Here is a 72,089-nt window from a genome sequence, read left to right as displayed (position 1 = left end):
CCAAAGTAAGATAAATCTTTCTATTATGAAAATACATGCACACATATGTTCATCACAGCACTATTCAAAATAGCAAAGACATGCAATCAATCTAAACGTCCATCAACAGTAGACTGGATAAAGAAAATGTGGCATATATACACCATGGAATATTATGCAGTCATAAAAAGAATGAGATCATGTCCTTTGTAGCAACGTGGATGGAGCTGGAGGCCATTATTCTAAGTGAACTAACACAGGAACAGAGAACCAAATACCACATATTTTCACTCACAAGGGGAAGCTAAACATTGAGTACACAGGGACATCAAAAAGGGAACAAGAGACACTAGGGCCAACTTGAGGGTGGAGAGTTGTAGAAGGGTGAGAATAAAAAAAACTACCCATAGGTACTATGCTGATAACCTGGGTGATGAAATAATTTGTACACCAAATCCCAGGACATGCAATTCACCTCTCTAGCAAACCTGCACATGCATCCCTGAACCTAAATAAAAGTGGAAAAAAACACTGATGACACCCAAGTGTTGATATGTACGTGGTGAAACTGAAATTTCACACACTGCTGATAGGAATATAAATATTGTAGATGGAAAACAGTCTGGAATTCCTGCAAATGATTAAACAAAGAGTTGCCTTATAATATAGCAATTCTGAGATAACTGGTATATATCTAACAGAAATGAAAACATGTTCACAAAAAAAACTTGTACATGAATTTTCATAGCAACATTATTCCTAATAGCCAAAAAATGGAAACAGCCTAAATTACAAATCTATCGATTGATACATAGGTAAAAAATGTGGTATGTTCATACAATGCAATGCATAAATAGACAACCTGAATATGCCTATATTTATTAAAGAAATTGAATCAATAACTTTTCAAAACAGAAGATACCAGGCTCATATAGGTTCATTGGTGAATTCTACCAAACATTTAAGTAAGAAATTACATGAATTCTCTACAGTATTTTTCAGCAGATTGAAGTGAAGGAAATAGTAACTCATTCTCTGAATCTAGAATTACTGTAATACTGAAACTCAACAAAGACCTTACAAGAAAAAAAGCTACAAACAAATATCTCTCATGAACATAGATGCAAAAATTCTCAACAACATATTAGCAAATCGAATTCAATGATGTATAAAAAGAATTATACACACCAAACAAGAGTAATTTATTTCATGCATGTAAGGCTGGTTTAACATTTGAAAATCAATTAATGTCATCCATCACATTAATAGGCTAAAGAGGAAATATCACATAATATTATCAATAAATACAGAAAGAGCATTTGAAAAATCTAGTACCCATTCATGATAAAATTTGACAAAAGGCTCAGTAAACTAGTGGAGTGAAACTTCCTTAACTTGATAAAGAATATCTGCAAAAAATCTATAGTGAACACCATACCTAATGATGAGAAAACTAGAATCTTCCCTGCTAAAATTAAAAATAAGGCAAGGATATTTCCTCTCACCACGACTTTTCAACACCTTAATAGAATTCCTAGCTAATGCAATAAAACAAGAAAAAGAAATAAAGGGTATACAAGTTGAAAAGGAAGAAACAAAACTTTTTGTTGACAGATGACAACATCATTTGCATAGAAAATCTGAAAAAATAAACAGAAAACCTTGAACTAATAAATGATTATAGCAAGGATGCAGGATACAAGACTGTAGAATACCACATACAAAAGTCAATTGCTTTTCTATGTACCAGCAATGAACAAGTGGAATTTGAAGTTAAAACACGTTTACATTAGTGCCCAAAATTGAAATACTTAGATATAAGTCTAACAAACCACGTACTAGATCTCTTTGTGGAACACTACAAAACTGTAAATAAACAAATTAAATAAGAGCTAAATACATGGAGATAAATATTATGTTGATTCACAGGAAAATTCAATATTGTCAAGATGTTAGTTTTTTTTCCAATTTGATCTATAAAGTCCACATAATTCTTATCAAAATCTTGGCATGTTACTTTGTGGATATTGACAAAGTAATTTCAAAGTTTATATGGAGAGAAAAAAGCCCCAGAATAGCTAGCATAGTATCAAAGGAGGAGAACGAAATTGTAGGACTGACACTACCTAACTTCAAAACATACTATGAAGTTACAGTAATCATGATAGCATAATATTGGCAAAATAAGAGACAAATAGATCAATGGAACTGAACAGAAGCCCCAAAATAGACTCACGTCGATATAGTCAATTTATCTTTGACAACGAACTGAAGGTAATGCAATGGACCACAGACAGTCTTTTCAACAAATGATGTTGAAATAATTGTACCTCCATATGAAGAACAAAATAAAATAAATCTAGACACAGACCTTACACCCTTCCCAAAAATTACTTCAAAGTTGATCATACTATTGGTCACAGTATTGATCATAGTATCAATCAAAACTATAAAAATCTTAAAAGTAACGTAGGGGAAAATATAGACGATCTTGGTTATGGTGATGCCTTTTTAGATACAAGACCAAAAGTATAATCTGTGAAATAAATAACGGATGCTGAACTTAATTAAAATGAAAAACTACTCCTATCTGACAGACAATGTCAAAAGAACGAGAAGACAAGCCACAGACTGAGAGAAAATACTTCTGAAAGACACATCTGTTAAAGAACTGTCATTCAGAATATGCAATGAACTCTTAGAACTCAGCAATAAGAAACAAACAATTTGATTAAAACATAGGTCTGATGTTTGAGGCAATGGATATTCTAAATACCCTGATTTAATTATTACATATAATATGCATTTATCAAATATCACATAACCTCATATATTTATACAATTATTATGTATCAATAAAAATGGGTCAAAGACCTTAACAGACACCTCACCAAAGAAGATACATAGCTGACAAATAAGCATATGAAAAGAAGCTTCAGCTCATATGTCATCAGGGAAATGCAAATTAAAACAACAATGAGATATCACTATACACATATTAGATTGGCCAAAATCCAGAACATTGGCTGCAACAAACTTCAGCAAGGATGTGGAGCAACAGGAGCTCTCACTGATTGCTGGTGAGAATGGAAAATGCTACAACTTTGGAGGACAGTTGGGCAGGTTTCTTATAAAACTAATTATGCCCTTACCATAAAATTCAGCAATCTCTCTTCTTGGTGTTTACCAAAAGGAGTTGAAAACTTATGTTCACACAAAAATTTACACACAGGTGTTTATAGCAACTTAACTCATAATTGGAAAAGCTTTGAAGCAACCAAGATTTCCTTCAGTAGGTGAATAAATAAGTAAAACACGGTACATCTAGACAATGGGATATTATTCAGTGCTAAAGAAAATGAACTCTCAAGCCATGAAAACACATGAAAGAACCCAAAATACTATTATTAAGTGAAAAGGCCAATGTCAAAAGGGCCTACTAAATGATTCCAAATAAATAACATTCTGGAAAAGGCAAAACTATGGATATAGTAAAAAGATCCAGAGTTTTCAGGTGTTGCAGGAGGGATGAATAGGTTGAGCACAGAGGATTTTTAGGTCAGTGAAAAATACTCTGCGTGATATGATAATGGTGGATACATATAATTACACATTTGTCCAAACCTACAGAATGTATAACACCAAGAATGAATCCTAATGTAAACTATGGGCTTTGGGTTATTATGATGTGTCAATGTGGGTTCATTGTTGGCAACAAATGTAACATTCTGGTAGGGAATGTAGATAATGGAGAAGGCTATGTGTACATGGGAATGGAAGTATATGGGAAATTTCTGCACCTTCCTCTCAATTTTGCTGTAAACCTAAAACCACTTTAAGAAATCAAGTCTCTTAAAAGATGAAATTAAGAAAGCAGTTTCCTTTACAACATCATCAAATGTAATAAAACACTTAGGAACAAATTTAACAAAAGAAGTGTAAGCCTTGTACACTGAAAACTATAAACCAATGTTAAAAGCAATTTTAAAATACAAAAATAAATGTAAAGACACCATGGTCATGGATTTGAGACATAATGCTTTTAAGAAGGCAATATGCCCAAATTGATTGATATGGTTAGGCTTTGTGTCCCCTCCCAAATCTCAGTCTCATCCTGAATTGTAACCCCCAGATGTTTAGAGAGAGACCTGTTGGGACGTGATTGGATCATGGGGGAGGTTCCCCCATGCTCTTCTCTTGATAATGAGTGAGTTCTTACAACACTTGATGGTTTTATAAGCATCTGGCATTTTTCCTGCTTGCACTTCCTTCTCCTGCCACCATGTGAAAAAGGTGCTTCCCCTTCACCTTCCACCATGATTGTACATTTCCTGAGGACTCCCCAACCATGTGGAACTGTGAGTCAAAAAAGATTAAACCTCTTTTCTTTATAAATTACCCAGTTTTGGGCAGTATCTTTATAGCAGTGTGAGAACAGACTAATACATTAATTGTTAGATTCAATGCAATCTCTATCAAAACTCTGAATGTCTGCATGACCCAGCCATCCCATGACTGAGTATATACCCAAAGGATTATAAATCACGCTGCTATAAAGATACATGCACACGTATGTTTATTGCGGCACTATTCACAGTAGCAAAGACTTGGAACTAACCCAAATGTCCATCAATGATAGACTGGATTAAGAAAATGTGGCACATATACACCATGGAATACTATGCAGCCATAAAAAAGGATGAGTTCATGTCCTTTGTAGGGACACGGATGCAGCTGGAAACCATCATTGTCAGCAAACTATCCCAAGGACAAAAAAACCAAACACCGCATGTTCTCACTCATAGGTGGGAATTGAAGAATGGGAACACTGGGACACAGGAAGGGGAACATCACACACTGGGGCCTGTTGTGGGGACGGGGAGGGGAGGGATAGCACTAGGAGATATACCTAATGTAAATGACGAGTTAATGGGGGCAGCACACCAACATGGCACATGTATACATATGTAACAGTCCTGCATGTTGTGCACATGTACTCTAGAATTTAAAGTATTAAAAAAAAATTCTGAATGTCTTTTTCTTTGGTGAAATCAACAAGTTTGTTTTGAAATTAATATGGAGAAGGAAACAAGCCAAATTAGGCAATACAATCTTGAAAAAGAAGTTATAGGACTTACACTTCCTAATTTTCAGACTTGCTAGAAAGCTAGAGTAATCAAGCAATGTGTTAATGGCCTAAGAAAAGAGACATGGATCAATAGGATAGAATTGAGGATTCAGAAATAAATACTTAACTATAGTCAATTGATTTTCCATAAATATGCCAAGATAATTCAGTAGGGAAACAATAGTCTCTTCAACAAATTATGCTTAGATAAATGTATACTCACATATAAAAATGAATTTGGGCTCCTGTCTTATATTGTATGGACATTCTCTCTCTCTTTCTCCCTCTCTCTCCAAAAAGATTATAGACCTCAGCACAATAAAGAAAACTATGAACACCTAGTAGAAAATACAGAAGTAAATCTCTATGAACGTGGGTTAGGCAAAATATTCTTAGATACAACAACAAAAGCATATATGAAAAAGAAAGTATAGATAAATTGAACTTTATAAAAATTAAAAAGTTTTATGCATAAAAGAACACTATGAAGAAAGTGAAAGATAACTCACAGAATAGAAAATAATAGTTGCAAAAGGACTTGTAACTAGAATCTATAAGGAACTCTGACTATTATGCAGTAATAAGAAGACAAATTACCCGATTAAAAAATGAGCAAAGGACTTGAATAGAAGTTTCTGTAAAGAAAAATATACAGGGAGGGGGGAGGGATTGCATTGGGAGTTATACCTGATGTGAATGACGAGTTGATGGGTGCTGATGAGTTGATGGGTGCAGCACACCAACATGGCACAAGTATACATATGTAACAAACCTGCACGTTGTGCACATATACCCTAGAACTTAAAGTATAATTATAATAAAAAAAGAAAAATATACAAATTGTGAATAAACAGTTGAAAAGATGTTCAACATTGTTAGTCATCAGAGAAATGCAAACAAAAACCACAAGAAGACACCACTTTACACATACAAGAAAGGCTTTAATAATAATAATATTAAACAGAAAATAATGTGTTGACATAGATTTGTAAAAATTAAAATCCTTATATATTGCTGGTAGGGATACAAAATTCTGCACCTTGGGTAGAAAAGTTTGGCAGTTGCTTAAAATTTTAAACATTGAATTGCCATATGACCAAGCAATTTCACTCCTAGCTGTATACTCAAGAGAGCTGAAATATTATGCACAAACACTTGTACACAAATATTTATAGCAGCACTATTCATAATAGCCAAAAGTGAAAACAACCCACATGTCTATCAACTGGTAGATGGATAAACAAGAGCAGCAGGTGTGGAACAAAGTGGGTTGTGACTCCAGGAAGTGCAAGAGACAGGAGGTAGGTAGGGTAAAAATGATCCCAGTGTGCTCAGGACTGAGATATTTCTTGGGCAAACCAGGACAAATAGGAGGCCATATGCAAAAAAAAATTAGCAATTCTGACAGAGATTTAAAGGAAGGCAAAGTAGAAGAAAGTGAAGAAACACTGAGGGTGTCTGTGTGCTACTATCCCCCTACTTACTGAACAGGAGCTAGGGTGCGTGAAGACTCCCGCCTTGACCACAATGGAGCCCCATGGTAAAGCCTAGGTCAAAGGAAAAGAAAAACTTTCTCAGTTAATTGCTTTTGAATATAAATTCTTTACATTCCTTCACAATCCCCTTTCCACTGTCAAGACCATGAGAGGCCATACCTACTCAGAAAGTTACCCACCCAAAGACAGGATGACATTGAATGCCAGATGCATAGTGAGATCTGTGACTCTTACAAGGCAGAGCAGGAGACACTTGCCATGGTCGCATCTTGTGCAGAGAAGCTAAATGTCTACAACTACATTTGGAAGAAATGCTTGGGACATAAATGATTCCACAGTAAATCAGGAAGCAGAACTTCATTTATTAGTAAACATTCCATGCGGGCCTTCTGTGTGCCACACTTTATCAGCGACTCCAATCATTGTGCCTGCCCCAAATCCCTTGTGACAACACTTTTGCCCACAGACTCCATTGAAGGCTTGTGCTGGGTGTCCATGCTTCTTACCACTTGACACATCCTCCCTTCCCACTCAAATAACACTGAAGTGAATACGTGAGCCAGGGTGGTTGTTTGACCCAAGACTGGTGAGTCCATGGTCTGGAAGTGAATCTTTGTGCAGTGACCTCATTTACAAACGTGAGCTAGATAAACCTGATTTTTTGTTTCAGGAGTTTGAACTTGGAAGCACCAGGAGAATTAGCCAAATAGCCCAGGAAAAAGTGAGGCCAGAGAGACCATGATGGGTTAAAAAAAATAAGGACACTTTGCACTAAATCCATTAAGGCCATGGAACGTTTGTTAGTCTTTTCCTACATGATTGTATAGGAATGGGGAAAAAAATTAGTTCTGAGTTGGTGTTTACTCTGTCCCACTCATCTGGCTTCATGTAATCTTCAGCCTCATAAAGTTGATATAAGAAATGTAGGAAGGACCTCAAGTTCAGAGAAGTTATTAACTTTGTCAAAGTCACACAGAGTAAAAACTGGACACTAATTTGTTTGGTTAAAGAAGCTGATTTTCAGTAGCATGCATTCATTGCCTTCCAGGAAAATAGAGAATAAAAGAATATTGTGGGTGAAATGGCACTTAGAAAATACTATAATTATTTTAAGTCAATAGAACAATTTGTTTTAGTCTTTTGAAGAAAACTTGAACTTCAGTAAGTCTTTCTGCTTTTCTAATTTGCACTAATTGGGGAAAAGCCTGGTTATAATTATTGAAAATAGAAATGTTTTTCTATTTTTATACAAACAAAGTTTTGTCACTTTTAACACAAAGTAGATGGATCTAGTGTAGTCAGTGTCTTCGGGGGGATCTGCTTTAGTGATTGAATAGGATGGCATGCGAATGCATTAATAAATGGTCCTGCATGCGTGTAACAAACAAGCATATGAAAAAATGCTTATCATCACTAATCATTAGAGAAATGCAAATCAAAACCACAACGAGATACCATCTTATACCAGTCAGAATGGCAATTATTAAAACATCAAAAAGTAACAGATGCTGGCAAGGTTGTAGACAAAAGGGAACGCTTAGACACTGCTGCTGGAAATGTAAATTAGTTAAGCCACTGTGGAAAGCAGTTTGGAGATTTCTCAAAGAATTTAAAACAGAATGATCATTCCACCCAGCAATTCTATTATTGGGTATATACACAGAGGAAGACAAATAATTCACCGCAGAGACTCATGCACTCATTTGTTCATCACAGCACTATTCACAGTAACAAAGACATGGAATAAACCTAGGGGCTCATTAATGGTAGGTTGGATAAAGAAAATATAGTACATATACATCATGGAATATTATGCAGCCACAAAAAAGAATATGATCACATCTTTTCCAATGTCATAGATGGGGCTAGAGGTCTTTATCCCAAGTGAATTGATGCAGGAACAGAAAACCAAATACTCTATCTTCTCATAAGTGGGAGCTAAATATCGAGTACACCTAGACACAGAGAAGGACGATAAACACTGGGGCCTATTTGAAGGTAGAAGGTGGTAGGAGAGTGAGGATCAAAAAACTACCTACAGGGTGCTATGTCTATTGCCTGAGTGACAAAATAATCTGTACACCAAACTCCAAGGTCACACAATTTTTACCATGTAACAAACCTGCACATGTACTCCCTGAATCTAAAATAAAAGTTGGAAAGAAAATAAATGAATAAATAAATAATTTAAAAATGGTCATTGGTGCCTGTAACAGCTTACTTGATGAATTTACTAAGCATTACTACTAGTCCTGGGTGGTGGACATATAAATGCCCTCCTGCTGCTGTTTGGATTTCAGGGTGTAGCATCAATGGGAGTTTTCTGGCTCACAATAAGAACATCTAATGACTTTTAAGTATTTATTGTGGGCCAGAAACTGTGCCAAGTATTTACATGTTTTTCTGTTCTTTTCCCCTTCATTTAATCTTCACAACAGCTTTATATGATAGGAGTTACTATTTTTGCCATTTTACATATAAGAGAATTGTGGGTTGGAGAAGGTAACTGTTTTACATTCACAGAGCAATTAAGTAGCAGAGTTTTGATTTAAATTCAAGTCTGTCCGAACCCAGAACCTGTATCCTCTATGCTTAACCACCAGTTGATATTTAAAAGTAATATAAACGTTTTCCAGATTTTACTGATATCTGTCATTCCACCATTGTTTCCTAATAAGTCATTGGTTCTGTCTCCCTAAACAGAGCACATTTACCAAAGGTCTAGGAAACTGGGTCATTTGTCGATTTTCATTTATTATTATTATTATTTTGGCCCCAGTTGCTACCAACTAGTTCACTTCTTTCTTGGAGAAAATCAACAGCCTCCTTGCTGATCTTGTCTTCAGTATCAACCTCTGCAATCCTTTCACTTTACAACATCCAGAGGTACTTCCAGCTGCCTAAAATCCCCCCATGGGCTCCTTTCCTTTTCAGGATGAAAATATCTGAGCATTCTTTTGTGCAAGAATCTTCATTGTCAGATTCCCTTCTGACTTAGCCAGCAGCATCCATCCTCGTTCTCTGTCTTGCGCTTGACATTTTAGCAAAACCTCTTATGTTTACATGAACATCCTTCAGCACCATATACTCAAGCTATTACCTCTACCTAGAAATCCATCTCCCCACATCCCCACATCCCCAAATTCTTACAAATTCTAAAGACAGCTCGACTGTCAGGTGTTTTTTTTTGTTTGTTTTTTGTTTGTTTGTTTGTTTTGTTTTTAACCTCATTGACTCTATTAAATATACCTCTTCTCTGCTGATTTATTAACTTGTGCTATACAATCCTAGTCCTTCTTGTGAGTAGGACAATTTTGTCTTTGCTCACTTATCCCTCCCATTGTAGGTTGTGTTATTTATTTATTTTTATCGACAATGTTCAACTCACTGCTTGGCACAGAGCAAACTCTTAGTTTTGCCCAACTGGTGTTGAACTGGACAAAAGAAGGTGCTGGCCACAGCATTTCACCATATACAGTACACAGATTTTTTTTTCTTTTTTTTTGAGTACACAGATTTTTGAGAGATGGCTTTCCATGTTTCTATATAGCTAGTATCTGTTTTTGTTCCACACTATTGTTTCAAGAATTTCTTGAAGACATTGGTCATGTCTTCCTAAGGCAAAGGGCAGGTCTGTTTCCTTATCAGCAAAATAAGGGGATGTTTGCTAGCAGTCCCTCATAAGACTGTGGCTTCCCAAGGTAAGGGTTCCTCAGCAGTGATGCAAACCTACTCTGTGCAGCATTCACTTGGTTCCATTCAAATCAACTCCTTGAAACTTGGGGAGCAAGGAGAACTGATGCAAACGTGAAGCTTGTGCTGCCTGCTGTGCTGTGAGCAATGAAGTTCTTTATCTCTTACCCAGGAGTCTCATGTTTTCAGCCAATATCTAGGAAACTGTGGTAGACTCACTGGTTGGCTTTCAAGCAGGGTAAAATCTCAGATGCTTCACAGTTCTTGACAGGGTTGGCCCATGATGTGCCAAATAGAAAAATAACTCCCCTCTAGAGCCACAGACATTTAAGAGCTGCCAGGATATTATTCCAACTCCTTCACTTTTTATAGAGAGCCAGATAAATGAAGGAATTTTTCCAAGGCTACACAGTTTATTAATTTCTATGTGGAAGCCATTCATACAGTGTCATGAAAAGAGAATGAATTCTGGAATAATTTCAGGTTACAATATTGTTACTTAACAGCTTCAGCTATTTATTCAACCTCTCAGAGCCATGGCTTACTTATCTATAAAATGAAGTTAATAGATTATGTCATAGGGTAGTTAGGAGAATAGAATCAAATGGGATAATGTAGGAAGCCACCAATGGGATGCACAGAACAAGCTAGGGGCTTAAGTCTCCTTTCCTTCCTTTGCAACAAGATGAAAACTCCATTCTGCTGAGGCCATCTGAGATTTCTGGCCCTTCTTTCCTGTTGAGGCTTGAAGAGTTAGCACGCCTCCTTTTACACTGATTCCAGGTCTATCAACTCTCATTTCACTCATTCCTCAGGAGTACCAGCAGCAGGGACACTGACCAGCACACATCACAGGGGCAGGGGTGTTGCCTGAAATAGACTCTGTGAGAGGAGACCAATATTTCTCCCTGCAAATGGTCCAGGTGAGACTGACTTCTGACTGAGCCTGTTTTCCTCAACTTTTAAGATTCTGAGTCATTTAATTTCTCTATGTCTTTTGATATAATTGGGTTTAAAGAAATTAATTTGCCTAATAGGGGTGTTAAATATGTTATGAACTTTGATAATTCACAGTTTTTCATTGGCTAAAACCCAGTGTGAGTGGGGTTCACACTGAGTTCCAAATATGCCATTTCATTATACTTTTCTTTCTGCCTGCTCTGAATAAAAGGGTGATTCTTGTCAGCTCTGAGGCATGTCCTGCCATTTTTGCCTAGCAAGAAATGTGGACTCAATGAATTTCGAAAGTAGTTTCCTTTTCATAATGGTGGAGTTCATTATCAGTGTTCAAAATTAGAACGAGGTGGGTGCATATCACTGTGGTTCTCTTAAGTCTCATAGTTTTGTTTTTTTTTTTTTTTTTTTTTTTTTTTTTGAGACGGAGTCTCCCTCTGTCGCCCAGGCTGGAGTGCAGTGGCCGGATCTCAGCTCACTGCAAGCTCCGCCTCCCGGGTTCACGCCATTCTCCTGCCTCAGCCTCCCGAGTAGCTGGGACTACAGGCACCCGCCACCTCACCCGGCTAGTTTTTTGTATTTTTTAGTAGAGACGGAGTTTCACCGGGTTAGCCAGGATGGTCTCGATCTCCTGACCTCATGATCCGCCCGTCTCGGCCTCCCAAAGTGCTGGGATTACAGGCTTGAGCCACCGCGCCCGGCCTAGTCTCATAGTCTTAATAAAAGCCATGACTCCCCCAAACTTCCAGACTGGGTTTACCCCTTAGAAGGTACAACTTTTGTTGAAATTCCTGCTGAAATTCTGGAAACAAACAGCCAGACTAAAAATAGACCTTTCTGTGAAGGATTGTGGAGTTACTTCTTTCTGCTTTAGAAGGAATAATGACAAAAAGATGAAGCTCAACCAGTTGTCCATTTATTACCTTTTAAGTAGCAAGTCCAAGTAGCAAGTGCCCTTAACTGGCAAAAACATTTTAAGCTGGCCCAAGGACCAACATGGGTTAATTGAGAAAACCTGTGGTCCATGCCCTGTGTAAGGCACTGGAAGTGAAAATGAGAAGTTTGAAACTCAATTCTTCCCAAACAGAAGCTTACAGCCAAGGTAATAATAACACAAAATGGACATAATCACTTAACACTATATAGGAGGCTTTGCTGCTTGCCAATGATTTGCTCAGACTCTCCTCTAAAGAGAATCTGAAGAGGTGGGGGCATTTCCTGTGACTGGGGTGTTTAGGAAGGGCTTCAAAGAAGAAGTAGTGCAGAGAATATGTTTTTCAAATTAAAGGCAAAAACTATTTACTGTTTTTAACAACTTTATTGAGGTTTAATAGCTATACAAAAAACTGCATATGTTTAATGTATACAATTTAATGAGTTTGAACATATCCATGATGCCATCATTATAATCAAGGTAATAAATATATCCATCATCCCTAAAAGTTTCCTTGTGTCTCTTTATTTTGTTTTCTTTTTTTTGTAGTAAGAACACTTAATATAAGATCTCCCCTCTTAACAAATTTTAAGGGCACAATACCATGCTTTTAACTATAGGTATTATGTCGTGTGGAAGATCTCTAGCACTTATTCACCTTGCATAACTGAAACTTTACACACATTTAACAGCTCCCCATTTGTCCTCTCTGGAAACCATCATTCCATTCTCTACTTCTATGAGTTTGACTTTATATCAGCAGAATCAGGCAGTTTTTGTCATGTCACTCGTTTATTTCACTTAGCATAATGTTTTCCAGGTTCACATCTGTTAAGATGGCTATTGTCAAAAATAAAAAGATAACAAGTGTTGGCAAGGATGTGAAGAAATTAGAACTCCTGTTCACTGTTGGCAGGAATGTTAAATGGTGCAGGTTGGAAATCAATCAATATGGCCAACCTCATATAATTAAAAATAGATCTATTATATGATTCAGCAAAGCCATTTCTGGGTATGTATTCAAAAGAATGAAATCAGGATCTCAAAGTGGTATCTGCACTTTCATGTTTATTGCAGCATTATAAACAATAACAAGATAGGGAAACAATTCAAGTTTCCATTGACAGATAAATTGATAAAATAACATATGTTCATACAATGAAATATGATTTGGCTATAAAAAATTCTAGATACTATTTATTTTAGCATTTGTTACAACATCAAACACTGTGTATAGGACCATAGGAAGATGCCAGAGAATGTTAGCTTATTTAAATTGAATGAATTGAAACGATATCTTTTTAAGATATATGTATGAAAAAAAGGAAAGATATAGCTTGGAGTTATTGTGGGTTTCTAGACTATACAATTAAGAGAATATCACAATAAAGTGAATCACGCAAGTCTTTTTGGCTTTAAGAGCATTCAAAAATTATGTTTATACTATACTGTTGATTATTAAATTTGTAGCATTATGTCTAAAAGAACAATATGCATTTATTTTTTTGATGGAGTTTCACTCTTGCCCAGGCTGGAGTGCAGTGGCAGGATCTTGGCTCACTGTAACCTCTGCCTCCTGGGTTCAAGCAATTCTGCTGCCTCAGCCTCCTGAGTAGCTGGGATTATAGGCACATGCCTCCACAGTTGGCTAATTTTTGTAATTTTAGTAGAGATGGGGTTTTGCTATGTTTCCCAGGCTGGTCTCTAACTCCTGACCTCGTGTGATCCGCCCACTTCGGCCTCCCAAAGTGCTGGAATTACAGGCATGAACCACTGCACCCGGCCTCAATGTACATATCTTAATTAAAAATATTTTATTACTAAAAAATAGTCTTAAAAATACTTCATTACTAAAAAGTCCTCATGATCTTCTAAGCATTCAGAGAATCATAATCTTTTTGCTGGGGGAGGGTCTTGCCTTGATGTTGATGGTTGCTGACTGAGCAGGAAGGTGGTTACTAAAGGTTGAGCTGGCTGTGGCAATTTCTCTTTTCTTTTCTTTTTCTTTTTTAATAGGATCGCGATCTGTTACCCAGGCCAGAGTAAACAGGGCTCATTGCAGCCTTGACATCCTGGGCTCAAGGAATCCTCTTGCCTCAGCCCCTTGAGTAGCTGGGACCAGAGGCGCACACCACTACATTGACTAATTTTTTAGTTTTTGTAGAGACAGTATCTCGCCATGTTGCCCAGGCTGTCCTTATTCCCCTAGGCTCAACTGATCCTCCTGCCTCAGCCTCCCTAAGTGCTGGAATTACAAGCGTGCACCACTACACCTGGCCAGCAAAGTTTGCTGAATTGATTGGCTCTTCCTTTCACAAAAGATTTCTCTATAGCTTGTGATGCTGTTTTATAGTATTTTACCCACAGTAGAATGTCTTTCATAAATGAAGTCAATCTCCTCAAAACTTGCTGCTGCTTTATCAACTAAGTTTATGTAATATTCTAAATCCTGTTGCATTTTCAACAATGTTTACAGGATCTTTACCATGAGTAGGTTCCATCTCAAAAAACCACTGTCTGCTTATTCACAAAAATCAACTTCTCATGCATTCAAGTTTCATCGTGAGATTGCAATAATTTACTCACTTCTTCCAGCTGAACTTCTAATTCTACTTATTTTGCTGTTTTTGCCACATAGGCAGTTACTTCTTCAAGTGAGTCTTGAACCCCTCAAAGTCATTCATGAGGTTTGGAATCAACTTTTTTCCAAACTTCTGTTTCAGAAAGGGTTGATATTTTGACCTCCTCCTATGAATCATGAATGTTCTTAATGACATCTAGATTGGTGAATTCTTTCCAGAAGATTTTCAATTTACTTCTCCCAGCATCATTAGAGGTATCATTACCTATGGCAGCTATAGCCTTACAAAATATATTTCTTAAATTAGACTTGAAAGTTAAAATGACTCGTTGACCCAATGGGCTGCTGAATGGATGTTGTGTTAGCAGGCATGAAAATAACATTAATTTTACACATCCCCATCAGACCTCTTGAGTAAAACAGGTGCATTGTCAATCAGCAGTAATATTTTGAAAGCAATCATTTTTTTCTGAGCAGTAGTTCTCAACACCAGGCTTAAAATATTCAGTCAACCATGCTGCAAGTAGATGTGCTGTTGTCCAGGCTTGGATCTTCCATTTATAGAGCACAGGAAGAGTTGTGTTAGCATAACTCTTAAGGGCCATCGAATTTTCAGAAAGGTAAGTGAACATTGACTTCAGCTTAAAGTCACTAGCTGCATTAAACCCCAACAAGAGAACCAGCCTTTTCTCTGAAGATTTAAAGCCAGGCATTGACTCCTCCTCTCTATCTATTGAAGTTTTAGGTGAACACCTTCTATTCAAAGGCTGTTTTATCTATATTGAAAATGTGTTGTTTAATATAATAGCTTGTCTCCATCATCTTAGCAAGATTTTCTGGAAAACTTGCTACAGCTTTCTCCATCAGCTCTTGCTGCTTCATCTTGCATTTTAATATTATGAATATAGTTTTCCGCAAACCTCATGAACCAACCTCTGTTGCCTTCCCACTTTTCTTCTGCAGCTTCCTACCTCTCTCAGTCTTCATATAATTGAAGAACATTAGGGTCTTGCTCTGGATTAGGCTTTGGCTTAACAGAATTTTATGGTTGGTTTGATCTTCATTCCAGACTGCTGAAACTTTCTCCATATCAGCAATAAGGCTGTTTTGCTTTCTTATCATTTGTGTGTTCACTGGGCTAGCGCTTTTAATTTTCTTCAGGAAATTTTCCTCTGCATTCACAACTTCACTAACTGCTTGGCACAAGAAGCCTAGCTTTTGGCTTATTTCTACTTTTGACATGGCTTCCTCAGTAAACTTAATTGCATGTACCTTTTGACTTAAAGTGAAAGACACGTGACTCTTCCTTTCACCTGAACACTCATAGGCCATTATTGGGTTATTGAATGGCCTAATTTTAATACTTCCATTTCTCAGGGAATAGGGCACCCCAGAAGAGATAGAGACAGTTTGATGAACAGCCAGTCAGTGGAGCAGCCAGAACACACACATTTACCAATTAAGTTTTCTTTCTTCTATAAGCATGGTTTCTGGCACCTCAAATGAATTACAATAGTACCATCAAAGATTATTGACCACAGATCAGCATAGCAGATATAATAATTACAACAAATTAACATATTTCAAGAGTTACCAAAATGTGACACAGAGACATGAAGCGAGTACAGGCAGTTGGAAAAAAACGTGCCAATTTGCTTGATATGGGGATGCAACAAACCTGCAATTTGTAAAAAAAAAAAAAAAAAAAATGCAATATTGGTGAATTGTGATAAACTAAAGGTATGTGTGTATACTGTTCTTTATAAATTTGATTTTAAAAATTTCTTAAGATAAATTTCTAGGATCACAGAATCTAGGGGCTGAATTAAATGCTTCCAGATTCCCCCAAACTCTACGTGAGAAATTTTAATTTCTGTGCAGGTTGCCCCCACCTCCACTCCTGTACGAGTGGAAACCTCTGGTGATTTTACCATCCTCTTATTTTTCTGTGGTTGTTTTGCTTTCACAAAACCCAGAAACCAGTGTCCTGCAGGAAGACAAAATGTCTATGACTTCCTGAAAGTTGTCTGTGAAGGTTGTAGCTTCAGAATATACTTTAGCCGAACTCCAAAGTCCTTAGTCAGACCCTATTTAGAAGAAAACTCTGAAATGAGTTGCAATGGGTTAAATGTGTGTATGTTCACCCTAAATTCTTATGTTGAAATCCTTATCCTCAATGTGATAGTATTAGGAAGTTGGGGCTTTGGAGCCCTCATGAATGGACTAGTGCGTTTATAAAAGGGACCCCAGAGAGCTCTCTGTCTATTTCTACCATGTGAGGATGTATGAGGCTATCATAAGATAATGATATTTTGTAACCCAGAAGAGGACCCTCACCAGAAACCAATAATGCTGGCACCTTGACCTCAGACGTTCAGCCTCCAGAACTGTGAGGAACAAATTTATGTTGTTCATAAGCCGCTAAGTCTGTGGTACTTTGTTATAGGAGCCCAAATGTGCTGAGACAATGGTAAAGCTTCTCTGAGTTGCCTACAGACTCTACCATCCTCATCTCCATGCCTTGGTGCTCAACTAAGTTTCTTCAGGTCTTTTTCTCCTTGTTTATAAAATTATTCCATAGTCAAGGCTGAAAATGAGAGTCCACAGATTGCAGTCATTCTGCAAATTATTTCTGTTTGGCCTTTATACTGGGTTAAAGACTTACAAACAATGGAGTAAATTATGAAATTTTAAAATCTGGGGATATTACTGAAAAATTAGAATTTAGAGTTTCAAAAAAAGAATAAAATAAAACAGAATGTATGGTGACACTGGACTCACCTTCCTTCATAGTAACGGTTGGGCAGAGATTAATAGCAGCCACCTCCTTTGCGTAAGACATGTGCTATCCCAATTTTCAGACTTTTCTCATGTCCTTGCAGTAAGGTTGAGTGTCAATTTTAATTTGTTTTAATGAAGAGCTGTTGTCTTCTTACAGTAGAATTCAGAGGAAAGTAAAATAGTTCTTTTACTTGTACTTTAATTGAAACTGAGAAAATAGCAAACACATTAAATCTAAAGTGCCAGTCACTAGCACAAGTTGAAGGGACACAAAAGTGAACAAAAAAGAAATATGCTGTGGAATTTATAGTCAAGTGGGGATTTATAGACAACAGACATGGAAACCAATAAATAGTTGAGACAACTTGAGAGAACAAAAAAGTGCTGTAAAGAAGATAAAGTAGAATAATGTATAGTGAAAAGAAGAGAAAAAGTGGAAGTAATGATGTGGGAAAGTCCGGCAGGGGACGGAAATATCAAGAAGTTGCTAGCTGGGACAGTTTGGATTGTATTTCAAGTGCTGTGAGCAGTTATTGTGGAGTTGGAATCAAGAGCAAGGAGACCAGATTTGTCCTTTGAAAGGTTCGTGAGGCTGCTATGAGGGAAAGGACTCTCAGGAAAAAAAATGGATAATCAAAGAGTCCAGGAAGATATGTTGGAGGTTTGGACTAGTCTGGTAGTAGGGGAGACGGTGAAAAACTGTCAGATTGAAGGTATGTTTTGGAAGTGGTGGCAACAAGACTTAGTGCTGGATTGAATTTGGGGTATGAGAGAAAGAGAAATTTAAAAATGACGTTTTGAGCTTGAGCAACCAAATGTGAGAGATGGGCAAGTATAAAATGAGGAGCTTTGGAAGTGGGGCTGGATGCATAAGGAAAAGCTGATTTGGGAAATAGTGGAGACATTGTCACTGTTTCAGCCACATTGAGGCAGAAAGAATTTATAAACATCAAAGTGTAAATGTAAAGAAGGAAGTGGGATGTCATAGCATGGAACTTAAAAAAGAGATTCGAGCAGGAAGAATTTAGTCCCTGGGATTGAATGAGATCATCTAGGGAAGGGTGTAAATATAGAAGAGAAAAGGCAGGAATAAAGAAAATCTTTGAGTGCTACACCCATATTAAAAGCAGAAGAGAAATAAAATATATCAAAGGTGGTTGGAAAGAAAGACACTGGGATAGAAGGAAAACCAGTTGAGGACAATTGTACTAAAATATAGGTAAGAGAAGGTTTCAAAAAGGAGAGATTCATTATGTCATAGCTACTGAAAGGCAAAACAAAGATGACTGAAAATTGAGTCTCATCTTTGGAAATATTTAGCTTCTGTGAGATTAATAAGAGCTATTTCAGTGATAGAGAGGATTGAAAAGCTTACATGTGGGTTGAGGAGCAAATGTGACAAGACAACGTGTAGTACATTACTTTGGAGGGCTTTGATGTTAAGAAGATCAGAGAAATGTGATTGTTTCTGGAGGACAAATGAGATTTTCAGAAAGATGTTAGCATCCTCATGGGAGTAACCCAGTGAGAGGAGTTTTATAATATAAAACTTGAGATTTTTAGAAAATAACATGTGATGGAATTAGAGATAAATGAAGAGTTTGGACTCAAAGCTTATTTGCTTCTTTTATTATAATAGGAGGTCAAAAATGTATGTCCAGATGCTGGTGGTTTGTTCAGCTGGTCTTGTGAGAATGAAGTAGACTTCATCTGAGTTTGTCTCTTCTCTTTCTTGCAATAATCAACTGCAAATAAGGATGATTAGTCCTGAGAGATTTGAATAGAGAAAAGGAGATGAGGAATAGTTGTTTTGGAGAGTGGAGGAATTATTTTGATGGAGAAATGTGGTGGTCATTTGAAAAGTGTGGTCGTAAATATGAAGAGTATTTCTGTGACTTAATTAGTGTAACTGTGTGACTATAATTCAGTGACATTCAGAGGCTTGAGTGCAGAAGTGAAGGGAGTAGTAGTCAGATTTAGTCAGGATTGGGAATTAAAGGTGTTTATGATGGAGCAATTACAGTTCTGGGCCATGGAATCTGAGCTGAACTGAGGGGGTAAGGACATGTGGGAACTGAAAGTACAAAGTCAGAAGGATCGGTGGTTGAGGAATTACTCATGTAGGATCTCTCGAGCTAATTGGCAAGATAGAGATAACATAATGGGGTTGAAGAGAGATTTACATTTTATGGGTCACTTTGTCATATAAACTAACAACTGTAATTTATAATTTTAAGTTCAAGGTGGCTAGACTCTTGTGTCCAGATGTTTGGTCAAACACCTGTCTAGATGTTGCCATGAAGGTAATTTTAAAATGTGATTAACATCTAACTCAGGAGACTTTGAGTAAAGCAGATTACTTTCCTTGATTGTGAGTGAGCATCATAGCAGTATTGCTATCAGTGTTGAATGAGTTAACACAGATAGTGTTTAAAGTAGTGCCTGGATCATACAAAGTCCTTAATAAATATTGGGTGCCATGTGGCTGCCTGGCATGTTCTTCACTCACTTCTCATCGAATGATTCAATTCATTCAAACTTCAACTCAAATACCACTCCCTGAGAGACCTCTATGCCAATTTTGTTCAGATAATGGCTACCCAAGTATTGCATGAGCCCTCTACAGTTCCAGTAGGAGGACTGTTTATTAAGCCAAACCAGTTTTGATAATCCCATGCTTGCCAGGGATGAGTTTAGGCTTGGTCATGGGATACCACCCAGCTGCATAACAGCTAGATGATTTAAGATGTTTCCTTCCTCTTAACAAAGGAAACAGGGAGGCCTGTGCCTTCTTTTATTACAGTTAAGTGAGGACCCAATGCTTGGAAATTCTGTTCCAATGCTTGGAACTGTGGACTACAGCAGCCGTTGCACAGAACCTGACTTTGTTTCATTTCGAGTCAACTAGCCCTGGAACTTCCTACCTGCCTACTTTATTATGTGAGACGATAGTCTTTGATTCCAGGTATTTTAATTGGAGTGATGGCATAGCCAGGCAACCCCTTTAAAAGGCTGTCATTGGTAAAAGAGTATATTAAATGGCATGCTTAAGAAGAAAGCATTTTTTAACTTTACTATATCTATCAAAATTTTGCTAAATATTTCTTAGATACCAAATACTAATGTTAAATATGACAATACTTAAATATGACAATACTTGTTTATCCAAGTGTTTAATCTGAAACTTAGCTATGATTTCTTAAGGCACCTCTTTGGTCAAATTTTGTAATATTTTTGAGACAAGGTCCTGCTCTCTTGCCCAGGCTGGAGTACAGTGGCACAATCATAGCTCACTGCAGCCTCAAACTCCTGGGCTCAAGAGATCTTGTTGCCTCAGCCTCCCAGTAGCTGAGACTACAGGTGCATGCCACCAATCCTGGCTAACTTTAATTTTTCTTATAGAGATGGAGTCTTGCTATATTGCCCTACAGGTCTCCAACTCCTGTCTGCAAGTGACCCCTCAACTTTGGCCTCACAAAGCACTGGGATTACAGGCATGAACCAACATGCCTGGCCATGCATCTTATTTATAAGGGAGATCATGAAAAACTTGTTACATTATTCTTACTTTCTAAGTAGTTAAAATAAAAATAAGAGTTCTTCCAAAAAACCACTTTAGAGTGACATTATTTAATTATCTCTCTTCTTCTGTGAAGTAGAATGAGGTAGGTGTCTTAAGATAGCTGTGGCATTTGCTGGAAAAACTGACCAAAGTATAGGGCAAATCCAACCCTACAAAAAACGTCTGCTCAGAGATTCCAGATTGAACTCTGGAAAATACAGTGAATGGCAACAGAAAGAAAATGAAAATCCTTTCTCATTATTAGCTGGGTCAATGCCCACATAAGCTCTCTGAGAAAAGTGTGCTGGCTCCCACCTTGCTTCAGGGCTTGAATCCAACTTTGTCATCCTCTTACTCCAGATGAAAGGAGGAAAGAGGAGAAAGAAGAAGCTGACCATGACCCAGTTGGGGCCCTCATGCATGTGTGTTGTATGGCCACTGAAGGTACATTGGATCTGTGTACAAGTAAATGGGGCAAAATTAATACCCCAGCCTTTGAGCCACCTAATGAGAAACTCCTCATCTCTTGAGTGGTAGAGGAACCTAGGGAGAGGTAGGTAGAAAAGCAGGAAGAGAGGCAGTAGCTTTTTCTCTTCTACAGATACCACTGCTTTCATTGTGTAGATGAGAAAACAGAGACTCAGAATGGTCTCATTCTTTGCCCAGAGTTTCACAGCTGGTAAGAGGCAGAGCCAGATTTCAAAGTCAGATATGCATGATTCTAATTGTTTCCAAATGGCCCTGATTATCTTTTCTCCCTTCACTGTGCTTTTCTCTCAAATTACTTTTCATTTGGCTTCTTAATTTGCAGCAATTTAGAAATGAAATATAACAGGTGGTGAAGACATCGCTAGAGGCATGCACACAGACAACGCCCAAAGGGACAGAAACATCACACCTGAGTCGTATGAATACTAGGCAGCTTCCAGTGAAATTTTTTTATAAATGGACCAAAGAAGTACACATACACAGATACATACGTGTATGTCACTACTTGGCATTTAATGTAGGGAAAAATTACTCAATATTCCTCAGCAGCATCTAAGGTTATCCACGACGTTACAACTCAAAATTATATTGATCAGCAAAAATATATTGGACACGAAGAAAAATATTCAGTGTATTTTAGAAGGCAGGAAAAGTTATAATATATTCTGTTAAGTATATTTCATGCTATAGCAGTCCCTCAAAAATGAATGAAAATAAGAGAGTTTTATGCCCAGATGAGGTTTTACAATACCGCATTCTATGAAAGCTTTAGGAGATTTACACTGCTTACTAGCATGTAAAATATCCCTATAATAAATGCAACTTTTTGTTGTTTTTGCATTGCTTAACCCTGCATTGCCCAAACTTACTTGACTTTGAAAACCTTTTTATCCACTCTTATAGTATAAGCCATGAAACTGAATTTCAACAGAATTCACTATGTAAAACAGAGATACAACGTGTGGACATATTTAAATGAAAATGTGTGAAATAAATTTTCCATCCCTGGCAACTAAGAGAGTGCTTGTGCCACCCTTCCTCCAAATCCAGGCTGCACAGCTCAGGGCTCCAAAAAAGACCCCTTCTTTCCACTTGCAGAGAGGAGAGGGAAGAGTAATGAATATTTGGTTTTGCATCTTGGATACCAGCTCAGCTGCAGTAGGATAGGGCACCAGCCAGAATCACGAGGCTCCCTTTACAGGCCCTAGCTCCTGGATGACATTTCTAGACACAGCCTAGGCCAGAAGCAAACCTGCTGCCTTGAAAGGACGAGCCCAGTCCTGGCAGGACCTATCACCTGCTGACTAAAGAGCCGTTGGGCCCTGAATAACCGGGAGCGATACACAGGTAGTATGCTGTGGGCCTTGGGTGAAACTCAGCACATTCCTGGGGGTGGTGGCTACAGGGAGAGACTCCTTCTGCTTGAGAAAAGTGGAGGGAAAAGTAAAGGGGACTTTGTCTTGTACCTTAGGTACCAGCTCAGTCACAGGGGGTAGAAAATCAAGAGGGCTCTTAGGGTCCCTGATTCCAGGCCTTGGCTCTTGGATGGCATTTCTGGACACGTCAAGGGCCAGAGGTGAGCTGACTGCCTTAAAGAGTGAGTCCCAGGCTGGGCGGCATTCACCATAAGCTGACTGAAGAGCCCATAGGCCTGCAGTCGTGGTGGCCACGGGGTGAAGCTCCATTGCCCATAGAAAGGGGAGAGAATAGTGGGATGAACTGTGTCTTGTGGTTCGAGTGCCAGCTCAGTTTTAGTACAACAGAACAACAGATAGACTTCTAAAGTTTTTGGCTCTAATTCCTAACTCCCAGATGGCACCTCTGGACCCACCCAGGCCCTGGGGGAACTTGCTGCCCTGAAGGGAGGAATATAGACCTGACTGGCTTTACCACCCGCTTATTGTAGAGCCCTGGGTCCTTGAGCAATCATAAGCAGTAACCAGGCAGTGGTTACAGTGGGCATTGGGTGAGACCCAGTGCTGTGCTGGCATCTAGTCTGACCCAGAACAGTCTAAATGACGGTGGCCACAGGAGTGCTTGCGTCACCCCACCCCCAGCTCAAGGCAGCTCAGAAGAGATAGATTTTTTTGCTGTTGTTTAAAAGAAATACTTCCTCTTTTCCTATTTGAATACCCTTTATTTCTTTCTCTTGCCTGATTGCCCTGGCCAGAACTTCCAATACTATGTTGAATAGGAGTGGTGAGAGGGGATATCTTTGTCTTGTGCTGGTTTTCAAAGGGAATGCTTCGAGCTTTTGCCCATTCAGTATGATATTGGCTATGGGTTTGTCAATAACAGCTCTTGTCATTTTGAGATATATTCCATCAATAACTAGTTTATAGAGAGTTTTTTAACATGAAGGGATGTTGAATTTTATCAAAGGCCTTTTCTGCATCTATTGAGGTAATCATGTGGTTTTTGGGATTGGTTCTGTTTATGCAATGGATTATGTTTATTAATTTGCACATGTTCAACCAGCCTTTTGTCTCTGTTTGCAGATGACGTGATTGTATATTTACAAAACCCCATCGTCTCAGCCCCCAAACTCCTTAAGCCGATAAGAAACTTCAGCAAAGTCTCAGGATACATGTGCAAAAATTGCAAGCATTACTATACACCAACAATAGACAAGCAGAGAGACAAATCATGAGTGAACTCCCATTCACAATTGCTACAAAGAGAATAAAATACCTAGGAATACAACTTACGAGGGACGTGAAGGACTTCTTCAGAGAGAACTGAAAACCACTGCTCAAGGAAACAAGAAAGGATACAAACAAATGGAAAAACATCCCATGCTCATGGATAGAAAAAATAAATATCATGAAAATGGCCATACTGCCCAAAGTAATTTATAGATTCAATGCTATTCCCATCAAGCCACCATTGGCTTTCTTCACACAATTAGAAAAAAAAAATACTTTAAAGTTCATATGGAACCAAAAAAGAGCCTGTATAGCCAAGACAATCCTAAGCAAAAAGAACAAAGCTGGAGGCATCATACTACCTGATTTCAAACTATACTACAAAGCTACAGTAACCAAAACAGCATGGTACTGGTACCAAAACGGACATGTAGACCAATGGAATGGAACAGAGGTCTCAAAAATAACACCACACATCTACAACCATCTGATCTTTGACAAACCTGACAAAAACAAGCAATGGGGAAAGGATTCCCTATTTAATAAATGGTGCTGGGAAAACTGGCTAGCCATATGCAGAAAAGAGAAACTGGACCCCTTCCTTACACCTTATACAAAAATTAACCCACGATGGATTAAAGACTTAAGTGTAAAACCTAAAACCATAAAAACCCTAGAAGAAAACCTAGGCAATACCGTTCAGGTCATAGGCGTTAGCAAAGACTTCCTGACTAAAACACCAAAAGCAATTGCAACACAAGTCAAAATTGACAAATGGAATCTAATCAAACTAAAGAGCTTCCACTCAGCAAAAGAAACCATCATCAGAGTGAACAGGCACCTACAAGAGGAGAGAAAATTTTTGCAATCTTCCCATCTGACAAAGGTTTAATATCCAGAATCTACAAGGAACTTAAACAAATTTACAAGAAAAAAACAAACAACCCCATCAAAAAGTGGGCAAAGGATATGAACAGACACTTCTCAAAAGAAGACATTTATGCATTTATGCAGCCAATACACATGAAAAAAAGCTTATCATCACTGATCATTAGAGAAAGGCAAATCAAAGCCACAATGAGCTACCACCTCACACCAGTCAGAATGGTGGTTATTAAAAAGTTAGGAAACAACAGATGCTGGTGGAGCTGTGGAGAAATAGGAACGCTTTTTCACTGTTGGTGGGAGTGTAAATTAATTCAACCATTGTGGAAGACAGTGTGACGATTCCTCAAGGATCTAGAACTAGAAATGCCATTTGACCCAGCAATCCTGTTAGTGAGTATATACCCAAAGGATTATAAATCATTTTACTATAAATACACATGCACACGTATGTTTAATGCAGCACTATTTGCAATAGCAAAAACTTGGATCCAGCCCAAATGCCTGTCAATGATAGGCTAGATAAAGAAAATGTGGCGTGTATACACCATGGAAATTATGCAGCCATAAAAAAGAAAGAGTTGATGTCCATTGCAGGGACATGGATGAAACTGGAAGACATCATCCTCAGCAAACTAACACAGGAACAGAAAACCAAATACCACCTGTTCTCAATCATAGTTGGGAGTTGAACAATGAGACCACATGGACACAGGGAAGGGAACATCACACACCAGAGTCTGTCGGGAGGTAGGGGAATAGGGGAGAGAGGGCATTAGGACAAATACCTAATGCATGTGGGGCTTAAAAACTAGATGATAGGTTGATAGGCACAGCATACATGGCACATGTATACCTATGTAACAAAACTGGGTGTTCTGCACATGTATCCATAACTTAAAGTAAAATTAAAAAAAAAGAAAGGAAAGAAAGAGACTAAGAGTCTCTTACTGGAAATACAGAAAATCCTTCTGTATCTTATCCAAGAACATCAAAGTGATACTTCTAGAGTCTGCAAGAACTATAGTATTACCGGACTTGGGGTGCCCCTAATACATATATAGCTTAGATCACAGTACCCAAGTCATTTTGAATATCTGGAGAACTTTCCCAAGGAGGACGGGTACAAACAAGCCTAGATTGCAAAGACTAAAATAAATACCTAACTCTTCAATGCCCAGACACCAAAGAACATGTACTAGCATCAATGTCATCCAGCAAATATGATCTCATCAAATCAAGTAAGTAAGGCACCACATTCGGGACCAATCCTGGACAGCGTTATGTGACCTTTCAGTCAGAGAATTCAAAATACTGTTTTAAGGAAACTCAAAGAAATTCAAGATAACACAGGAAAGGAATTCAATTTAACAATTCTATCAAATAAATTTAACAAAGACATTAAAATAATCAAAAAGAATCAAGCAGAAATTCTGGAGCTGAAAAATGCAAATGACCTACTAAAGAATGCATTAGAGTATTTTAATAGCATGTGGATCAAGCAGAATAAAGCATTAGTGAGCTTGAAGACAGACCATTTGAAAATACACAGTCAGAGGAGACAAAAGAAAAATGAATAGAAAACAATAGAGCATGCCTATAAGATCTAGAAAATAGCCTCAAAAGGGCAAATCGAAAAGTTATTGGCTTTAAATAGGATGTAGAGAAAGAGACAGAGGTAAAAAGTTTATTCAAAAGGATAATAACAGAGAACTTCCAAATCTAGAAAAAGATACCAATATCTGAATGCAAGAAGGTTATAGAACACCAAGCAAATTTAACCCCAAAAAGACTACCACAAGGCATTTAATAATCAAACTCCTAAAAGTTAAAAATGAAGGAAAGATCCTAAAAGCAGCAAGAGAAAAAGACAACAAAACATAAAATGGAGCTCCAATACATCTGGCAGTGACTTTTCAGTGGAAACTTTACAGGCGAGAAGACAGTGGCATGACATATTTAAAAGTGCTGATGGAAAAAAACCAAACTTTTACCCCAAAATTGTATATCTGGTGAAATTATTCTCCAAATATGAAAGAGAAATAAAGATTTTCCCAGACAAACAAAATCTAAGGTACTTCATCAATACCAGACTTTCCCTACAAGAAATGCTAAAACAGTACTTCAATCAGAAAGAAAAGAGCAATAAGAAATCATCTGAAGGTACAAAACTCACTGATAATAGTCAGTACATAGAAAAACACAGAATATTATAGCACTGTAACTGTGGTGTATTAACTACTATCATATTAAGTAGAAAGACTAAAAGATGAACCAATTAAATATAATAGCTACAATACATTTTCAAGACAGTACAATAAGGTACAAACAGAAACAACAAAAAGTTGAAAAGCAGGGGGGATCAAGTTAAGGTGTAGAGTTTTTATTATTTCTTTGTGAGAAGAACGTTGTTATCAGCTTAAAATAATAGGTTGTAAGATAATATTTGCGAGTCTCATGGAAACCTCAAATCACAAACTATACAGCAGATAAACAAAAAATAAACAGCAAGAAATTAAATTATACCACCAGAGAAAATCACCTTCAATGATAACGTAGAATATAAATGGACTAAACTCTCCAATCAAAAGACGTAGAGTGGCTGAATGGATATATATGCACCCAACCCTGGAGTACCCAGATATATAAAGCAAATATTCTTAGAGCTAAAGAGAGAGAGAGAGATTTCAATACGACAATAGCTGAAGACTTCAACACCTCACTTTCAGCACTGAACAGATCTTCCAGACACAAAATCAACAAAGAAACATCAGATTAATCTGACCTGTAGGCCAAATGAACCTAAGAGATATTAACAGAATATTTCATCCAATGGCTGCAGAGTACACATTCTTCTCCTCAGCATATGGATCATTTTCAAGGACAGACCATCTGTTAGATTACAAAACAAATGTTAAAACATCAAAAAATGACATAATACAAAATGTCTTCTCTGATTACATTGGAATAAAACTAGAAATCAATAACAAGAGGAATTTGGGAAACTATACAAACATATGGGAATCAAATAATACATTCCTGAATGACCAGTAGGTCAATGAAGAAAGTAAGAAGCAAAATGAAAAATTTCTTGAAACAGATGATAATGGAAACACAATATACCAAAAGCTATTGGATACAGTGCAAGTAGTACTAAAAGGGAAATTTATAGCTGTAACTGCCTACGTCAAAAAAGGAGAAAATCTTTAAATAAGCAACCTAACAATGCATCCTAAAGAACTAGAAAAACAGCAGCAAACCAAACCCAAAATTAGTAGAGAGGAAATAATAAGGATCAGAGCAGAAATAAATTGAAATGAAGAAAACAATACAATATATCAATGAAACAAAAACTCTTTTTTGAAAAGACAAGCAAAAATGACAAATCTTTAGCCAGAGTAATTAAGCAAAAAAGAAAGAAGACCCAAATAAATAAAATCAGAGATGAAAAAGGAAACATCACAACTGATAATTGCAGAAGTTGAAAGGATCATGAGTGACTAGGTTGAGCAACTACATGCCAATAAATTGGAAAATCCAGAAGAAATGGATAGATTACTAGACGCATACAACTTACCAAGATTGAACCCTGAAGAAATCCAGAACCTGAACAAACCAATATCAAAGATCAAAGCTGTAAAAAAAATTCTCCTAGCACAGAGAAGCCTGGAATCTGATGGCTTCACTGCTGAATTCTACCAAACCTTTCAAGAAGAACTAATACCAAACCTACTCCAGCTGCTGTTCTAAAAAAGAAAGGAGGAGGGAGTACTTCTAAATTCATTCTACAAGGCCAGTATTACTCTGATACCAAAACCAGACAAAGACACATCAATCAAAGAAAACTATAGGCCAATATCACTGATGAGTATTGATGTAAAAATCATCAACAAAATACTAGCAAACCAAATTCAACAACATTAAAAAAGGTCATTCATCATGACCAAGTGGGATTTATCTCAGGGATGCAAGGATGGCTCAATATATGCAAGTCAATTAATGTGATATATCAACAGAATGAAAGACAAAACCATATGATCATTTCAATTGATACCAAAAAAGATTTGATAAAATTCAACATGACTTTATGATAAAAACCCTCAAATAAAGTGCTATAGAAGAAATATACCTGAACATAACAAAAGCCAAATATGACAAATGTATACCTCAAATAATACTAAATAGGGATAAACTGAAACTGAAGTCCTTCCCTCTAAGATTGGGAACACGACAATTATTCCCACTTTCACCAATGTTATTCAACATTGTACTGAAAGTCCTACCTAAGGAAATTAGACAAGAGAAAGAAATAAAGGACATTCAAATTGGAAAGGAAGAAGTCAAATTATCCTTGCTTACAGATGATATGATCTTATATTTGGAAAAACCTAAAGACTCCGCAAAAAACTGTTAGAACTAATAAGCAAATTCAGTAAAGTTATGGGATACAAAACCAACATACAAAAATCAGTAGCATTTCTATATACCAACAGAAAGCAATGTGAAAAAAAATCAAAAAAGTAATCCCATTTACAATAGCTACAAATAAAACAAAATACCTGGGAATTAACCAAAGAAGCAAAATATGTCTACAATGAAAACTATAAAACATTAATGCAAGAAATTAAAGAAGACACACAAAAATGGAAATACATTTCATCCTCATGGATCGAAAGAATAAATATTGTTAAAATGTCCGTACTACCCAAAGCAATCTATAGGTTTAATGCAATTCCTATCCAAATACCAATGACATTCTTCACAGAAATAGAAAAAAAGTCTTAAAATTTATATGGAACCACAAAAGACCCAGAATAGCCAAAGTTATCCTAAGCAAAAAGAACAAAATTGGAGGAATCACGTTACGTGACTTCATACTACAGAGCTATAGTAACCAAAATGGCATGGTACTGACATAAAAAAACAGACACATAGACCAGTGGAACAGAATAGAGAACCAAGCAATAAATCCATATAACTATTCATTTTTGAAAGTGAACTCATTTAGCAAAGCTTCCAAGAACATACAGTTGGGGAAAGAACAATCTCTTCAATAAATAGTGCTGGGAAAACTGGATATCCAAATGCAAAAGAATGAAGACAGACTTCTATTTCACTATATACAAAAATAAAATAAAATAAAATGGATTAGATTTAAGTCTAAGACCTCAAACTATGAAACTCATAAAAGAAAACCTTGGGGAAACTCTCCATGGAATTGTACTGGGTGAAAATTTCTTGCATAGTACCACATAAGCATAGGCAATCAAAGAAAAAATGGACAAATAGAAACACATCAAGTTAAACGACGTCTGCACAGCAAAGGAAACAATCAACAAAGTGAAGAGACAAACCACAGAATGGGAGAAAATATTTGCAAACGACCCATCTAACAAGGGATTAATAACCAGAATACATAAGAAAATCAAACAACTGTATAGGAAAAAATCTAATAATCTGATTTAAAAATGGGTGAAATATCTGAATAGACATTTCTCAAAAGAAGACGTACAAATGGCAACAGGTATATGAAAAAGTTCCCAACATCATTGATCATCAGAGAAATGCAAATCAAAACCACAAGGAGCTATCATCTCACCTCAGTTAAAATGGTTTTTATCCAAAAGACAAGCAATAACAAAAGCTGACAAGGATGTGGCAAAAGGAAACCTTCATACACCATTAACATGAATGTAAATTAATACAATCACAAAGGAGGACAATTTGGAGATTTCTCAAAAAACTATAAAAAGAGCTACCATACGATCCAACAATCTTATTCCAAGTATATACCCAAAAGAAAGGAAATCGGTATACTGAAGAGAATCTGCATTCCCATGTTTGCTGTAGTACTATTCACAATAGCCAAGATTTGGAAGCAACCTAAGTTTCCATCAACAGATGAAAAGATAAACAAAACGTGGTACATATACACAATGAAGTGCTTTCCAGCCATAAAAAAGAATGAGATCTCATCACTTGCAACAGCGCAGTTAGAACTGGAGGTCATTATGTTAAGGGAAATAAGCCAGGCACAGAAAGACAAATGTCACATGCTTTCACTTATTTGTGGGAGCTAAAAATTAAAACAATTGAACTCATGGAAATAGAGAGTAGAAGGACAGTTACCAGAGGCTGGGAATGGTAGCTGGGGGGTGGGGATTTGGTGGGGTGGAGATAAGTGGGAATGGTTAAGCAGCACAAAAAAAATAGTTAGAAAGAATAAATAAGACTTAGTATTTGCTAGTACACAAGGTGACTACAATAAAAAATACTTTTCTTTCTTTCTTTTCTTTTTTTTTAGATGGAGTAACACCCTTTCGCCCAGGCTGGAGTGCAATGGCGCAATGTTGGTTCACTGCAATCTCCACCTCGTGGGTTCAAACGATTCTTCTACCTCAGACTCTGGAGTAGCTGGGATTACAGGCGCCTGCCATCATGCCAGCTAATTTTTGTGTTTTTAGTACAGACGGTCTCTGCCCACCTAGACCTCCCAAAGTGCTGGGATTGCAGGCGTGAGCCACCGTGCCCGGCCCAAAAATACTTTAATTGTACATTTTAAACTAAGAGTATAATTGGATTGTTTGTAACACAGAGGATAAAAGCCCATTTACCCTGATGTGATGATTTTGCATTGCATGTCTGTATCAAAATATCTCATGTAACACGTGAATATATACACCTACTATGTACCCACAGACACCCAAAAAAGTCATGGGAACTAATGGGGCAAATTCTCCCTAGATGACATGGTTCATTTAGTGAATAAACAGAGCTTTACTTTATCATCCTACAGAATTGTCAGAACAATTCAAATATTTTTAAGATGAAATTATTGTTTTGGGTCTGTAGGTTGAATTGATCTATTTACCAATAATCCTACAACCAAGTACAAGATTTCAGAAAATTATAGAGCTTTTACTTATCAAGATAACCAAATCTGTTCAATGATTAAAATACAATTGATTGGCCGGGTGCAGTGGCTCAAGCTTGTAATCCCATCACTTTGGGAGGCCGAGACGGGCGGATCACGAGGTCAGGAGATCCAGACCATCCTGGCTAACCCGGTGAAACGCCGTCTCTACTAAAAAATAAAATAAAATAAAAACTAGCCGGGAGTGGTGGTGGGCGCCTGTAGTCCCAGCTACTCGGGAGGCTGAGGCAGGAGAATGGCGTGAACCCGGGAGGCGGAGCTTGCAGTGAGCTGAGATGGTGCCACTGCACTCCAGCCTGGGCGACAGAGGGAGACTCTGTCTCAAAAAAAACAAAAACAAACAAACAAACAAAAAATTGATTTTGCAGTAATTGATCCAGAGCCTCATAAACTTGACCTTAGATTAACTTAAACCTGCTTACTCAGAGAGAATACTTTTTACCCCTTCGAAGTATTATTTTTTAAAATTGAGTCATTCACAGGAAAAGGCACATTTCTTCTTAGGCTAGTTTAAAATAAGACCTGTAACTATTTTACCATCTCACTTTCTATTTCAGGCGGAAAATAGACAAAAGGAACACAAATTATGATGAACAATAGCATTGATCACTTCATGCATCTTGTATTTTCTCATTCACTCCCAGATAAAATTCTTATAGGAACCATCTTTATTATACATGTCTGTCTGTTCTTTCTTTCAAAATACATATGTTTAGCCTCGGTGCTCTGACCTGCCCCTCAGACATAGGAGGACTGACTGACTTGCCTGATGTAGTAATTATCATGTCAAAAACAAAGAAAAAAAAAGAACGTTAAGTCCAAACCACAGTGAACTTCAATCAGAAAACAGACACTATTTTCTGCATTTTAAACCAATTCCACATCAGGAAATCTAATAGGCCATCACAAGCTCAGCAATCAAGGGACAGGTACCTTTTTGTTAGATAGATTCAGTCTTCTCTGTTGTGAATGGATGCAATGAAGCATTTAAAACTGCCAAAGGACAATACAGAGAATACTTGAAGTCTTTTTTACTTCTCTCTACAGCAAATCAACAGACTATGTCCTCCTCTCCTACATCCTTCATGACAAACCACATTTTTATATAAAAGACTGATAAATGAATACATGAAAGTTGTACAGTACAGTACACATAGTTACCTGCTGGCTATTTTGGGACTAGGGAGAAATCAAATAGTCAGGATATGAGTAGTCCTTAAAACTCCTGAGGGTTTTGAAATTGTAACCATTGTTTTATGTCTGATAGCAGAAGATCTCAGTGATTCTTCATTGTTAGCAAATGGCAGTAACCCCTGAATAAACCTATGAAAGAACTACCAAGCCCCTTGTGACTGGGACTTTTTCTCCTACAGGACACTAAAGTCTGGTGGGGAGTCCTGCCTCTGGCCTCTGGGACGTAGATGGCATTGTGCACAGGCTGGAGTTACAGCCCATCAGACACTTGCCTATATACTTGTTCCTGCCATGCCTTGTCTCAGGACTGAATTCTTTTCTTATTTTTCTATGTCCTATTTTAGACGAATTTTCTGGGGCATCTCAGCTCTCTCTCTGACACCTCCACCACTCTGCATTTCTAAAATTGTCACTGGTCTGTTACCTGGGGATCCTTTGATTCTTCATCCCTGGCCCAGAGCTTGGAAAAATCTGATACAGTGTATGGTAAGATCTGATGTACTTCCCCAGGGCCTGCAATTCTGTGCCTATGATTTGTCAACATCTTCCTCCCCCCAGTATGACACTGAATTGATGGTACACTGTATGGTGTCCCAACCTCCTGAGACAAGCCAGTGCTGAGAGCTGGGGGAGGAGGACAGAGAGAGCAAGACTGGGATTGGGCACTGAATATAGAGATCAGATCATGATATAGGAAAGCAAACTTTTCAAGTAATGTTCAAAGGGAGGTGTGAGAGGGGGTAAAATCCAGAGATCAGCAACTAAGAGGAGGTCACAGCCAAATAGATGTAGGCTATGATTAGACTAAGGGAGTGTTGGGAAATTATATAGAGTGGTCCTGGTGTACTGAGATTTATTAGCCAGTTGAAATCAGACTTGCACCATGGACTGGCTTTAAGATATAATGCCCATAGTACACTTATCAAACAAAGATTAAAAGACAAGAATGCTATTCTGGGAAGCCATGAAAAGATGATACAGCACAGGAAAGTTAATAATCTGAAGAACTCAGGATAAAAACTGACCCAAAAAATACCTGTTCCCTAGGACCTGAGCATCTAGATGGAATGTCAGCAAGTGTACAAGTTATTTCAATACTGTGGGATAAACCCTACACTAGAAATTAAAAGTCAAGTGTCTGAGAGAACACAACTAAGTGGGTGAAAGGACTTAAGAAGATCTCAGAAAGGAAGCAACAATTAGGGTAGTTCTTTGATCAGAGATTGAGGCTCACACCGGGTTATAAAAGAAGGAAGGCATTACTGGCTGAGGCATCAGTATGCCAAGAACAGAGATGTGCAAGATATGGTCAAGGAATGACAGAAATTTGGTCTGACAAGAATTAATAGCTCAGCATGTTTGCAATAACAGAAAAAGTGGAAATCATACAAGTATCCTTTAATAGTAAATGGGAAATATTTTGTAGTATTAAAATAATAAAATATTCAATAATTAAAGCACTTCTAGGATGCCAGAGTGAAGACTTGTAAAAATCCACTCCTGTATAAAAGCAACTAGCATATTGACCCCAAAATGCCAATATCATCTTTGTCATTTCTGTAAACAAACTAAAAGCTGCCATTAATCCAAAAAGTGTTTATCCGAGAAAAACAACTGGATCTCCATAAGAACAGTGAGTTTTTTGGTGATTTAACTTATCCTATTCCTGCCCACGCCACGACTTCTTCAGTTCTGTGGTAGCCTTAAAAACCAACGACCTCAAAACTTCAATAGCTGTGAAAAACAGCAGCATGTCAGCCACTGAAATGGACAGGACAGAACCTGATGCCAGATCCCCAGAGGATGGTCACTTCTTGGTCAGAAAAACATCTCCCTGAAAGTCCCCATTCTCAGGGCATGTCTTTATTTGCCCTGTGAAAATAGCTGTATTCCTAGTGTCTTTATTGAAAACATTCAGTATAAATTTAACATTGCAGATGCTCAATGACCATAACAGTGGGGACCAACAAGAGGCTAACCAAAAACCTTAAAGGAAAAGGTAGGGAATGAGATGTCCATAGGGGGTGTTGGAAAGCTCTACTATTCCTGGGAATATTAGGCATTCCTGAGAATATCAGATTCCAGGGAATCTGGAAATATATGTGTATGTAAAGGACTGTGTACGCGTCCAGAAACAACACAAAATTTCCTTTATCTCTCATTCTTGTTGACCTGGAAGATATGCAGAAGCAGGAAGTGAATGCTAAAGCAGAGCTAGAAACTGCTTGCTGAAGCTTTGAAGACACGTCCCAACACACACAGAGCCTTTAGGAAAAGACTATTAGATTTATTGGCCAAAGAAATATAAGGAAATCTCTGCCCAATTATTAGCTGCCCACTAAGCTGAGCAAAGACTTCAGTTGTCACATCCATCAAACAATATAGACACTAAACAACAACAGAAACAAAAGCAACAACAACAAAAACAACAAATAAATAAAAATAAACATTCCAGGGGGAAAGAGATGTCTGATTTACAGTATATTTTTAAATGTCCAAATTTTTAACAAAATTTACACTATAAGACGTTCAAAAATAGGAGTTGGTAACAGTGGCTCACACCTGTAATCCCAGAATTTTGGGAGGTTGAGGTGGGCAGATCACTTGAGGTCAGGAGTTTGAGACCAGCCTGGCCAACATGGTGAAACCCCGTCTCTACTAAAAATGCAAACATTAGCCAGGCATGGTGACAAGCGCCTGTAATTCCAGCTACTCAGGAGGCTAAGGCACAAGAATCACTTGAACCCTGGAGGCAGAGGTTGCAGTGAGCTGAGATCATGCCACTGCACTCCAGCCTGGGCGACAGAGTGAGACTCTGTCTCTAAATAAATAAATAAATAAATAAATGGAATATGCAACCCATATACAAGAAAAAAATTCACACAAATTTGTCCCTGAGGTAACCTAGATGCTGGGCTTAGGAGACAAAATATTAATTTATGTAATATAAATATATTCAAATAACTAAAATAAAGCATGCTAGAGAACTAAAGAAAAGTATGGGTTCAATATCTTGTCAAATAAAGAATATCATGGAAGTGATAGAAATTATAAAATAAGATGTAATAGAAGTTATCTATTTGAAGAATATAATTACTGAAACAAAAATTTAGAGAGCTCAACAGCAAATTTGACCAGGAGCAGAAAAAAAAAAAAAAAGAGAGAACTTGGAGATAGTTTAATTGAGATTTTCCACTCTGAGGAACAGAAAGAAATAAAAAATGGAGAATGAATGGAAACCTATGGAATATCATCAAGCATACACTTAATGGGAGTCCCAGAAGGAGAAAAGAAAGAAAAATGAAGAGAAAGAATGAAGAAATAAGGTCCAGAATCTTTCATATGCATTTATGAAATGTGGAAAGTTTCCAGCATATGTGTGTATTCATATTATATATATATATATAATCTATATCTATATCTATATGCTCTCAACAAACTCCAAGTAGGATAAATTCAAAAATAGTCACAGCAGACATATCACAAGTCATTGCCAAACTGCCAAACACATAATATAAAGAGAAAACCTGCAAAACAGCAAGACGAAAATGATTCATAATGTGAAAGTGCTCTTCAGTCTCTTCAATGGGATTAATAGCCTACTTCTCATCAGAAATCATAAAGTCCAGAAGGTAGTAGGATTACGTAGTCAAAATGCTGAAAGAAAAATATACTGACCAAAAATTCTATATAAAGAAAAACTCTTTCTCAAGATTGAAGACAGTAACAGTTTGACAAAATCTAAGAGAATTGATTGCAAGCAGAGCTGTCCCACAGAAATAAGGAGTCTTTCAGACTGAAGGAAGGTATCAGACAGAAACTCCAATCCACATCAAGAAATAAAGATCAATGGTAAAGTAACTACATAAGTAAATGTATTTTTTTTAAAAGGTACAAATACATTTCTTTTGCTATCAGATTTAAAATAAATTTGAATAAAGCAATAATTATAAAATAACATTGATGTGATTATAAAGATATAATATGTATGAAACAATAGCACAAAGAAGGGGAGAGGGATTGAAGCTATATCAAAGTAAAAGTTTTGTATAATTTTGAAATATAGTTTGTTTTAACCAAATTGTTTTAAAGGTATTAGTTGTAATCTTCAGAAAAAGCACTAAGAAATAAATATAAAAATATAGTGAAATGGTAATACACTAAAATATCTAACACAAAAACAGGTAGTAATGGAGAAACAGAAAAAGAAAAAAGAAATAAAATATGAAGAAAATAAATAGGAAAATGGCAAGTATATATCTTACCTTATCAATAATATATGTAGACAAAATAGATTTTAAATCAAAATATATTACTACAGATGAATAGAAACCTTTTTTATTTTATAATAATAAAAGGTCAACACAATGGGAAGACATAACAATTTTAAACACACACACATGCACACACACACACACACACACAAATCTAAAATAACAAGTCACCAAAATACATGAAACAAAAACTGACAGATATTAAAAGAGAGATACAAAATTCAACAATAATAGTCAGAGATATCAATATCCCACTTTCAAGAATGGCTAGAACAACTAGGTAGATCAACAGTGGAGTGGAAAAGTTGAGTAACATTGTAAACTAAGCAGATCTAGCGGATTTCTACAGTATGTGACAAACAACAATCACAGATGATACATTCTCCAGGATCAAACATATGCAGGGTTACAAAACAAGCTTCATTGCGTTTAAAAAATTCATGTCATACAAGGTGTGCTATCCAAACACAATGGAATAAAATTAAAATTAAATAACAGGAAAATTTAGAAAATGTATGAATACATATATGTTGTACAACACACTTCAGAATGAGTCAAAAAATAAACCTCAGGAAAAATTCAACAATCTTTTGAGAAGAAACAGAAAGGAAGCTCAACAAATCAAAATGTATGGGATTCTGCTAAAGCAGTACTTAGAGAAAAGTTTGTAGATCTAAATGCCTGTATTAAGAAAAAAAGTTTGAAATTAATGATCTATCCTTACACCTTAAAAAAAAAGATCAAAAGGCTGGGCGTGGTGGCTCACGCCTGTAATCTCAGCACTTTGGGAGTGCGAGATAGACGGATCACCTGAGGTCAGGCGTTCGAGACCATCCTGGCTAACACAGTGAAACCCTGTCTCTACTAAAAACACAAAAAATTAGCTGGGCGTGGTGGTGCATGCCTATAATCCCAGCTACTCAGGAGGCTGAAGTAGGAGAATCAGTTGAACCCAGGAGGCTGAGGTTGAAGTGAGAGAAGATCATGCCATTGCACTCCAGCCTGGGAACCAGGGCAAGACTCCATCTCAAAAAAAAAAAAAAAAAAAAAAAAAAAAAATTACAACGACCAAAAGAAGGAAACGAAAGCCAAATTAAGAAGAAGGAAGGAAATAATAAAGATTAGATTGGAAATATGCAAAATAGACACTGGCTAAGAAAAAGAGAAGTCTCAAATGTCTAACATCAGGAATAAAAGAGGTGACATCAATACTGAAATCATAAAAATAAGAAGAATTTGAATGGCATACTATGAACAATTATATGCCAACAAATTAGTAGCCTATAGGAAATGGACAAATTCTTAGAAAGACACAAACTACTGAAGCAGTCTCAAAAAAAAAAAAAAAAAAATCTTAGAAGACCCACAACAAGAAAGGAGATTAAATTGGAAATCAAAAAACTTCCCAAATACAAAAGCATTGACCCAAATGACCTCTGGTAAATTCCATCAAATGTTTAAAGAATTAGCATAAATTGTTCACAAACCCTTCCAAAAATCAAAAGACGAAAGAATACTTCACAACTCATTTTATGAGATCATTATTTACCTGATATCAAAACCAGGCAAAGACATCACAAGAAACAAAGACTACACACTAATATCTCTTATAAATATTGACACAATTTCCTCAACACAAATTTTATCAGTAACATGTAAAAAGTGTTATATCTTTAATCCTTTTTATATGTTACTGATACGTAAAAATGTATCAGTAGAAATTTATATTCTATATTTCTATATATCTAAATATAAATTTATATAAATTCCTATATTTCTACAGATACATTTAAATGTATCAGTAACATATAAAAAGGACAGAAATTTATAAAAAAGGATAGTAACATAAAAATATAGAAATTTATATCTATAGGTATAAATTTATCAATAGAAATAACTAGGATTTCTCTCAAGAATGCAAGTTTGTTTAACATCTGAAAGTCAATAAACGTAGCATACCATATTAGTAGAATAAATGACAAAATCTACATGATCATCTCAATAGACACAACGTTACTAAATGAGTTAAGCAAGATGACAAGATACGAGATCAATATAAATGAACCAATTATAGTTTAATATATTAGCAACAAGCAGCCTGAAAATAAAACGGAAAATGGTTTCTATTTACTATAGCAGTGAAATGAATGAAATTGCTAGTAATCAGTTTTAAAAAAGTATACTTGTATACAAGACATATATACTTGTACAATGAAAACTGTAAAACATTATTTAAAGGAATTAAGGAAAACCTAAATAATAGAAAAGACATTCCATATTCATGAATCAAAACATAAGTTTAAACAAAACTTTTGTTGACTATTCATTGTAGCATTATTCATAGTAGCCAAGAAGTGGAAACAACCCAAATGTCCAGTAACAAATGAATAAACAAAATGTAGTATATCCACATAAAGGAATATTATATGGCCACAAAAAGGAAGAAGTCATGATGTATGCTATTCCATTGATGAACCCTGCAGGCATCATAGTAAGTGCAAGAAGTGAGACACAAAAGTCACAGATTATTTGACTCTATTTACAATAATTTTCAGAATAGGAAAATTCATAGACAAACAGTAAATTAGTGGGTGCCTGGGACAGAGAAGGGGAAATGGTAAATGACTGCTAATTGGCATATGGTTTCTTTTTGAGGTTAAGAAAATGTTATAAAATTAGATAGTTGTGGTGATGGCACAGATTCTGTGACTGAAAAATACCACTGAATTCTCTACTTTAAACTGGTAAATGTTACAGTATTCAAGTTATATCTCAATAAGGCTATTATTAATAATATTCAGCAGGTAATACTAAAACAAATTTACATGTGTCAATAAATATATTTTTAAAATACATAATTAAGCAAGTTGAAGAGTGATACTGGATTAGTCGAGTCCTCTACAGGGACAGAAATAATAGGATAGACATATATGTGAAGGGGAGTTTATTAAGGAGTATTGAGTCACACAATCACAAGATAAAGTCCCACAAAAGGCAATCTGTAATCTGAGGAGCAGAAAAGCCAGCTTGACTCCCAAAACCTCAGAAGTAGGAAAGCCGACAGTGCAGCCTTCAGTCTGTGGTCTAAGGCCTGAGAGCACCTGGCAAACCACTGGTGTAAGTCCAAGAGTCCAAAAGCTGAAGAACTTGGAGTCTGATGTTTGAGGGCAGGGAGCACCCAGCACTGGAGAATGATGGTCGGAAGACTCAGCAAGTCAGCTCCTCCCCATTCTTCTGCTTGCTTTATTCTAGCAGTGCTGGCAGCTGATTAGATGGTACCCACCCAGATCAAGGGTGGGACTGCCTGTCCCAGTCCACTGACTCAAATGTTAATATCCTTTGGCAACACCCTCACAAACATACCTAGGCACAATACTTTGCGTCCTTCAATCCAACCAAGTTGACGTTCTATATTAACCATCAGAGATATGTATTTGATGATAATGTATAAATATATTTAAAACACACATATTTTTATGTATACATTCATAAAGAGTAAAAATATAAATAAAGAAAAAATACTGATCAATTTAGGATAGTGGTTGCCTCATGGGAAGGGAAAGGATAGATGTCACCAGGGAGTGGAAAAAAGGGGGCCTTCCACTGTTTTAATTCTTGTAACCAAAAGTTGTGAGTCATATTAATCAGGTTTATATTGATTTAGTGAATTCATATATGCTCATTTTTTTAAATGTTGTATGTTTGAAAGATTTAATCTTTTAAAAACTAAAGCTAACCTGCCATCATACATGCTAATTTTCACATGACTGCCCCTTCCCCCATGTGCCTTGTGGGGCTGTATTTGTCCCACACTTTACCCATTCCAATTCACTAGTCCTTTGGGGTCAGTGCAGTCCACCTGGAGACTGACTTCAGCTACACTAAAATTCTCTTTTGATCCTTTGGTACTGGGCATATCTTGCCTTGTAACACTGCCTAGACAGTAAATCTTGGATGATGGATCCACATTTATTGATTTTTGTTACCCTGGCATGTTTGCATGGTGACAAACACATAGTGCAATCTAAATTGTTATTTGTTAAAGTGCCAAGTTGGTATGAATAAGTTGGTATAACCTCTTGCCAAAGTTGAGATTGAGTTTTGGGGTATATGGAAATTTTTCTTGTTAGATACACTACACAGAGGACCAGAATCAGAATTGCAACCATGGAATAAACATGTTTGCTGAAGACAAGGCCTTGTCATGGTTACAAATTACCTTAAGCACATTTTTGGGGGGAGTCTCATCTAACAATATCGACAGGAATAATAATGATAATAAATCAAATATTTAATATTTATTTTGCTGGCACCAAGTCCTATGGTAAATATTTTACATACATTTTATCCCCGTAAAAATTCTTTGAGCTACATTTATCTAAGTATCAATGAGAAAATGGAGACCCAGAAGGATTAAGTAATTTGCCCCTTGCTAATAAAGGTCTGTTTCAGAGCCCATGCTCTTGGCGTCTGTATGTATACACCTCTCTGTGTAATTGTGAAATTGCTGTCATCAAGGATACCTGCATTTTCACTTCCCAAGGTCCCCATTTCCCCACTTGGCTATTTCAGAGCTTCTCTTGTTTTATTCATTTGGTTTATTCTTCAGGCAAACTGGAAATAACTTCTCTACTGCCCCAATGTAGCCAAGAATTTTTTTTTTTTTTTGAGTCCCGGAGTTCCTTGTGTTTCTGAATGAATTTTCCTGTGTGTGGAGACAAATTCTGAAAATGTGGGGTGAAAAGTAGCTGTTTGGCTCACATGGAGGGACTTCTTAAGTACTTTGTCAGGGAGGAGAAATGTAGAATGACATTTCCAGGCAGACCGTGCAGAACATCTATAAGCCTTTTAGATTTTCATTTCCAGATTGGAAAATGATTCAAGTTAGCTGTTAAGACTATCGACATAAAATGGGTTTCAGAGACCTGGTTTTATTTTAAAATATCAGACTCTGGAAACTAATTTGTGAAAGGAAATTGGTGTGAATGACAAACTCTAATCTTATCAGCATCTGGATGAGGTATCCCTTCATCTCGCCCTCCTTACTGTTTTCTATCAAAGTCTGTTGACAAATGTCTTGCTCTGCATTCATGCACACATATTTCACATTGCTTTGGTAACAAATGCCATGGATTTTTATAAATCTCTTCTTTATGAGACCTGAATTCACTTAAGCCTCAATGTGGTAGTCAGAGCTGCCCTAATGTACTGTGTCGAAAAAGGTAATATTTGTTTTTTGTTATCGTTGTTGTTTTTGAGGTAGAGGTTTTGCTCTTGTTGCCCAGGCTGGAGTGCAATGGCGAGACCTCAGCTCACTGCAACCTCCGCCTCCTGGGTTCAAGCGGTTCTCCTGCCTCAACCTCCTGAGTAGCTGGGATTACAAGTGCCCGCCACCACACCTGGCTAATTTTTGTATTTTTAATAGAGACGAGGTTTCACCATGTTGGCCAGGCTGGTCTTGAACTGTTGACTTCAGGTGATCCACCTGTCTCGGCCTCTAGAAGTCCGAGGATTACATGAGCGAGCCACTGCTCCTGGCCAAGGGGTAATACTTGACCAATACAATATTACTGGGCCTCCAGCTTCTCCATGTAGGACCATACAAAGAACTGGGACCACAGTTTTGTGCTTTCAGGCTTTTTTTTTTTTCTGAGACAGGGTCTTGCTCTATTGCCCAGGCTAGAGTACAGTACCATGATCATGGCTCACTGCAGCCTTGACCTCCTGGCCTCAAGCAATCCTACCACCTCTCAGACTCCAGAGTAGCTGGGACTACAGACACGCACCACCACACCTGGCTGACTTATTCTTTGGTGTTTTATAGAGACAGGGTTTCACTATGATGCCCAGGGTAGTCTTGAACTCCTAGGCTCAAACAATTTGCCCATCTCTGCCTCCCAAAGTGTTGAGATTACAGGTGTGAGCCACCATGTCCAACCACTTTTAGGCTTTTTGTGAACAGGAAAGGGAAGCTGCATCAGCACTGTTTACTGTGCAGACTCTTGAGATTCCAGAGAGACTTTTCTGTTGGGCCAACTATCCTGGGCATTTTGGGCATTGAAGGAAAGGATTGCAAATTCCTTGTCATTTCTGTGTTCCCCACTCATGACATCATAACAGCGGTGAGGCCACCTTTCCTGATGTCAGCCTCGGTTATGAGAGGAAAACTTTGCTCCTCTCCTATGGCTGTAACTCCTGACCCTTTCCCCTCATCTCTTACTCTCATCCTCCCCTATTTCCAGTGGCCAAGACTGTCCCTTGAAAAGCAGCTGCAACATGTCCAATTTTCTGGTTTTCCAACATTTTTCCTGCTATGTCTATGACAGTCTTGAGTATTCTCTTTCCAGGAGGAATATTTATAGCTTTTGTTTCTGCCCCACTGGTATTTTTCCAGTCTTGGAACCATTCCATTTATTTAGTTGAATGAATTGTCTTTTTCAACTCTTGGAATGTTTCCTTTGATTCTGAGTCTGTTTGTGGTGCTAAAATTTCTTAACAACCTGTTGGCCAAGGCCCCTTCTTTCTCTTCTGCAGAGGGAACCTGAAGCTGTCCTCTATGAGAAAGAAATGACCGTGGAATTCATTCTTTTGGTCTTCCGGCTGGATCATCTCTGCTTATCAATCCACACAGTGGAATGGACTGGACGTGACTCCTTCATACCAGAGTAGAAGTGACCTTATTTTCCAATATAAACTTACCATCTTTACTAGACTGAAAACATACTGACCTTGGACAGAAATTAACCAAAATCATCTCCTCCCCCCCCCCCCTCCTCCTCCTCCCCCTCCTTCTCCCTCTCCCTCTCCCCCTCCCTCTTCCCCTCCGTCTCCCCGCCGTCTCCCCGCCGTCTCCCCCTCCTCCCCCTCCTTCTCCTTCTCCTTAATTTTTGAGACAGAGCCTCGCTCTGTTACTCAGGCTGGAGTGCAGTGGTGCAATCTCGGCTCACTGCAACCTCCGCCTCCTGGATTCAAGCGATTCTCTTGCCTCAGCCTCCTGAGTAGCCGGTATTACAGGTGCCTGCCACCATGTCCTACTGATTTTTATATTTTTAGTAAAGACGGGGTTTCACCATATTGGCCAGGCTGGTCTCAAATTCCTGTCCTCAAGTGATCCTCCCGCCTCAGTCTCCCAAAGTGCTGGGATTATAGGCGTTAGCCAATGTGCCCAGCTCTTTTTATTTTTCTTGGTGGGTTTGTTTGTTTGTTACTGTAAGTTACAGTAAGAGTCTTCAGAGAATGTAAAACAATCCAGTGATTAATGGAATTAATTGTTTAGCAGTCATCCAGTTGTAGCTAAAAGAGTAAAGTGTCGAATCCCTTTTTGCATCTTATAAACTCTGCCACTGTATATTCATATGTCATTAAATTCTCATCTGTTCTAACCTTGCAGCCAATGTGGGAATTGGGCTCTGATCTGTGGGAGGTCAAGGGTCAGGATCGGTGCTGTTTCAGCCTACTTTAGAATCTCTTCAGCAGTGTTACAGCAAGGTTTTATCCTAAAACATGCTTCACCATTAAAAAACAATAAAGAATCATTTGGGTTTTTATTTTTCTTCCAGTATACCATAGTGCAATCTTCATGAGTAATACTTAATCTTCTGAGCATGAAGAGAATATACTTCTTCCACAATACAATGTTTTGACTTCTCAGAAAATTATAACTTTTTCTTGGTTTGTTGTTTTTAACTTTGTCATTCTCGAGGGTCACTAAGTGATGCTTCTTCCAAAGGTGGCACTCTTCCCCCAGATACCTGCATGCAACCATCACTCCCTTAATTCACATCTCTGCTCAGATCCTACCTTATCAGAGAGACTTCCCAAGACCCAGTATATGAAGCTCCCATCTCCAAGTATTATCTGTTCCTTTGATAATAGTAGGTGACCCAAGAGAGAAAAGTAGATGGATGAGGATAAGGGTAAAACTGTTTTCCCTTTTGTGTTTTTTTGAAATGTTTGAATGATGTAAACATATTACACATTCTAAAAAATTTTTTTTAGTTAATAAAAAACTAGATCTAATGTGTATTGCCTGTGTTCCCATAGTTTTTTGTTTTTTTCTTTTTTTTCTAGTTTCCATTTTCTCCTGTGCTAATGAGATGGGGCAGCCTCACTTCATTCTACAGCTAAGCCTTGCAGAACTGCCTAACTCCATTCTAGAGGAGGTTGCACGGCCCAAGCTCTAAGGGCAGGTGATCTGGTGACTGCAGTTTGAGTTTGGTTGTGTTGTAGGAAGAGGGAAAGAGGCTGTCTAGGCTAAGAGTGTACTGGTTTCCTACAGCCCACTTTAACAAACTAATCCAAATATAGTGGCTAACAACAACAGAAATTTCCCTTATAGTTCTGGAAAACAAAAATCCAAAATGGGTCTCACTGGGTTAAAATCAAGGTGTCAGCAGGGATGTGTCCCTTTAGAGGCTCCTGGGAGACTACGTATTATTATTAGCACACAAGCTAACATATCACACCCAGAATCTCAGGTTCATGCACCGATGTCAATAAATTCAACCCAATTCAATGATATATCCCTCTTAGTTTAAAATCCTTAGAATTCCCATGTATATCACTCAGTTTTCTGCCAATACAAATTTTAAAATCTTGCATACCTTTAGGAAAATGAGCCTTCTCCCGGGCCAGCCTCTGCCTTTATCCCCGTGAGTATGTTGAGATCCGACTGTATTTCAATCTTTAGATGTCTGCAGGGATGGGTGTAGATCTTGAGAAAAGTAAAACCCTCCTCACAAGGCTATTGGTTTAAGTGACCTTATTACAAGCAAGAGGAGACTGGTCTATTCTGTTACGGAAGAAAGGGCTGCATCTGCTGGTAAGAAAGCTTCTGAAAGATGTGGGGATTTGGCCAGACGCAGTGGCTCACGCCTGTAATCCCAGCACTTTGGGAGGCCGAGGCTGGCGGGTCTCGAGGTCAGGAGTTCGAGGCCAGCCTGGCCAACATGGTGAAACCCCGTCTCTCCTAAAGATACAAAAAATTACCTGGGCATGGTGGCACACACCCGTAATCCCAGCTGCTCGGGAGGCTGAGGCAGGGGAATCGCTTGAACCTGGGAGGCGAAGGTTGCAGTGAGCCGAGATTGTGCCATTGCACTCCAGCCTGGGTGACAGGGTAGACTCTGTCTCAAAAAAAAAAAAAAAAAAAAAAAAGGTGGAAATCAGTATTCTCAGCTTCACTCAGGTTTATCTAGATACCCCATTCAAAGTCTCAGGAACCCAATCTTTTCACAGAAGTCCTGGGTTTCATTTGCAAAATATAATAAATCTCTAAATCCAAGGGTTTTTTTGTTTTTTGTTTTTTGTTTTTGGTAATTGTGCAATGTATAGAATTAAATTATACTTTACTAATTATTTTATAAAGATTTTAGAAGCTTTTTATGACTAAGATTTGCAGTAGGAATTTAAAGCCTAGTGAACTTGGCATTTATTTATTTATTTTTTTTCAAGAGCTCCAGTGCAACCAGCCCTGTTCCTAACATCAAGGATATGGATGCTGGCAGCCTCTCTGAAGGGGTACAATGAGGCTGGTTCTGAAAGTGCTAAAATAAGCTGGAGGCCGGACCAAACCTCTTCTTCTGGGTGGTGTTAATAACGAGACACAAGAAAGAAGTGTCTTGTTCTCCTCTGCCTGCAGTCCCCCTTTATTACTTCCTACTGGCAAAACCTAAGAAACCTAAGAGAACACCGTTGAAAAAGGTGTCTTGGCAGTCTAGGAGGATGGCTCTTAGATCATAATATGGAATAGTGAGCTTGGAACCATTAGGCAAACATTTGGAACAGAATATACCATAAAACTGTGTATCCTTCATTCACAGGATTTAGTATCTAATGTCAGTATCCCCTACCTTGGTCTCTAGGTTCCAATAAGACAAGAGCACTGACTGGGTTTGTTTATTTTTGTATTACCTAATACACTGTCTGGCTTAGAGTATGTAATTCAGTAATACTTGTAGAATGAATAGAGGTAGTCTTAAATGTAATAAAGAGTTAATTTTTAAATATCCTTAGGATTTCTACCAAAAGCCTTCCACAAACACAATACATTCCTATAAAACTTCTTAATCTACTTTCTCCCATGTATCATGTCAAAGTTGAGTGTAGCAAGAATCTAGTCTGCCTCTAAGGCGCATGCACATGAGTCAAACTTAGTATCATCAAAACTGAATATTGTGAGGGTTATTGAATCCATCAGGAAACGTGAACAGTGGTTGACTGCTTTCTCCTTATTCTCCTTAGGATATTCTCTTTAGACGTGTATTAAAGCATATGGGAGGAAGAGAAGAAAAGAGTTGATGAGATTGCCATCTATCTCACTCTCGTGTTAGTTAACTACAACTTGTTTGAAATTAGTTATATACAAATCACTTGATAGGCACAGCACAACCTGAATAAACTGATCATATTAAGGAGTAAGACTTTGACAAAATGTGCATTCTTAGACATTTCTGCTCCTCTCTAGACCTCAGTTTACTTATATATTCTGCAAGAAGCTTGAACTAGGAGTGGCCCATTTCCATGGCTGAGGCATGCTTGTGAATAGAAGCAAATGTGGTGAGAGAGAGTCGGAGAACAGAGTGGAAGATCTGAAATGCTAAGATAATGAAGACAGAGAAAATGTTGTTGAAATTGTGTGTTGAGGAAATGAATGTGGGAATAGGTGTCAGACAGAAGAGCGAGGAAACAAACAATAGGAGACTGCAGAGTACAGTCATTTAAGTTTGAATCTGTAAGAGTCAACACAAGAATAAACAGAAAAAAATAATTTGTAGGATAGAAGTTTAAGCATTCAGTTTCCCTTACTTATAGGAACATATGAACTTGTTTTTTCTTTTTGTGGCACAACTAATGGGCCTGACTCATGCAAAATAAGTTTGGATGTTAATTTTTCATGCATTGTCAGCATATTTCTGAAGCAATCTTACCACCTGATTATATATTTAGAATGTTTCCATCTAATGTGCTCAAAGGAATCTGTTCTCTCTTCCCTCTTGAGACTCTTCTTAGGACTTGGGATTAGTGTAGCCTGGCGGCAGTTGTCTCAGTCCCTTGGCACACCCAGCTGGCTCAAGGTGGGTTTCTTGATGCAATTCTCATTTAAATTGTCCACAGCAGCATCTTTTGACTGCTGGCTTATTTCTCCATGGCATTTCTTTTCTTCATCTCATACAGCTTTGGAAATCATCCAGGGCTTTGTGGTCAGTGTGTTTCTCAGCTCTGTGGGGAGGCAGAAAGGACTGAGAAGTAATCAGATTCCTTTTCCTCTCAATCCTTAATTAAACCAATGAGCCTCTATGTTTCCCTCAGCAGTTAAAGCCAATGATGAGGGATCTGTCCTCGAGGGAAGCAATGTCCAATAAAATTATCTGTAAGAATAGAAATATATTTGTGTTGTCCTATTTGGCAGCCACCAGCCACCTATGGCTGTTTAAATTTTCATTTAAGTTAATTAAAATTAAATATTATTAAAAATTATATTTCAAGTGCATAATAGCTGTATTGGCTAGTGGCTCTCATATGCAGCTTAGGGGATCCAGATTATTGATACATTCTGTCCTCTATGGCTGCCTAGAAAGTAATATTACCCTCAAGCAAAGTTTACCTTTCCTCTTAAAAACATAATTGGTGCCCTACACCTGGGGAAGGTCTGAGGACACATGCCAGTTTCAAACTCTGCACTGTCCTGAGTTTTCCTGAGTGCAATGCTTCTCTCTATCTCGGCTTTCTAAATATATCCACCACTCAAGACTCTATTCAAATATCATCTGCTTTGACAATTTGGTCTGTACTGATCTGCTTCTAAACTATCACAGAGTTTAGCATTCAATTATTCTCTTGCTATTTTTTATCTTTAGTCATGGTATCTCTAATTGTATCATAACAATTATTCCATGTAGGACTTGGACCCCATCACTCCAAGGAACTTTCTTGTGATGGTCACCAAAGTCAGTGACCTTAACATTGCCAAATCCTATGATCGTTTCCTTACTCTTACTCAAACTCTCAGCAAGATCCCACATTGATCATTCTACTTTTTTAAAAAATCTATCATTTTGCTAGCTTTTGAGACACTAAACTTATCTTCTGATTCTATTCCTATCTCCTTATCAGCACTATTCTCTGTTTTTCTTCCCTTTTCTTTTTCTTTAAATCTCTTTTCTCAGTTGCAATCCAGAAGTATCTTCTTTAATTATCTTTCCCTAGGTGACCTCCACAGTTCACCGAGCATTAAATAATATCTATATGCCACTGACCTAATACTGATATTTCCAGCTTTGGCCTCTGCCAGAAAGCACAGACTCAGATGCCTATATATAAGGCTTCCTTGATGAATTCATTTAAATGTCAAATATGTATCTAAAATTAACATATTTGAAAGAAAAATCTTGATTCTTTCCCAAATACTATTTCTACCCATTCCAGAACAATATGTCTACCCACTCTGTTTTGTCACATCCCAGTAAACGGTTTCACCATCTTTCTAATTTCCTAAGCCAAAACCTTGGAGTTATTCTTGATGACTCACTTTACATAATTCCTCATAAGCAATGCATTGGCAAGGCCTCTTGGATCTCACTTCAAAACATTAATTTTGCTAATAAAACCTCTTCTCTTCATTTTCACTCCTATCATCCTCATCTAAGACACGGCCATTTCTCCATTCTCTTTGTCCATTTCCTAGCTGAACTATTACCTAGGCGATATCTTTTCTCCTATGTTATTTTACCATTTCTTACCTGGACTATTAAAATAATTTCCTAAGGGCTTAACTGTTCCATAGTTTATAACTTTATCTTAAAAAAATCCAATCCTCCAGAGTATAAAGCCCTTCACAATCCAGTTTCCAGCCTCCTCTACCACATCGTCTCCTACCAGTTCCTCACTCTCTCATGCAACTCCTGCCACACTCAACTGCTTTCTGCTCCTTGGTCATATAGAACTCATTAACCAGGTATTTCTCTGGTTGCAACACTCAGCAGCCTCATTGCTGCCTGGATGATTCCTTTTTATTATTGAAGTCTCAGGGGAAAAAAAGTCCTTGTCATGGTCGTCTATGACGACTAAAAAGTACCTTGGTTTCTCTCAGCCACATCTTCCTGTTTCAAATGCCTCACAGTACTTATCATCCATAACCTGAGACCTTTTCATCATGTGTTTGTTTAAAATCAGCCTTCTCCCACAGGACACTATCTTCATAGAAGTTAGAAACTTGTCTTTGTCACTGGCTCTATCCCGCAAAACTAAAATTAAGCCTGACACACGGTAGTATCTTAGTCTGTTTGTCCTGCTATAACAGAATATCTGAGACTGGGCAATTTATAATAAAAGCTTGGGATGCTGAGAAGTCCATGTATTAGTCTCTTCTTGCATTGCTATAAAGAACTACCTGAGAATAGGCAATTTATAAAGAAAAGAGGTTTAATTGACCACGGTTCAGCATGGTTTGAGAAGCCTCAGGAAACTTGCAATCATGATGAAAGGGGAGTCAAACACATCGTTCTTCACATGGCAGCGGGAAGGAGAAGAATGAGAACTGAGGAAAGAGGGAAGCCCCTTATAAAATCATAAGATCTTGTGAGAACTTACTATCACAAGAATAACATGGGGAAACAGTCCCTATGATTCAGTTACTTCCCACCAGGTCCCTCCCATGACATGTGGGGATTATGGGAACTACAATTCAAGATGAGATTTGTGGGAGGACAGAGCCAAACCATATCAGAGGCCTTGAGAAATTTACAACTATGGCAGAAGAGTGAAGGGGAAGCAAGCATGTTTCCACATAATGGCAGGAGGGAGAGCTAAAAGGGAAGTGTTACACACTTTTAAACAACCAGATCTCATGAGAACTCACTATCACAAGAACAGCAAGGGGGAAATCCGCCTCCATGATACAATCACCTCCCTTCAGGACCCTCCTTCAACACTGAAGATCATAATTCTACATGATATTTAGAGCCAAACCATAGCAGTCCAAGATCAAGGGGCTTGTACAGTTCTGAATGCTGGAAAGTCCACAATCAAGAGGCCTGAATCTGGTGAAGGCCTTCTTGCTGTTTCATCCCATGGTGAAAAGAGAAGGGGCAAGAGAGGAAGAAAGGGGGCCACATTTCCCTTTGATAATTGCACAAATTCCGTTCATGAGAGTGTAGCCTCATGGCTCAATTGCCTCTTAAGTGTCCCACCTCTTAATACCATTACAATGGCAATTAATTTTTAACATGAGTTTTGGAGAAGACAAACATTCAGACCATAGCAGTGGGTACTCAATATTTATTAAATGAAAAAATTCATGAATTTTTCATGTAGAAAGCACTTAAGAAATTACAAGAAGCTTTGTGAACTGTTATATAATTGAATTTTTATAAACAACCTGTAGAAAAACAGTACTACTAGGAACACTTTGAAGATAGAGTTCATATAAGTCTCTTGATGCCCCCAAGGTCATGGATCTTAATGGAAGGAAGGTGTCCATAGATTGTTTACATCCAGTATAAATCTAAAGCAACACTTAGTGCAAAACATGACATATAATATACACCAGCAAGATGTGCTGAATGGCTTAATTATATCATAGTAAAAAGTTGGGCTCATGCCTTCTTTACGTGTTACTCTAATTTGTAACACAGTAACTGTAGTTAGTAGACAGTCTGGTACATTTATTAAAGAATTAATTGGCAAGTGAATTAATAAATAAGTTACTTAATTTTTATCTATCTTTGATATTCAGTGATTCTACATCGTGCATAAAATGGGCACTTATTACTTATAATTGGATAACCATGAATACCAATTATAACCACTCATTGCTTATATAATTGCTTACAATTGGTTAACTATTAATATTTGAAGAAATTTTTAAAAATAATTTCAAGATACCTTTTGAGACATGGGAGTATCAGGGTTACAGATTTGGTATTCACTGATCCAATATTTCCATAACATCAGCAATCATGCCTGAATATGAAGCAAAAATTAGATTAATTCAAGGGAGTTCTAGAAAGATGCTGTAGCTACAACATATTTTTAAAGATTTATCTGAATAAAAACTAACAGAAAAATTGGATAGAGAAATCAAAACTCATGAACAACACTTACAACAAAATCTAGCGACAGGTATCCCCACGAGTTCCAAATATAAGCGTGTGAGGGCCGCCTCCCAACAGCGACACAGCTGAACAACATTAGCATCTGTGCTGGCAGAAGCAGAAAGAAGCAACAGATGTCTGAAGTACCTGAGACTACAACTTAAAAATAGTCAATATTTATTTGCTTAAAAATGCTGTGGACTAATTTTAGAATAGCAGCTGAAACTAGGAATAATTTTGTCCATTCCAGAAAGAGAAGGTACAGTAATGCTTGAAGGAGCTGTTCTACATTGGCTACCATGAAAATTTAAAACTAAGCTGCCAACTCATCCCTTTCCAAACAGAAGTCCACACTGAGAAGAAGCTGCCAAGAGGAGATTTGGCCTCGAGCAGATTAGAAATAAGAGGAGAAGGTAAAAGAATTCTAAATAAATTGCAGGGGAACAAAACAGAGAAGTTTCAGAAAGAAGGCCACGGTATCTTTGAACACATGTGAAAATTAGAGAGGAGGGAGCTCTGTACGCCTATATACTGAAAGTCGCATTCTTCTAAAAGTTGAAAGTTTTTATCCTATCTGTTCTATATGAACTGTACCACCAAGTATACAAAAGGCATGAGAGAAACATTGTCTCTTTATAAATATAGTCTATAATACATACTTTTAGAAAAATAAAAAGAAATAAAGAATTAGAATGTCACTGTTTTTTCAACCTTCAGTGAAGTAATGGACCCAGGCACTGAGCACCAACATCTCTTGCATGAAAAGAGCAACAGTCAGATATCATATGCCTTATGACAAAGATGACAAAGGGACATCACACAACTTCTAGTGTTGCCAAAGGGATTACACATGAGTCTGATTAGGCTTCTGGATTCAGCTGCTGGTTGCAAAAAATACACAGGGCAGAAGAAGACGTTGAGCTGTGCCATGAGTATGCAATCACCAAAGTCTAGACTGTGTAAAAATCTGTAAGCCAAGTGATTCAGTTTGTTCAACAGATATAAGGAATAAAACCATGAGTTTTATAAGAGGGGAAACCTACAGATAAAATAACAAGGCTATAATATATTTTTAAACTGGAAGATTAAACTGTAGAGTGCAAAGATGCCCATCTTGATGATAAAATACAAAGAAGTGATTAGTATAATATAAAGATTGAATTAGTGTTCACTTTTGAGGAAAAGGATTGGCCATGATTGGGATGAAGAGGTGTCTGGATTGGTCAGCAAAGTTCTCTTTCTTGAACTGGGTTGCAGTGAGTGTTTAACAATACCTCATTAAGTTATACATTTTATAATTGTTGTGTGTATATATTTTATCTTATAGTAAAAAAAGATGTTACAAATAGAATAATCAATATCTTCGATTTCACTGAGAAATTATGAGTTACTTGGAAACTACAGAAAGGTTTGTAGAGACATGATGTGGCATTTGGATTCTTAGGAATCTTGAACAATTAGGGAGAATCCTGGAGGCCTGGGTAGAGATATAGGCCACAAGAAGGGCTCAAAGCACTGCCGTGTCTTAACTTACTATCTCCTCTGGGTCAAGAGGAGAGAGATCTGTCTGACACTGTATGACAAAGATTGTGAGTGAGCATTAAGTAAAGCGCTGCTTGAAAAAGATACTGGGGGCTAATCACTGTGCCTTTCTAAACAAAAGTCAGCAGGTATTCAAAAGGTAGAGCCTGCAGATATCCAGGGAAAGGCTGAGTCAGTGTAAAAATGCTCCTAATTGGTGTGCCAAGCTCTCTACTAGACCCTGAGGTGAACAATGCCCTGTGCCACACAATCAAACCATGCCTTAGAGAAATGTAAAAACCAAAGCCTCTGTGTATGTAATGGTTTCTTTTCCTTAGGCATAAACAAGTTATAGAAAAGATGATTCTCTCAGAAAGCATTAATTATGTAATATTTCAGTGTTGGAGTGGGGGAAAAGTACAGCAGTGAGTAAATTGGCCTTCTCACAAGTATCTACCTATTACTAATCAAGTAGAAAAATCTTGCAAATAATCACTAGCCCAAAATCAGTAGTATTGATCAACCCCATAAAAGGGTGCCACCATTTATTAACTTGTTTTAAATTCATCCACTTATCTCTATTACTGCAGGCCACTATCATCTGTCTTATAGGTTACGGGAAATAACCTCCTGACTGGTCTCCCTGTTCTTGGTATTATTACCCCATTAAATCCATTCAATATGGTGCAATCTTTTGTGTAAAACTTTTCAGTGACTTTTAGTGACACTTGGGGGAAAAAAACTCAAACTCTATACCACAGCCTAAAATGCTCTAACTGACTTCCTGAACTCATTTACTATCTATCTTGCCTTTTCTGCTTCTTTTTGTTCTAGAACATGGCAAGTTCAGACTTACTTTATGGTTTTGCACTTCTTGTTTTCCATACCTGGGATTATGTGCTCCTGAGGTTTCATGTTCCTGGTTCTTTCAAATCACTCAGATCCTAGTTCAAATATTACCACTTCAGAAGGCCTCATAGAATCCAGTTTAACCCATTTATTCCAGAGGTTGCAATTTTTTGAATTGCAGACATGTGTGAAAAATCAGACCTTGGCGATGACCTTGAGCAGTAAGATATAAATAACTCCCATATGCATAGCATTCCAATAATGGAACACTAGGCATAAATGGAAAGAGTTCTTAGTTTTCTCATATATCATCATTTTATTGTCATCATTATATTTTGACTATATGAAATTATCTTGTTTACTTTTGTTTATTTGTTTACCTGTTCTTTGTCTTGTCTGTTTCTACCTTCTGGGAGCTAAACTCAATGCAGACAAGGATGCTGCTTGTCTTGCTCTGCATTGTGCCTTCTCCACTGAAGCCCCATGCCTTTCATCACAGAAAATCCTTGAATATTTGCAAATGAATAAATGAAATAGATTACGATCTGATTTTTGGAATCTCACAGACTGTTTTTGGGGTGCCATTCACTCAACAAGTTCATGTTTTAATCTGTATTACTATCAATTCTATTTTTTTACAAATTAGTTTTTTGGAAAAATGACCTACTTACAATTCTCTAAACACATCATTCTGTCTTATTCTTCCATGTGTTTCTATATTGTCTTCCATCTCTGGGCTATACCCTCCATTTAATTCCTTAGTGTCCTAGGTAACTTCTGCTCAGGTGTGTATCTTAGTTCATTTTGTGTACTATAATGGAGTACCTGAGACTGGGAAATTTATAAAGAACAGGAATTTGTTTCTTACAGTTCTGGAGGCAAGGAAGTCCTAGGTAGAGGGCCAGCATCTGGCAAAGGCCTTCTTGCTGTATCATCCCATGGGAGAAGGTAGGAGGGTAAGAGAATACATACGCAAGACAGGGAAGGAGTCAAACTCATCCTTTAATCGGGAACCCACTCCTGCAATAACTAATGCACTTCCAAGATAACAGCATTAAGCCATTCATGAGGACAGAACTCTCACGACCTAATCACATTTTAAAGATTCCACTTCTTAATACTGTTGTATTGGGCATCACTTTTCTAATACATGACCTTTGAGGGACGTATTCAAACGATATAACACATGCTTTGCAATATTGATTAGCCCTATCTTCCAGTTTATTATCCCATCTTCTCTACTACTTTGGAAGTTTGTGCATTATCATACTCTATTTTAATACATTTCACAGCGTTATGTACTCATTTTTTACAAATCAATATCCATTAAATAGTAAAGTTATTGAGAGCAGAAATGAAACAATATTTATTAATATATTTCCAGTACTCAGCACATGATAAGGACTATGACTTAATATGTGAATAAACTCAGGTTATAATTTTGCATGGGTTAACTTGGGCAAGGATAGGATATATGGCTTGATACTAGTTTAAGGTTTTAGACTGTTAATGTTTTTTTCTAATATAAAGTATTAAGAAAATGGTTATGTTTTCTAGCTTTAATGTGTATATATATGCCAGTGGAACAACCCAAAAGTGACTATAGGAAGACTTTTTCTAGTCTATATAATCAAATTGAATTTAGGATTAGGAATGTGGGCTTCATGTCCCACAAATAATTTCAAATCACAGTTTAATTTCTATTGACATTGCTTTCATTTTGGCACCTATATAAACTTTATTTCATTCACTGCATGTTCATTTTATAGACTGAAGCATCAGCTTTTGAGGGTTCTGTCATCACGTCTACATAGTTTTCCTATGTGTAAAATAAGAGTATATCATGGGAATTTCTATACAGCAGAATAGTTAAGACCAAAGCTTTTGAACCTAGACTGAGTTGAAGTACTAGCTCTGCCGCTAGTCAGCTTTGTGTCCTTGAGCAGGGTAATTAACCTTGTTTATTGCTAAATTTTTCTTTTCTGTAAAATGGGGGCTAATATCAGTACCCATCCTCTGGTCAGGAGCAGTGGTTCATGCCTATAATTCCAGCACTTTGGGAGGCCAAGGCAGGCAGATCACCTGAGATCAGGAGTTCAAGACCAGCCTGGCCAACATGGTGAAATCCCATGTCTACTAAAAATACAAAAATTAGCCGGGTATGGCGGTGAGCACCTGTAGTCGTCCCAGCTACCTGGGAGGCTGAGGCAGCAGAATCGCTTGAACCTGGGAGGTGAAGGTTGCAGTGAGCCAGAATCATGCCACTGTACTTCAGCCTGGGCAACAGAGCAAGACTGTCTCAAAAAACCAAACAAACAAAACAACAACAAAACAGTACTCATAATACTAGGTTATGAGAATCAATAACCAACACATAAAAAGTCCTTAAACAGGGCAATGAACACAGAAAGCACTCAACATATTGTTATTAACGTTGTTTCAGAAGGTATAGGAAACCAGTGTTTTCATACCATGCTGATCTTGGACCCTGAGAACATTTTTTTTTTTTTTTTTGAGACAGGGTCTCACTTTGCCACCCAGCCTGGAATGCGGTGGCACAAAGACAGCTCACTGCATAGTTGAACTCCTGGGCTCAAGAAATCCTCCCGCCTCAGCCTGTCTAGTAGCTGGAACCACAGGCATGTACCACCATGCCCAGCTAAATTTTAAAATTTTTTTGTAGAGACAGTGTCTCACCCTATTGCCCAAGCTAGTCTTGAATTTCTGGGCTCAGGAGACCCTCCTATCTTGGCCTCCCAACCTGAGAACTTTTATATTTCTTAGAAAGTTTGTGGTAGTCTGAATCACATATTATATTTTCACACTTTGGCCTACTAATTACCTCTAGAACTATTTTCAAAGAGATATGAACATGATCAATGAGATCTTACAATAAAAATTGGAGCCATGATTAATTGTATTAGGTCATGCTTGCACTGCTATAAAGAAATATAGTTTTCCTGCAGATTAGTTCTTGTCTGGTAAACGTGTGTGTGTGTGTGTGCGCATGTGTATGTGTGTATCTGTGTGTGTGTATGTGCATGCATGTGTATTTGACCACTATTCTATACAGTACAATGTAACTCTAGACACAAAGTCTCTATATATCTCCCCTTTATTGCCTAAATAGCTCACTGTGGAAAAGTCTGTCATTACCTGAGACTGGGTAATTTATATATATATATTTATTTTATATATATATAAATTTATATATTTATATTAAATTTGTTAATTTACATTATATATAAATGTATATATATATTTATATATATATATATAAAGGAGTTTGACTGGCTCATGGTTCTGCAGGCTGTACAGGGAGCTTGATGCTGGCATCTTCTTGGCTTCTGGGGAGGCCTCAGGAAACTAGCAATCATGGCAGAAGGTGAAGGGGAAGCAAGACTGTCACATGACCGGAGCAGAAGCAAGAGAGAGAATGAGGTGTCACACTTTTAAATAGCCAGATCTTGTGAGAAGTCACTCACTATTGTAAGTACAGCACCAAGGGGATGATTCTAAACCATTCATGAGAAATCCATCCCCATGATCCAATCATCCCTCACTAGGACCCACCTTAATACTGGGGATGACAATTTAACACAAAATTTGGGGCAGGGACACAGATCCAAACCATATTATTAATATTTAAAAATAGACCAAGCATTAGTCATTGTTTAATGGAGTATCATGTGGTGATTCTTAAAATAAGAATTACATAGACTGTATGAAAACACGAAAAAATTCTAATATGATGAATAAAATATTTAAGATTTAATATGCTAAAAATTACATAGTTTTATGTAGATCACAAACTTGTAAAACTCGATTCATACTTGGAGATAGTTGATTTACTTATGTAAAATATTCTTCAAGGACCAAGTGCAGAAAATATAAATGTACACAATATATTTTACCTTTTAAAAGCTCAATATATATTTGATTGAAAAAAAAAGTGACTGAAATAATGGGAGCAATAGCTCAGCTTTTAAAACTGCATTTAATGAAGCAGTGGTTCTTAACCGGGGGTAACTCCTCCCAACTCCATCTCCAACCCCAGGAACATTTTCAAGTGTCACAACTAGAAAACTGCAAGACGGGCCGGGCGCGGTGGCTCACGCCTGTAATCCCAGCACTTTGGGAGGCAGAGACGGGCGGATCACGAGGTCAGGAGATCGAGACCATCCTGGCTAACACGGTGAAACCCCGTCTCTACTAAAAAATACAAAAAACTAGCCGGGCGAGGTGGCGGGCGCCTATAGTCCCAGCTACTCGGGAGGCTGAGGCAGGAGAATGGCGTGAACCCAGGAGGCGGAGCTTGCAGTGAGCTGAGATCCGGCCACCGCACTCCAGCCTGGGTGACAGAGCGAGACTCCGTCTCAAAAAAAAAAAAAAAAAAAAAAAAAAAAAAAAGAAAACTGCAAGACAAGAGCTACTACTTGCATCTAGTTAAAAGATGCCAGAGATAGTGCTAAATATCATTCAATGCACAGGATAGCTCCATACAACAAAGAATCACCGAGCCCAAAATGTCCACTGTGCTGTCATTGAGAAACCTTGCAATATGGGTATACTGCTCTTTGTCAGAGTCCACCAGGGTTCAGGCCATCACCGAAAAGGAAAAGGCAATATTGTTAAATCTAGTTCTTTGGAGGAACCTACAGAAATTCAGAAGTTTTTCGCATTTATTTGATGGATTGCCTATAATTTAGTTTGCATATATCACAGTGATCTTGACATGGGAATGTGTAATTCAAGTCTTGAATGTTCCCTTAAATTTTATCTTGACAAGACAGATGAACTAGGCCATCTTTTCCAGGTGTACCACTGTAAGCCATAAGTGTGCATGCCCTCAAGGAAATGGATGGAGAGAACATTTCTTTAGATATCTAGACACTTTGCTTCTTATCGCTCCCATTCTCCTCACTTTGAAACATACACACACTAGTGATCGTTGAAAAGTTGCTTCACTTCTCTCTGCCTCACTAATCTCATCTGTAAAGTGGAGATTATAGTAGTTTTCCTGCAGATTAGTTCTTGTCTATTAAACGTGTGTGTGTGTGCACGTGTGTGTGTGTATCTGTGTGTGTATGTGCATGCATGTGTATTTGACCACTATTCTCTAGAGTACAATGTAACCCTAGACACACAGTCTCTATATAGCTCCACTTTATTGCCTAAATAGCTCACCGTGGAGAAGTCTGTCAGTAACAACATAAGATTATTTGTTCTACTCTAAGGATCTTTCTTTGCCCTTTGTCTTTGAACGGGAATCAGTCTGGACTGAGCTTCAGGAGCTCAATAGACTCTGAGCTGATAATGTTCATTCAGAATCTGCATCTTCAGACTACAAAGGGGCCCATCAATTTTATCTCAGGCCTGGAACAGCCGTATTCAATTAACACTGCATCACACGATCACCCATTCCGGGACCAACCCCCCTCCTTGTCTCCACAGAGACTTGCCCTCACTTGGAGAAAGGCCTGCAAACTGGTCATTTATCCAACAGACTCGACTTCGGCAGAAAACTTTAGCCACAGAACTTGCTATCATATCTGTAAGAAATGTTCCAACATAAAGATGTATGGGCTGATTAAAATTTGTATTATCCCTTAAAAACTGAAGATTGAAGTTAGTACATACAGAAACGGAGGGTATCTTACTTGGTTTTAAATTTGACTGACGAAGACCTCTAGCTTCTAAGCTCCTAGTTTTTTGGATTAATTTTTTGTACCATAAAACCACTTAATCATGAAAATGGCAGAGCTAATATTCATACTCTCCGTTCAGATGCTGTGAAGAAAAAGGTTATTTCAGTCACAGGATTAGAGGGGCAAGTATGTGGACTAGGAGCGCACACATTCTTCTTGCTTCCTGAGACGCTCACTGAAAATCTCTTCCGGGAAGAGATTCCAAATCCAAACTCCCAAGCAGAGCCTGTCTCCTCTGGGCAATAAAGGGTGAGGTTAACTCTAGCCCCCTCAACCTTTCCCCTTTTCTCTCATCTTTGGTAGCCTGTGGCTGTTGTCACCCTCACTCACTAAGTCTGCTTTTCATTAAGAAATATGCTGTCAAACAATTATACCTCAAGATAGAGAAATATTTGAACCAAAGAACCAAGGATCTAAAAGAAAAAGCTGGTAGTAAGATACTCAATATATTAAAAAGAAATAGAAACTCAGTGAGATGGGCTCCGTTCCCTGAGAATACTCAACATGTCAGCTTAGGACAGAATTGTGATTAAGAAGCAAATTTCGGCCAGGCGCGGTGGCTCACGCCTGTAATCCCAGCACTCTGGGAGGCTGAGACGGGAGGATCACAAGGTCAGGAGATTGAGACCATCCTGGCTAATACGGTGAAACCCCATCTCTACTAAAAATATAATAAATTAGCCGGGTGTGGTGGTGGGCACCTGTAGACCCAGCTACTCTAGAGGCTGAGGCAAGAGTATGGCATGAACCTGGGAGGCGGAGTTTGCAGTGAGCCGAGATTGCGCCACTGCACTCCAGCCTGGGCAACAGAGCAAGACTTTGTCTCAAGAAATAATGATAATAATAATAATAAATTAAATTAATTTAAAAAAAAAGCAAATTTCCTAAGTTCCAGACTAGAACTCTATATTAAAGCTATGATTTATAACAATGAGAAGTAGGGTTAATTTAGTCCATATACTAAGCCTAATATAATTTGCATGATGAAGGAAAAATTTTTTTAAAAGAATTCATGTGAGAATAAAATGGAGAAATGTACTGGGCCTTTAAACTTGTTAAAACATCTTTTCGGGCTTTGTATACAGAATTCTTAGATGTCTCCTGAGATTTCTGTTCCCACCCCCTGGTGTACTCTTCTGTATAATCCTTAATCTTTGAATGTGGGTGTGGACATGATGTGACACAACTGCCATGATTTGCTTACCTCATATGACAAAGCTTAATGGATCTTGCAGATATAATTAAGGTTCTAATCAACTGACTTTGTGTGAATCAAAATGGATATTTTCTTAGTTGAGCACAACCTCATCAGATGAATTGTTAGAAGAAGTCAGATAAACCTAAAGGGAAATTCTCCTGCTGGTCTTGAAGGAGCAACCACAATGACTTCTACAGATTCAAGAAAAATAATTCTTCCAACAACCTTGTGAGGTGTGATGAAGACCCAGAATATCAGAAGAGCCCTAGCCGATACTTTGTGAGAATTGGAGCAAAGGTACCAGGCAAGCCTTGCCCAGACACTTGACTCACCTAAACAACAAGATAATTAATGGATGTAGTTTTAACCACTAAATTTATGACAATGTATTATACAGAAATAGGCAACTAACGCAGAGTTTGGTAACTGGAAGTGGGGTGCTACTATAATGAAAACCTAAACATGTAGGAGGAGCTTTGCAATTACACAGAGGGGAGAGACTGGAGGAATTTGAAGAGTATAACAGGGAAAGCCTTAATTGTCTTGAACAGATTGTCAGGAGAAATGTGAACTTTGAGGGTGCTGTTGGTGAAGGCTTAGGAGGAGGTGGTGAACACGCATCTGGAAACTAGAGGAAGGGTCCTCATTATTAGGTAGTGAAAGAATGCTTAGTGAAATTATCTCCTGCACGTATGTGGAAAGGAGAAGCTGAAAGTGATGAGCCTGGTTTTTAGCAAGGGGATTTCCAAGCTGCTTTGTGGTTTCTTGCTGCTCATAGTAAAATGTGAGAAGAGAGAGATAAATTGAAAGAAGAACTGTTAAAAAAAAAAAAAAAAAGTAGGACTTTACCATTTTGAAAATTTGGCCTGTAGCAGGTTTTGTACAACCCTGAACTAAAAATGTTCTTTATATTTTTACAGAGCTTCCAGAGTAGTTTCACTAATTACCAATCCCGAGGGAGGAATCCCACTGCATGGAGAAGAGCTAAGATCATCACTATGCCAACCGTCAGGAATAGGAGTCCAAACGTGTCTGCCTGGTGCATCTTGGGTTACAGTTTGACCAATGGCCTGAGTTTGGCGAGAGAGAACACATTCACACACAACAAGTTATATGAAGTGGGTTGATTACTTACAAATAGGCATCAAGAGACAAAAGGAGTCTCAGATCCATTGTGAGCCAGTCCCTTCCCCACCAGCCTCAAGAAAGCTGCTGGGGTGGATAGAGGATCAATTGCATGTGCCCCTCTTGCACCACAGCTGAAGGACCCTGACAAAGAGCCAGTCCTGGGTTATACACTACAGGGGCAACATGAATCACTAGACAAAGCGTTTTTTTTGTTTGTTTGTTTGTTTGTTTGTTGAGATGGAGTCTCGCTCTGTTGCCCAGGCTGGAGTGCAGTGGCGCAATCTCGGCTCACTGCAAGCTCTGCCTCCCAGGTTCATGCCATTCTCCTGCCTCAGCCTCCCGACTAGCTGGGCCTACAGGCACCCATCACCACGCCTGGCTAATTTTTTTGTTGTTGGTTTCTTTTCAGTAGAGATGGGGTTTCACTGTGTTAGCCAGGTTGCTCTTGATCTCCTGACCTCATGATCCACCCGCCTCGGCCTCCCAAAGTGCTGGGATTACAGACGTGAGCCACCGCGCTCGGCCGAATCACTGGGCAAAGCTTTAAAGAATATCCTGCTTCTGAGGTAGGGAGGAACAAATGATGGGCCATCCCAGTCAGTTCCTCCTTAAATAAAGATGTTGTATTCCGCCAGGCGCGGTGGCTCATGCTTGTAATCCCAGCACTTTGAGAGGCCAAGACGGGTGGATCACAAGGTCAGGAGTTCGAGACCAGCCTGGCCACCATGGTGAAACCCCACCTCTACTAAAAATACAAAAATTAGCTGGGCGCTGTGGCGGACGCCTGTAATCCTAGCTACTTGGGAAGCTGAGGCAGGAGAATCGTTTGAACCTGGGAGCCAGAGGTTGCAGTGACCCAAGATCGCACTGGTACACTCCAGCCTGGGTGACAGGGCAAGACAGGAACAAGGCCAGGCCCAGGCTGCTTCAGGCAGTCCGTATCTTAGGATATTACATCCCAGCACAGCTATTCTAAAATCTACACGCAGGAAAGGGTGGGTGCGGAAAACTGGGTTTGTCCAAGGCCACCCGAAGAACTGTACCACAGAACTGACTAAAAGAGAAAAGAAAAAAAATACTATGTAACGGAGACTGTATATGACTTGCAAAGTCCAAAATAATTACCATCTTTAGAGAAAAGATTTGGCCGCCTTTGTTCTAGAAGATAAAAGCAGAACTTCTCAAAGTGAGTCTGTAGGACTCTAGGATGCTTTTATAGTCACTACAGGATATTTTGTCCCGGTGGACACAGACCAGTGGGGTAGATGATGGGTGAGCCATTCTTAACAAAGGAGAAGCAACCAGAATCTTAACAGCATGAACTCTAATGATGGGAAGGTGATGCAGGTGACTCTGTGGTCTGTTCTTCATCAGCCTTAACTTAGACACCCTCTTCCTAATGCATTGAAGAGGGGAGTCAGGTAAAACAACATCACTGCTCATTAAAATGAACTTTGATGACCTTGTGGCTATATTTGGGGGCTTGGATTCTGCTGACTTTAGAAAATGCATGGATTAAAAATACATATCTAAAGGAACTTATTTTTTTTCCAAGATACCTCTTGAGCAAGTTTGCTGAGTCTCAGTGTACCATAGGTATGATAAAGTTGATAAGGAAGAGGGGTTTGGCAGTGCAGTTAGTGGAAAGAACTCTGGCCTTGGAATCAAGAGGTCTGGACATGTCATTAACCCTTTCTTCATCTTAATCTTCCTGTGTGTAAATTGAAGAGGATTGGAATAGACCAGTGGTTGTGAATCTCAGTTCAGAAAAGCATAGCATAGCTAGGAGGTGTTTCAGGAACCATCGTGGGTACAAGGAGAAAGAATAACATATGTCTCTAGGTCTCCACCTCCTGTTTAACCCGAGGAGCTCTGCTGTTATATCTTATATGTATGATATTTTACATAAACTTTCTTATGTTTAAAAGTCCACTGTTTAAAAATAAAGTTTCTTAAATTTCTGTCACTTGTACTTTAAAATTCTGTGGTCTGTTATTCTTTTGGCATGAAGGGCCAATTGATGGTGCTGGTGGTGGGGACCAGGATGACTGGGGTGATGGTCAGAAAGGTGGGAGGGAAGGAGGAGACAGGACAAGTCTCCACAACTGACATTAGAGGTTAAGGTAAAGCTGTGAGTCTGGAGCCAAGGAGGAGGCAGATGTCTCTAAGGGAACTTCTTTATCTGAGCCTCTAGAACTCTGAGTCTATGTGCTATGCAAATCAGAGTTCTCCGTGCGGTTAAAAACAGGAAAGCAGCACTCAAGAGTTCAGTCTCCAAGGACAAAAGGTGTCCTTCTCCAAGTCAGGCATATTTAGGATTCTAGACTAGCAATCTGGACAGTGGTAAAGTGAGAGACCCAGACAGCAATCATGCTATTGTTCTTTATCAGGATGCTCTTTATGTTCTTTCTGTTGGGTTCAGTGGTAAATCTCAGGGTAAGAGAACTTATCACACAACATTTCCTCATACCTGCCAGGTTCCAGGACATAAGTCTTATAGTGTCTAATCTGGAGACACCTTGAAAGATTCTATGTTTAAATCATTTCATTAAATAGGTTAGAAATCTAAGGCCACGATCAGAACACATAACAATTTAGGAATTTATTATATTTGTTATTACTCAGGCTAAGTTGCTATAACAAAAATACCAGAATTGACTTAAACAAAACACACGCAATATCTATTTTATGGGAGTCCAAAACTGGGCAGCCCAGGGCTGGAGGGACCTCACTGCTGCTATCCTCAAATGTGACTTCTGTCTCTAGGGCCAAGGCAGGCAATGTGAATAAACTGCACCAGGTGGACAAGATTTGGTCACATAAGTCAAGGTGAAGGATCAAAAGCTCCAACACAGAGGGAGGAATAGCTGATAGTCAGGCCTGGGTCAGGAATGCAGGCAGCTTTGATGAGCATTTCTTTTTTGAGACTGATCAGGCCAATGAGGAAGCTTAACCATTGCTAACTAGCTGTCATCCGAGAATCTTCTGGAAAAAAAGGGACCATGTCTACTGAATGTGCCAGATTCCCACTTATAGTTAAAACTCAGAAAGGTCAGGACATGTGAAGTTTGACTGAAGATAACTCACGACTCAATAAATCCATTCCTTCTTTCCACCTCACTTCTATATATAGATCCTGTACTGGGCCCCAGATCCTGGGTTCTATAGGATTCAGATATGTGCAGAGGAGAAGAGAGGCTTTTTGCTCTAAGGAGACAGAAGAAGGTATGATGTAATAAAGGCTTTGACTTTCATTTGTTTATTTATTAGGAAAACTTTGGTGATCCCAGGAGAAAACTAAACTTTTTTTTTTTTTTTTTTTGGGATGGAGCCTCACTCTGTTACCCAGGCTGGAGTGCAGCAGTGCAGTCTCAGCTCATTGTAACCTCTGCCTCCCAGGTTCAAGTTATTCTCCTGTCTCAGTCTCCCAAGTAGCTGGGATTACAGACACCCACCACCACATCTGGGTAATTTTTATATTTTTTGTAGAAAAGGGGTTTCACCATGTTGGCCAAGCTGGTCTTAAACTCCTGACCCCAAGTGATCTGCCTGCCTTAGACTCCCAAAGTACTGGAATTACAGACGTTCATCATTGTACCTGGCCAGAACTAACCTTTGGACAGTCTTCCACAGGGAGACTACAATGGGGAGGTCATGCAGAGACTACAGGGGCAGTGGCGAAGCACAGCTCCTAGATTTCAGACCAGTGGTCTTGATGTTCCAGAGCAGATCATGCTCAAGAAATCAATATTCCTCTGTTAATTGTAAATCCTAACAGAAAGATAATGAGATAGCAAGAGTATTTGATGAGAGAAAGTGATCAACCAAACTAAGAGTCCTTCTAGACATCAGTTGCCTCTAATAATAACCAATATTCATTCCTGGTCTCATTCTAGCCACTGTGCTAAGCACTTGGTATATACCACATTAAAGTACTCTTATTATCCTCATATTTTAAACGAGGAAGTTGCAAAATGGTTAAGTAACCTACGTAGAGCTATTCAGCTTTGGAGTGGTGAAGCTGGGATTTTAATCCAAGGTTTTCGGCTCCACAGCTTGCCTGACTGACCACTAAACCCTTCTGCTTGTCATTACTATTATTTTTCTGTTCCGGGTTCTCCTTATCCATTAATCATTTTCTTTGGGCTATTTTTGCTTTCACAGTAAAAATATAAGCCTTTTAAAGGTAGAGACTTATATTTATTTCCCTCCAGTCTTTACCCAGTTCCAAGCATACAGTCAGTATTTTGACAATGCCTGATTGACAACTTATTGAAGTTATAGCCATACAATCCTATTAAAAATTAACTGCACATTATTATTAAAGTCAAATATAAAAGCATTCTCATCAATTTCCTCTTCTACTTACAAGTAAATTTCCCACACATTATATTAAGAGCTAACAGCAACAGCTTCATCACACCTTCCTAGCTGAAGTGGCCAGATAGCACCATCCATAACCACTGCAGCGCTATTCTGACCTGAGTTGACACCAGTGAACAATCCTTGAAAAGTGTGCTTCTTTTTGGCTTCTTCTGTTGGCAGCATTTCACCTTTCAGTTTCATCCTCTACTCACTGGGATATTACATTGCTGAGACCTAAGATTAGTTGCTTATGGAAGAAAGAGTGGGCGTTTGCAGCAGGCTCTGTTAAAATCATTACCCGTTCTTTTCCCATCATTGCCTGGACCAAATGCCTGGATTCGTGACTGTGTGCGAAAAGCAGTGCTCAAATTCATAATCCTGTGCTTTAAAATAGATCTTTCTAGATGGAGAAGAAAAAGTGGAAAACATTTTCTTTGCAGTTATTTTGGGAAAGTGACTTGAGATCATAAGGGGCACTCAGTAAGTATTTGTTTTATGAATGTGTGAATTGAAAATGTTTGCAGAATTCTCCATTAAGAAGATGCTATTCCCAGGGGACTGGCTTTCTACCAAAGGTAGGTTCCTTGCACTTAATAACTGCCACCTTTCTTTTGCAAAAGCCACCAATTTCAGCAGGCATTTCTCTTCATCTAGCCTTTTGTTTCATCCATGTATCACTTACTTCCTGCCTTCTATTGATCAAGATCATGTGAGATTTAGATGCAGAGATGATATAAATATGGTTCTTGAACACACAATTATTTGTTAGCTTTTAATCCTTGATTTGATGCCTCTGTGTGCAATCGTTACACGCATTCTTATTTTAGACAGGCCTTGAAAACTCCTCTGGTAAAACACAGGTACCTCATCAAAAACTTCTCTGCCTAATGGCAGAAGTGATCACAGGAATCCCTTTCTCATGTTATGAGCCTGATACCCTGGCCACAGCAAATTGGACTAAAGATGAGTGGCTGTCTGTACATCAGAAAATTCATCAGATTGTATCTCTTGGGAAACCTAAGAGTTAGTCAGGAAAAAAAAAAATGGGTTGCTAACTCCATCAGAAACTTTTTTTTTTTTTTTTTTTTTGAGTAGGCACCCTTTATTAGTCAGGAGAGTTGATGCTTTTCTGCAGGAACATTATCTCGGCAACTTGTCCTAACAAAGCTTTATTTCTTACATACTCTTACGCAGTGCCGATGAGAGCTCTGCTCCGTATAGTGACACGGGAACTCAGACTGACAAATAGCTTCACTACCTTGTGGCCACATCAAGTGGAACATACAGGCTCTCCTGTCATGTTCAGGGACAAGAGAGGCTGGACAGTCATACATAGGCTTTACATGACCTTAACCTGGAAATATACATAACTTTTTCTCAAGTTCTATTCCCCAGGACTAGTCACATGAATCCAGTGAATTGCACAAGGCTGAGAAATGTAAAAAAGCAATATTTGGTAAGCATTCTCTGTGTCATACATGACTAATATTTTATATTCATGTACATTTAACTTAGATGTCTATCTTCATTTATGATATATGTTATCAGAAAGCCATTCAATGTAAAAGCGTAAATAATAAAAATAAATGGAAATAAATCCTCTGTTTTCTTCCTGCGCTCTGTCTAGTCTTGCACACTCAGTGGAGAACTCCACTGGAGAGTTCTTAATACATCATGACATTCTGCTTCCCTCTGAGGAATGACTGTATTGCTGCTGACAGAATTCTCTTTCTTTTCCTCTGCCCTTGTGCCATTACTGTGAATCTCTATTTATTGAGATAACCTAAACTCACCTTTGTTCCAGCAACCTGAAAGAGCTTACCTAACAAGATTCCCCTCCGCCCATCATCTCTAGGACCCATGGAACATTCCAGTCTAGAAATGCCATCCAGGTGTTTTCTGTTGAGCAAAACAGCAATGTTTAGACCCCTTGTTCTTTCTTGGATGCTTCCCTAAGTCCATGTGAATCCCTCCTGCATGCATTTCTTATGGTCCTTTCTACCACAGTGCCCATCACAGAATAATTATTCAAGGGTAATTCAATGATAATCATTCAGCCTTAAGGCAAAATTGATCGACAGCATAGTAGTTCTCCCTATCTGGCGGTCCCTCATACATAGAATCATAGATTTTTAGGAGAAAAAAAGAACTTTGAATATAATTCAGTACAACACTTTTATTACCTAGATGAGGAAATTAGGAAGTTGAGACCCAGCTATCTTGACTAGCTTAAAACAGCTATGTGGCATCAAAACCCATTATAAAGTCAATTTACTTTGATTCTTAGGACTTCCCAGGAAGAGTAGGGGCAGGGGACACATAAATAGAAAACATAAAAAAATCAACAAATCCTCAATTTCACTTAACTTTTGTTTAGCACTTTCTTTTGTCTTCTGTGATAATTGAAATCAAAGATACAATGGCAATTAGGACTCAGTATAAAAATTAAGGCAGATAATTTTTGGTGACAGAATGGAAAAGAAAACACTGTTTGAAACAACACTTCCATCTGCTCCAAAGAAGTCCAACATAACAAACCCACCAACATCTTCATGCAACATAACTTAGACAGTAACCAGACAGTAATTCAGATGGTAACGTTGGTATTTACAGAGAAGTCCACTGGGAAAGAGTAATTTCATTTCCAAGGACTTCACCAAAGTGAGACCTGACTTTGCAAACAATGTAATTTTTTCTGGAAGATTCTTGAGAATTTTTTTGGTATTTCATAATCTGATAATATTTGTAATTCTTGTTATGTCTTAAGTTATACCTTTATTTAATGGACTTCCCCACTTTCATTGAAAGACACAAAAAAGTAGAAATGATATAGTGAATTTTATAATTCATTCATTCAAGGGTTTATTGGACACTTACTCTGCAAACTTTGTGCTAGCTGCTGAGGACAAAACAAGGAACAAGGAAGATCTGTTTCTGTCCTCATTGAGCTTACAATGTTAGTTCCTAGGGAATCCATATGTCTATTTTTCTGCATCTCTGGAATGCTTGAGAAACCTCTGCTTTGCACCTAAGATGAACTTCAAGTACAAATTGTATTTCATATTATAGTCTAGTGTCCTCGTGCAGAGGTTAAAAAAAAAAAAAAAAAACAGTTATTGGGGTGAAAACATCTGAATGTGAATCCCAGCTCTGCCACTCACTAGCTTTATTACTTTAGACAAATTACTTTGATTATTAAATGATGATTGACAAACTTCTACATCAATTAGCTATTGCTGCACAATAAGCCACCTCACAACTCTATGACTTAGCACAAGGGTCATTTATTATTGATTATTTCTCAGCAGCCTGTGGCTTAGCAGTGGGATCAGCTTATCTGAGAACACCTGCTACCCTGGGCATGTTCTTCTCAAGGAAACGGCCAACATACAAGAGCTCCTAATCTGCAAAACTAAATAATGGATGTAAAGTGCTTACTACATGTTCTCCATAAACAGCAGTTATTATCATCACTCCAAGTTTCCCCTTTGATATTTGAACAGCTTTCTTAAACATTACCTTGGTCTACTGACTCCCTCGCCTCTTACCTTCTAACACACCATTGAAGGTCCACTTCCTCCAATCAGGCCACCTCTTACCTCTTGAGAAGAATCTAGACTTGGTTTGTGATTTTGGGAGATTCTCTGAACCACCTCTGGAAGACTGTCTTGCCCAGAACTCTACAGCTTCCTTTCTTAGGCTCTGCCTCCTAGCTGGGACAGTGCTGCAATGACAACCTCTCGCTCTGGCAGCCACACTGACTAGTGAAATTCTGAGCAGTGGATGCTAAAGAGGATGCTAGCACTCCTGTTGAGAATGCGCTGTATATGTTATTACAATTAATTCTCATAACAGTATGTAGGTCATGTTCATTACTCCTCCTCCAACAGATGAAAAAAGTTTTGACATACTTTATAATGTTTGACTATTAAATTAAAACAAAATTCTATTTCTGGGTTTTATAGGAGTTAAAAAGTAACATCCCTCTTTTCCCCACTGAAGATTCCTTCTTGAGTATCAACTGAGATAAAGAAGTCAGACAAACTCTGGAGATCAAAATGCCAACATTAAAACTAATAAAGATGAGAAAGTTATAAACTTAGCACTGATAATTTGCTAATACTGAGCTGTAAAATTAGACAGAATTATTACCTGGTAAAGTCAGTTCTGGAATATTTCAGGTCTCCCTTTGGGGGGCAGGCTCTTAAACCTATGATGAAGAGGGAAACTGTGACAGCCATATCTCCCAACAAATAAAAAGGGTTGAGATTTTTGTGCAGTTTCTGCTTCCAAATTTGTCGAACAGACAATTGACTCCAGTGAGGAGATGAAGGAGAAGATATTGAGAGATGCAAGGGGTTTTACTAACTGAAGCCTCTCCAGGTGGACCTGAAGCAGAGAAAAGGAGGTTCCCATCATGCTTATTACAACAGTAAATGCAGATTACGGCACTTCAGAAATCTTCCCTATTTCCTACAGATTCCTGGAAGTTTGACAATTACCCCAAGATGGAAGGCTTAAATGTTCTAACATTTGCATATTGTCATGCACTCATTATTCCATTAATAAAGGTGATATACTCTGTAGGCATATATTCCCAGCCTATCAGGATAAGAATAGATTAATATTTCAAAGGCAAGGGTAATATTATTCTCTACCTCTAAATTTTGGGGATTATTAGAAAACATGGATACTTAAG

Source organism: Macaca nemestrina, chromosome 13 (genome assembly GCF_043159975.1).
Source record: "Macaca nemestrina isolate mMacNem1 chromosome 13, mMacNem.hap1, whole genome shotgun sequence".
Lineage (NCBI taxonomy): Eukaryota > Metazoa > Chordata > Mammalia > Primates > Cercopithecidae > Macaca > Macaca nemestrina.
Note: the sequence above shows the minus strand (reverse complement) of the source record.